The sequence below is a fragment of the Myxine glutinosa genome, chromosome 1, assembly GCF_964187855.1.
Source record: "Myxine glutinosa chromosome 1, kmMyxGlut1.1, whole genome shotgun sequence".
Lineage (NCBI taxonomy): Eukaryota > Metazoa > Chordata > Myxini > Myxiniformes > Myxinidae > Myxine > Myxine glutinosa.
In genome coordinates, this window is record NC_136261.1 from 365,000,143 (window position 1) to 365,062,642 (window position 62,500).

At 44.9% G+C, this 62,500-nt stretch overlaps 1 protein-coding gene across 2 annotated transcripts; it reads left to right on the top strand.

The window, feature by feature from the left end:
- The first annotated feature begins 11,930 nt into the window (after positions 1–11,930).
- LOC137414634 (uncharacterized) lies at positions 11,931–54,840 on the top strand. Of its 2 annotated transcripts, none has more exons than XM_068100141.2 (7): positions 11,931–12,404; positions 12,777–12,887; positions 25,408–25,467; positions 32,450–32,509; positions 36,627–36,785; positions 45,142–45,201; positions 51,647–54,840. In XM_068100141.2, exons 1-7 carry the CDS (start codon positions 12,395–12,397, stop codon positions 51,853–51,855), a joined length of 669 nt encoding a protein of 222 aa, XP_067956242.2. In that variant the 5' UTR covers positions 11,931–12,394; the 3' UTR covers positions 51,856–54,840. The 2 variants fall into 2 exon arrangements, with proteins under 2 accessions (XP_067956242.2, XP_067956247.2); XM_068100146.2 differs by having other exon boundaries at positions 51,651–51,796.
- The last annotated feature ends 7,660 nt before the right edge of the window (positions 54,841–62,500 follow it).

A 62,500-nucleotide genomic window follows, 5' to 3' on the forward strand; every position in this document is an offset into this window, starting at 1 on the left:
CAGGTCAGAAGTTTTGAACATGACCATCGACCTTGCTGCAACTGATTTTGCTCTGGCGATCACCCATGACCTCTGCGACCAGTCGATTTGCCCGCGATTCACAAAATTTTCAGTCGCAGCTAGGTCGTAACCTGGTCGCAGGCCCAGTGTGACTGGGGCTTTAGTTTAAATCCCTCATACTCTGTTGTTGTTTATGCTCTACTTATGTCCTTGTAATTAATGTAGAGGTACTCTGATGTTTACTAATATTCGTGTCCTCAATACTATTTATGTATCGGCTCCACTCCAAGCCTTAGATAAATGTAAAAATAAAAAAAGCAGGAAATGCATTTTTATATGGTTTTTGGTTATCCACATTATAAAAGACAAATCTCCACATTCTAATTTTGCATTTGTTACTCTTTTTTTATGCTCTTTTTATAGGTCACATGGTATGGCAGCCATCTTGGATTAGATGCAAATAATGAAAAAAATATTTCTCAGAAACGGCTGAATAGAAAAATTTGAAACTTGATGCATGGTCAAGTACTCCCAATGGGGGACAAAAGCTTGCTAATGATGACATCGGTGAAGTGGTATACTAGCCATAAATGTTTTAATTGAATGCCTTATCCTAAAAATCTGAAATTGCATGCACAAGATCTATGACCCATTTGTATTGAAATATTAAATTGATGACATCATAGGTCACATGGTTTGGCAGCCATATTGGATTTAACATAAAACCTTTAAAAAAACATCTTCTCCCAAACGACTGAAGCAATCGACTCAAAACTGTTGTATCGTATGCAGCCTGTGGCTGCTGGTTGCATCATTTTTCTGGAAGCGCATTTGTGCCGCTGATGCAGTGCCCCAATTAGCAGTGAGCTGGTACTCAATTTGTCGACCTCGGAAGGATGACAGGCTGGTCAACCCCCGTGGTGTTAATTCAATAATCTACCGGGATTCAAACTCAGGATCCTAGGATCCAAAGCCAGCACCCTAACCTTGACCGTTAAGCCAACACCAGGCTGACTGACTCAAAACTTTGCATGTCATCGACTAGGCATGGCGATCAAAAGTTGATCATGAAAATGTCATCGGTCACATAGTGTGGCAACCATATTGGATTGAAGGAAAATATTAAGTAATTATATCTCAGGAACCGCTTATCCTATTGATGCGAAACTTTACAAGTGTCATCCAACACCATTGCTGCATATAGTTTGAAAATGATGACGTCGTAGGTCATGTGGTTTGGCAGCCATATTGGATAGAAAAACGAACCTTCTCCGATCAACACAAAACTTTACAAACATGATGTCCTATCCATACATATGCATAGTGTACATTTTTTATGTCATATGTCACGTGCTTTGGCAGCCATATTGGCTTAAAAGCCAATATTAATTTTAAAAAACCTCCGAAACCGTTTGACCGATCGATGTGAAAGCTGTCATGTCTGGTAAAAATGTGATACTTGTGAACAGCTGAAGGAATTTAAATCAAACTTGTTTGTTATTTTTAGGACAGTCAACGAGGGCATCTACCTGCTATCATGGGCAGGGACTACGCGGAGGCATATTGGCGATGCAGTCGCATTGCTCTAGTTTTTTAATAGTAAAGGTTGAAATCAAGTGTGAAATGCCATCTTGTGTAACTATACAAAGTTGTACCGAACAAACGCAAAGCTGAACTGGTATTGTCCCTGCAGCATGAATGGTGCAGAGGGAGCACACTTTCTTTGAAGATGTTTAGTCTGGGTTTGATTCCCGGCCTTGCTCTCAACTCGGATGGGTTTTTCACGGGTAGGGCATTGTAACATGGTGTGCTATTCCTTGGATGGATATTAAGCTGTACTGTCTGCTAGCGCTAATTGGTGGACATGATGAATCCCAGTTAATTTTGATGAAGATGGTGGTATTTATGGGTGGCACCCTGAACAGGTTCCAAGGTCCTCGCTGGGAAGGCAATGGTAAACCAACCAGTACAATGTTTGCCTTTGGGTAGAGTACCACATGAAAAGATGCAACTGGCATAAAGCCATATCTGCAGATGGAGGTTCTGCGCAAAAGCAACTGAAAATACCAGCCACTTTTACCTCGGTGTGAAGTTTGAATTGCTGAGAAAATGTCCAAACGTGAACGTGCAAGTTTTTTCATTGCTTATCCTGTTCCATCAAGTTGTGGCCGACTTCTGGTGACGACCCTTCCTGGACTCGTTCTCGAAGCCCTGGTAGACGTCATTTGGATCTAGCCTCCATCTCATCCAACCACGTGCATACAAGGTCTGCCTTTTAGACTTATTCCTTAAACCATATCCAGCATTGTTGATTTCTCCAGACTTTTGGTTTCTGCCCACATGCGTCTTAGGTAAGACAGTTTTTTTTAGCATCAGTGTTTCTAATGTACATGGTGGCATAATTCCTTCAAATACTGATTTGTTTGTTCTTCTTGCAGTTCATAGAATTTTAGTCTCCAACATCACATTTCAAAACTGTCCATCTTATTCCTTTCACTCTTCACTCTTCATGACTTGTATCCATACATTGCAACTGGAAGTTGCTCATACATTCACCAGCTTGCTCTTGTTTTGTGTTCTCACATCTTTGTCTTTCCAGATCCTTGTCAACCCTGTCATTGCTGTTCTTTCAAATGCAAATCGTCTGCCAATTTCACCTCCACATTTTCACGTCGCAAAAACGTCTTTTGTTGAAGAGTTGTTAGCCATTACTTTGGTAATGAATGAAGAAGAACCACCTTCAGAGGCCATTTTTCCCCACAGAGCAGGGGTTGGCCTTTTTTGGGCACCATGGCCCCTTTTTGAAGCAATGTTTTATGGCCGGATGCCCTTCCTGCCGCCAACCCTGTTAGTCGCCCCTTGCGACACACAGGGAATTACCAGTGAACTGGTACTCAATTTGCCGACCTCGGAAGGATGACAGGCTGAGTCAACCCCCCTGGCGTTAATTCAGCGATCGACTGGGATTCGAACCCAGGATCCTAGGATCCCAAGCCGGCAGCCTAACCACTAAGCTAACACCAGGCTAACACTAACAACTTTGGTAATGAATGAATGCACGGAATTCCTCCTTCCAATGTGGTGCTTTCAAAATGATGTAATCAGCCCACAAAATGCTCGGTGCACATGTGCAGAAAACCTTGGAAGCTGAAGAGTTTGGGACGAAATATAATGTATTGTGTCTGACATAAGGATTGTGACTTGGATTGGCTCAACGAGCTTCTGAAAGAAGCTGAAATACTTGGAAAAGTACCTGAGAGAAAGGGCTGTGCCTCTGCACAACCAAGGGCCTGGTGAACTTTCTCAGCTGGCTGAACGGGCACCTGCTCGTGCGACAAACTCCCAACCATGCCTTGCACCATAGTAGGCAGTTTTTGCTGAATGTGCAGCTGCAAATCTTAGCCCTTTTGGCGAATTGATAAAGTTCTCCAACTATTTTATTGTGCAGAGGCACACGCCTTTCTTCTCTCACTTACTTTTCCAAGTATAGCAAGTCCTCGCTTAACGTCGTCCCAGCTAACGTTGCTGAGTTACTACGTCGCTGATCTATCAGAGAACATTCTTGTTTAAAGTCGCGGAACATTCAGTTGTAATATCGTTTACAGTAGATAACTACCGCACACTCGTCTGCTTCAAAATGCCTTAAAACATCCAATATAGTCAATATAGTAACCAAACTAATGGTTTTCCTGGTTTTAGTAAAGCTGCAGTATAAGCCATACCGTAAATGCCAGTGTATAAACCATACTGGTGTATAAGCCCACCCAGAGTACACACATTATAAACCACACACACACACACACACACACACACACACACACAAACACACACACACACACACACACACACATACACACACACACACACACACACATATATACAGTCACGTGAAAAAGCAAGTACACCCCATGTAAAGTTTTGACTTTTTCAACATATTTCAACATACAGCTATTTGATCTTCATTTCAACAATATTGATAGATAAAGGTGATATAATATAACAAATATCATGAAACATTTACATTTTGTAGTCCATTGTATAATTTAAATAAACATAAATGCAAATTTCGCATGTGGAAAAAGTAAGTACACCCCTACATTTATCACTACTTCAAATACCTAAAATTAGAATCAGGTGCACCAGCTCAGGTGCAAATGATTAGAACATCGTTAGAGAGGATCTTGGAGGAACCTGTCTTATTTAAACCTCAGACATTTAGTTTGGTTTGCTCTTTGTTGCTGAAGTCTGCGGCGTCACCAGGCCTACATCAAAAGAGCTCTCAGGCCTTCAGAAAGAAGGTTATAGATGCCTACGAGTCTGGGAAGGGATTAAAAAAGATCTCCAAACAATTTGAAATCAATCATTCGACTGTCCGGAAGATCATCTACAAATGGAGAAGATTCCAAACAACTGCCAACTTGTTCAGGCCAGGCCGCCCCAGCAAGTTCAGCCCGACAGCAGACCGCAAGATGCTGAAAGAAGTCTCTAAGAACCCCAGAATGTCACCACGGGACCTACAGGTAGCTCTTGCCACTGTTGATGTTAAAGTGCACGAGTCTACCATTAGAAAGAGACTGCACAAATTTGATCTACATGGGAGGTGTGCCAGGAGGAAACCTTTGCTGTCCAGAAAGAGCATCAGGGCAAGACTAAAGTTTGCCAATGAACACCGAGGCAAAGACCAGCACTTCTGGAACAATGTGCTCTGGACAGATGAGTCAAAGGTGGAGCTATTTGGCCACAGTACCAGTAGACATGTTTGGCGAAAACCAAAGACAGCATTTGACCACAAGAACCTGATACCAACTGTAAAGCATGGTGGTGGAAATATTATGGTTTGGGGCAGCTTTGCTGCATCAGGGCCTGGGCAGCTCACCATCATAGAATCCACTATTAATTCTTCATTGTACCAGAGGGTGCTTGAGGATAATGTGAGGCCATCTGTCGGAAAGTTGAAGCTCAACCGAAGGTGGACCTTGCAACATGACAATGACCCTAAACATACCAGTACATCCACCAAGGAACGGCTGAAAAGAAAGAAATGGAGGGTTCTGGAATGGCCAAGTCAAAGAATGAATATGAATGAATGATCGTTTTAAGGCCATTTTCCCCGCTATAGCAGGGGTTAGTCTTGCGGGCCCCATGACAATCGTGGTTCCCTGTTTGAGGCAATGTTTTTATGGCCGGATGCCCTTCCTGGCGCCAACCCTTAGTCGCCTCTTACGATGCGCAGGGATACGGTGTACCTATTCTAAACCGGGGTACACACCGGGATCATTCATCCCAGCAAGCTGGTACTCAATTTGCCGACCTCGGAAGGATGACAGGCTGAGTCAACCCCCCTGGTGTTAATTTAGCGATCGACCAGGATTCGAACCCAGGATCCTAGGATTTCAAGCCGGCACCCTAACCGCTAAGCCAACACCAGAGATGGCCAAGTCAAAGCCCGGATCGAAATCCCATCGAGATGTTGTGGGGGGATTTGAAATGAGCTGTGCATGTAAGAAACCCCTCAAACATCACACAGGTGAAAGAATTCTGCATGGAGGAGTGGGCAAAAATTTCTCCCAGTCGATGTCAGAGACTGGTAGACAGTTATAAGAAACGCCTACTTGAGGTTGTTTCTGCCAAAGGGGGCAATACCACCTATTAGAGCCAAGGGTGTACTTACTTTTTCCACAGAAGGAAATGGCATCTCTGTTAATTTTTTGTTGAATAAATTATTGCAAAGTCAAATTTTAATTGTTTTTTGTTCAATTAGATCACCTTTATCTATAGATACTGTTTAAATGAAGATCAAATATTGATATGTCCACATATGTTAAAAAGATTTAAAAAACATTTCATGGGGTGTACTTACTTTTTCCACATGCGAAATTTGCATTTATGTTTATTTAAGTTATACAATGGACTACAAAATGTAAATCTTTCATGATATTTGTTATATTATATCACTTTTATCTGTCAATATTGTTGAAATGAAGATCAAATAGCTGTATGTTGAAATATGTTGAAAAGGTCAAATCTTTACATGGGGTGTACTTACTTTTTCACGTGACTGTATATATATATAGTGTTGTGGATATGAGAATGGTGTTGTTTTTTATTGTTGTGTAAATTGTTGTAAAAATATCGCCCTCCTTCCTCCAGTTGTGTATAAAGGTCAAAGTGCGTCCCGTAATTAGGTCATAAACAATCACGGTTAGCCAATCATAGATTTCCTCCTTGTTGGTAGTTATTTCCTTATTCTGTGTATTAGGCTAAGGCTTTGTCTTCCATTAATTAATACTCCATTGCACCGAATCAATTAAGAATAGCTCCCCTTCAATAATTCCATTTCCCAGCCAAACTCTCCATCTCTGGGTAAAGCGGTTCACAAGCGTGGGGTGCTCGCCCTCTCATTTCGCTGCTATAGTGAATATGTGCTCCATGCTCTGTTTGAACAGGAGGGGCGGGGTCGCCAGGGCGAGGCAAGCCCAGGGCGCGCCACGAAGGGCGGGGCTGTTCAGCCCCATGCCCAAATAAGGAAACAAGCCCGTGGCTCGCCACGAGGGGCGTGCCGTTCGGCGCCATGCCCAAATAAGGAGACAAGCCCGTGGGATTGCCATACAAGGTCACGAAACAGAGCACGGGGGGGGAGGGCGGTACCAAAACCGACGAGGGCGTGTCACACCCGCGCTGAAGGTATGAGAGAAGGGTGCGACGATCGCTGAAAGAAGAGACACCAGAGATACGGCAGATGAGTCCAGGTGCCTCAGAGAGTTGGCAGTCCACCGGGAGAGAGGAGTGGAGTTGATCAGTTCAGTGGAGGAGGAGCAGTGCAGTGAGGTTGAGCGCAGGAGGCGGAGGACACGTGAGACCGCTGCCGGTGTGAAAGCCGAATACAAGGAGCTGCCGGCTCCTCGCTTCCCGCCTGGAGTGGACCTGCTCGCTGTGCCCTGTGATCCCACCTGCTCATCCCTCCAAACGATTCCTGTCCTTCCATCCTTTTGTGTACGTGAGTTTGTTTTGTGTGTTCTGTCCTGGGTAATAAGTTAAACCTGTTTAGTTAAGCTGGAGTTTCACTGTGTCCTTCTGGTCCGTCCCTCTTTCTACATTATTTTATTATCCTTCCTTCTCCTTGGTTTCTTTTGGTTGTAAATAGTAATAAATTATATTCGTATTTCAAACCCTTTTCGTCTTCCTCTTCTTCACATCCGTGTCGTCTTTGTCTTTTCCCTCATTGAATATCTGTGGCACGATTTGGCCAACGTTTCAGGATCGGGTCTAGTCTTGGTAAACGGCTCACGCCGCGGTTCGCTTCGCTCGGCGCAACATCCATTACGCTGCGGCCGTGAGCGGGGGGTGTTCCTTCGCGTACCGGGAAGCGCTGGTATTTAGGTCATAGGACTTGTGGGCCTAAAACCCTATCCAGCGCCGACCGGGCGTGGCGTCATACCCCCGGGACCACGTCGGTCCGTAACAGACGAGGGGCTTAATCCCCCCTCGAAGGGGAACCATAGGCCGACGTTGGGTTCCGTAACAATATATATATATATATATATATATATATATATATATATATATATATATATATATATATACACACATACACACACACACACACACACACACACACACACACACACACATATACATACCGGGATCTAACCCGACTATACACCGGCATAAGCCGCTTCACTGTGTCAGCAATTGTTGTTCACGTTATCTGTTGAAGGTGTGAGTGTGTGAGGCAGTTGAAGTTGAAGGAAACCATTATTTTGGCTACTTAAATTAGAGGTGTTAAGACTCTTCAGTGATGATGATGCGAATGGGGAATGCAGGCAGCTCCAAAGTGATTCAACAGTGAAATTGGTGAAAGTTTGGTAACAACAGTCAGAGGAGCAGCCCGTTGATCCACCCTTGGACTCCACCACTCACCCCTTCAATCGTGATTGGTGAGTAGAGTGTTGAATTGTTTGTTTAAAATTATTTAAAACTTGTACTACACATGTTCATAATGTCTTTTGTCTGGCGATAAAAAAAATTCGTGTCGATCCTAACCCCTCCTCTTTACATCAATTATTATGGGGAAATTGGATTTGCTTCCAGTCGCACTTTTCAAGAAAATAACTACAACGTTAAGTGAGGACTTACTGTATTTTTGGATTATTTTGGAAACTTTGTGAGCTATTTTCAGTCACAATCCTTATCTTGTACACACAATATTCGTAAACATGCCCCTATCAACATTGTTGCTAAGAGGTTCTTCGCATATGCGCTAAACATTCTGGGGATGGATTACGTCATTTCCAAGTTCCAGTATTGCTCGCCTTGCTCTTGAACATGTTGTTTTTGTTGTTGTTGTTTTTGTATACTAAGTCGAGGCTCGTGTAAGAGCTAACACAAAGAACATATTATAAAGCGAGCAGGAGAGAGAGGGAAGCACAACAACAGTAGAGAACATGGACATCAGGAGATCTGTGGAAGGGAGAGGGCTGGGGTGGGGTACATGAGACAAACAAGATGGACACGACAAAGACTTTCAGGAAAGAAAACGTAATTTGAAGGAGGTGGGTTTTGGGGTGGATTAATGGGGGGCAGAAAAGATCAAGGTTTTGGATGGGGGAAAGATAAGAGATGGTGGTGAACAGCTGTTTGGAACACCTGGAGGGAGGAGTGGGATTGAAGAGATTGTGGGAGTTTGAAGGGTACAACCGAGTTTGTTCCAGAGGCAGGAAAAAAAGAGGAATGAAAGAGTGAAGGTGAGCAAGAGAGTCTTGTTTTTGGCAGTTTCACCAGAAGAGGGTTGCTGGCAGATATTGTGCATCCTGCAGGAATATTTGGGGGACAGAGCTGGGGACGCAAGGCCGGAGAAGAGTCGGTAGAAGACAGAAAGACCACCGACCTGCCTGCGGTGAGCGAGTGAAAGGTCCTCAGAATCAGCTTCATCGTGGAAGATTCCAATGATCCTAAAAGCCTTGGTTTCTACAGCGTGAAGCCGAGCTAGGTGAGAGGCAGGAGCGCCAGCCCAGAGGGGAGAGCAGTATTCCATTGAACTGCGGATGAAAGCTTTGTATGTGCTGAGAAGCTCAGTAGTGTCGAGGAAGGACTTTGCACGATGGAGGATGCCAGTTGGTCTGTGCTGTGTTAGTTAATTAATTATTGCATTGAAATTGAGAGCCCACAGGATTTATTGTTGTACACCTTATGCTCTGTACCCTGTTTGCTAATCTTAAGTAAATAACTGGTATCTATCGAGCAGTGCTTGACTTGGAACCCGAGGTGAGCCCCCCGACGTGGTAAAGGGACCATTTGGAACAGCATACATGGGCAATTTGGGTGACAGGTGTGTTAAATCAGACAAGTCATGAAAACGAGGTAGATGAGTTGGTGAGGTGACAAGAACAAGCCGATTCGATTTTGGTTCAGGATCTGGATGCAGATCCGGCCTATCAGCGGGATACAAAACAAACTGTTCAGCCTGGCGGAGGTATGTGCTCCACAGAGTGCTGTTCTAGTTTCTGGTGCAGTGCGTGGCTACTGGTTTGCAATTTGCATCATTGGTGCCGTGCTGTGCCGCTGATGCACTTAGGGCAGGGATTTGTAATTTGTTCAGGGTGCCTGCGCTACTCTTCGCGAAGGACGCCGTGGGATCTTTAATGTCCACCAACTGAGGTTGGCAAACTGCGGACGCCCAGTTTACCATCAATCTGACGTTTGGCACACACGTTGATGCCTCTCCCTGCATACGAAACACCAGTGTGACCGTTTATTTCTTGGTCGGGATTTGAACCCATGTGAGACAGGGTAGAGTTGAGTATACCACCATATACTACCAGCTCTCTCAACCCATGGGATACACTAGAGGGTGTTTCAATTTTAAAAAAAGAAGCAATCCAAAGTTGTTTTTATACTTTTAGCTCACCTGGAACAAACTTCAGGGGAGCTTATGTGATGGCCCGATGTCTGTCCATCCGTCCGTCCGTCTGTCCGTAAACACGTGAAACTTCTTCTCCAAAACCACTGATGGGATTGCGACCAAATTTGGCACAAATTATATTTGTTGTGTTGTGACTAAAGCTTGTTCACGGCATTAAAAAAAAAATCTGGGTCTTAAGGGGGTTTACTGGGGGTCAAAGTGGGTCCAGGTTTGACCCCCAAAAATAGGAATATGATTTTTCCTCTGAAGCTACACACACAATTTCGATGAAACTTTATCACAACCTTCATCACCTGTGATGTACCGAAGATTGTTCACGGCACTAAGAAAATAAAAGTCTGAGGGGATTTATGGGGGTCAAAGTGGGTCTAGGTTTGCCCGCCGAAATAAATATTTGCTTTATTTTCTTAAACTACACACATTTTTGATGAAACCTGACCACAACCTTCTACACCCGTGACGTACCAACGTTTGTTCATGGCATTAAAAAAAATCTGCCCCTTTATGGCTTTACGAGGGGTTGCCCCCCAAAATAGGTATTTGCTTTTTTCTCAGAAACTACACGCACAATTTCGATGAAACTTGACCACAACCATCACCACCCGTGATGTACCAAAGTTTGTTCAAGGCATTAGAAAAATTGGGGTCTTTGGAGGTATATGGGGTTGGGGGAGGAGGGGTTTCCCCCCAAAATAGGTATTTTTTTGTTTGTTTAAAGTTTTATGATTATGTTAGTATGATCTACATGCTGCCCTGTCTTCTAGTAACCATTGAAATTGGTTTAATATACTGTGATACTGTTTAAAATACCTTTAATCCGTCTAGTATACTGCTTTATTAGTCCCCTACCGGTGTACACCGGAGGGGACTATAGGTTTGCACTCCGTCTCTCCGTCTGTCCGTCCGTCACACAAAGAACAGCTTTCCAGACTTTTTCTCTAAACTCTTAATGCTAATGATTTCAAACTTGGTACATGGTTTCCTCATGATAAGTTACAGATCAAGTTCGAACTTCACGACGTTTCGATCATTTTTGACAAAGTTATGGCACTTTTAACTTTGGGAATTTCCCCAACAGTTTTCCGGACTATAATTTGGAGTGCGGTAAGTCAAAGCTGTTAATATTCCTTGTTTTAACTCCAATTTACATTCCTTTTCCCCTTTTAGTGAGAAGTAGGGGTCTGTGCAACCATTCATGAACTTTATTTGGTGCAAATCGGATAATTTTTAGCCGTGTTACCTCAGATCGTGAGTTGGTAATTATATAATCCACACATAGTGCAATACGTGCAGGCTGCTCCATGGAGCGACCTTGCGGGCTTATTTTAACTCCGATTTACATTATTTTTACCCTTCTAGTGAGAAGTATGGGTCTGTGCAACCATTCATGCACTTTATTTGGTGCAAATCGGATAATCTTTAGCCGAGTTACCTCAGATCGTGAGTTGATAATTATATAATTCACACATAGTGCAATACGTGCAGGCTGCTCCACGGAGCGACCTTGCGGGCTTATTTTAACTCCAATTTACATTCTGTTTCCCCTTTTAGTGAGAAGTAGGGGTCTGTGCAACCATTCATGAACTTTATTTGGTGCAAATCGGATAATTTTTAGCCGAGTTACCTCAGATCGTGAGTTGGTAATTATATAATTCACACAGTGCAATACGTGCAGGCTGCCCCAACAGTTTTCTGGACGACAGACTGCCGGTAGGGGACATGTATTGCAGCGCAATACTCAGAATGCTTGTTCTACAAGGTGAGCACCCAGGGGTATTGTCTCTGTTTTGTTTTATAATGGAATTTGTATTGTATTTCTGTTGCTACATTAAGGGACAGGGTTTTGAAATTGTGTGCTTTTGCATTGATACATTTGAATGGTATCGTTTGTAATTATCCACTCATCAGCGGAGCCAAGCACAAAAGGTGAAGAGAAGAGAGGTCACGTGATGTCAAATTGCCGCCACAGGCAACGCAGTCGAATCTCAAATCACCGCCCTCGGCGGAAGTGACATCATGCATACGAAATCCTCAACGCTTTCAGGACCATTCTCTCAAGCGGGAATTCCATACTCTCGACGTTATGAAGAAATGAGCACCCTCCGGCGTCTTATTGGAGGAGGACGTTTAATTAGCCGAGCTTGGTGACTGAACGTGTGCAAATGACGCCGGAATCTTGAGCACGTGATCTTGTCCCTCCACCTCGCGATCCCGTCCGCACTCGGTTTCTCGGGACGCTCGGTGGATTGACCTTCCCGCTCCCCTCGGTGCAGCATCGCGTCACCACAGATCACCGCCGACGGTGTTCTCACGCCTGGTTTTTTTTTCCATCTCCTGATGCGGTTTCCCCGACGCTTCAAATCTCCATAACAACGCAGGAACCGACGCTCTCCTCACCAACAACACGCTCGCACCATCTGGGTTACCCTCCCGGTTCTTCTTCTTCTTCTTCTGCACATTGTTCATCCTCCAATGGATCCCGGTATTCTTGCTCGCACTCATCGAGTTTCCGCAGCACAATCCTTGTTATTTTCCCTTCTTGTGTGTTTAATGTTGATTTCAGGTCCAAACTATAATCTATACATGTTTTGTTACTTGGTTATCCCTCATCATTGTTTAAAGCATCACCTAAATACGTAACAGGCCGAAGGCCATTGTCCCTCTCCTTTGAGTAATACTTGATCCGTCACCCAAAAGTGCCCAGAGTCATATAATAAACTTTTTATTTGGTCATGGTATTTGTAATTTTGGTGAATTTTGGAATTGGTGGAAATCCCCAAAAAATATTCCAAGACTTAACAGGTTTTCTGGTAGTTTGACAGTGCTGATTGAGCTTCTGATGTTCCTTTTGCAGGTGATTGTGCCGAGGATGGTGAAAAGATGGAAAGATTTGAAATTTTGCAGATCAAAATAGAGGATGAGAACTCCGATGGTCTTGAAGGGGAGGCAATAGACCAAGAGGATGGTAAGGCATGATGGTAAATTGGTCCTCAGTTTTGGCAAAGGTGGTGAAGGCTGAATTATTATAGCATAAGAACAAACACATGCAGTTGGTTCCACAAATGAGACAAATGTGGGTGATGGGGGTTTCTTTGTGCCCATGACCTGACCCCACGAACTCCCAGCACGTCTGCAAAGTTTGGTGGAGATTGGCCAAGCCGTTTGACTCCATAATCAAACACGAAGACACGCTGTATTTTACACTACGAGCAGAGTACCCACCCTATGTGTGGGTCGAGTTTGTGCATTACTTGCTGAAAAACGTATAGTCTGTGTTTCGTAAGACGACTATAGATCCGATGGTCTTCCGACGCCATTTACGTGGTGTGCGCTTTAAAAAAGTTTGACATGGTTGAAAAGTCTGAACGGTACTGTACAATAGTAGTTTGGGTCGAAGGGGTTGAAAGGGTCGAATCTCTCAAGCATATCAAAAGGATCTAAAAAGGTCCAAGTGGTCTAAAGCTCAAAATGGTCAAGGGTCCAAGCTGTCTAATCTGTCTGAAGGGTGTAAGGGGTCTAAATGGACTTAAGGGGTGTAAAGGTTCAAAGGGTATAAAATGTCTAAACTAAAGGGTGAAGCGATCTAAAAGTGCCCTGAAGTGTTGAAAGGGTCTTAAAGGTAAAAAGGGTCTTTGAGGTCTTAAAAGCTCTTCGGGGTCTTAAAGGGTGTTAGACGGTCTTATGGGTCTTCGGTGCCTTATGGGTCTTCAGGGTCTTACGGGTCTTTGGGGTCTTAAAAGGTCTTTGGAGTCTTTAAGAGTCTTGGGGTCATAAGGATCCTTAAGGTCTCTGGGGGTCTTAAGGGTCTTGGGGGCTTTAAAAGGATCTTCGAAGGTCTAAGGGGTTTCAGCAGTCTGAAGGATCGAAAGGTTTAAAAGGTACATTCCAATAGTATGAAATGAATAGACGTATTGTCAAATGGCTTCACCGAACGCTTCACCGAGTTTTTCATTTTAGTATGATATTACGATGTCCATGTTTGCTCATCGACAAAGGAAGTACATGGATGTGAAAATATATACATTGATATAAACACACCAGGGTTTTTAGTCTCGCCCCGAAGGGGGATGCGAGACTATTGCGGGTGTCTGTCTGTCTGTATATTTTCACTTTAAAAAAGGTTTTCTCTGTATCTGCTTGTCCGATCAATGCAAAACTTTAAACATAGGAGGGACTCCCCATAGAGAATATTTTATTGCCAACTCTGACGGCATAGGTCACAATATTGTATTAGAGGGAAAACTTTTGACATCTTTCTCTATGAAACCGCTCAACGAAAAAAAAAATCAAACTTACCATATGTCATGAACCCCTTGAACATTTGAACATTCAACGGCTCCCAAACGGCGAACCGCAAATTCCCACTCAAAATCCACGTTACACACGCAAACCAGGCGAACGGCTGGATGCGGTGAAATGGTTGGAGGGCGGTGAAAAGCCTGGAGCGATGCGAAATCGGGCGCGAGGCAAAATGGCCGACGGGCCTGTACTGAAGGCGTACCTGCACTTCAACAACGATTCTCTTCGGAATCAACCGCAAAACCTGTCACGCACGTTTATCTGTCACAGCGATAACCACTCTGTCACAGGAATCCCTTTCCCAGGAAACCCAAAGTTTGCTCGTGACCCCCCGTTCGCCAGCGTTTGCTCAAGACCTCAAAGCAGCTCGGCTTCTTCTCGACCTCACTTGCTCCGCCTCTTCTTCCTCTTAGTCCGGTTTTCTCCCGATCCGGTTTCCGGTTTCTTTTAAAACACTAATTTTTTTTACCTTTTGAAAACAGTTATCTCCATTTCACTTAAACGATTACAATAATAGTACATGGAACCAAAAATGCTTACAGTGGATGAAAACCACAACAACGGAAGTGACGAATCCGTAACACTTCCCCCCGTCAAGAAAGAAATTTGGAACATAGTGAAAACTTTCTTTTCCTGCACAAACCCTTTTAACAAACAAAAGTAAAACTTACACCCAAATGATCAATTCACGTGAGAAACAATAATTAATATTCCCCAGAATAAAGCAACAAAACTTCCAAACAACCTACAGGAATTTTCAAAAGTTAGTTTACTCTGGATAAAGCATCAGCAACGACATTGTCCCTGCCCTTTACATGCTCAATTTCCAAGTTGAACTCCTGCAAAGCCAAACTCCATCTCATCAACCTCTGATTTTTATTTTTCATTTTTTGAATGAAGGTTAAGGGGTTGTGATCAGTGAAGAGTTTTAACTCTGGATTCTCTTGCACCCAACTACAGGCACGACAGGTGAGACAGGAACCATTTTTTTCACAGGCTTCCTCTCATAATATTTCTTCAGTCGGTTGACATGACACAGCTGCCGCTTTTTCCGTCGGTCGGGAGTTGTCACCACGAAATCTGTTTCATTAACCCTCCTTTCGATTGCATAGGGACCAAAATACCTAGCCTGTAGTGGCTGACCTGGAACAGGAAGCAACACTAACACTCGGTCCTCAGGACTGAAATTTCTTATCTGAGATTTCTTGTCATATCTCACTTTCATTTTATCCTGTGTCACTTTCAAGTTTCTTCTCGCAACTTCACAAGCCTTTGCCAATCTGTGCCTAACCGTTGACACATACTCCACCACTGTTGACTGTGACTCCTCCTGTAGCCACTGTTCTTTCACCAATTTCAATGGTCCTCGAATGGTGTGTCCAAACACAAGTTCAAAAGGACTGAATCCCAATGACTCCTGAACGGATTCCCTCGTAGCAAACAACAATAAGGGTATTCCTTCATCCCAATCCTTGTCACATTCAAAACAATACGTTCTGATCATATTCTTCAATGTCTGGTGAAACCTTTCCAAGGCCCCTTGGCTCTCGGGATGGTAAGTACTCGATTTTACCTGCTCCACTCCCAACAGGTGTACCACTTGCTGAAAAAGCATTGACATGAAATTGGTACCCTGATCAGACTGGATGACCTTAGGTAGGCCAACCAAAGTGAAAAATTTAATCAAGGCCTTCGCAATAACTGCCGCAGTAATTTTTCCAAGAGGCACTGCCTCTGGGAACCTTGTAGAAGCGCACATGATGGTCAGCAAATACTGATGTCCAGCCTTAGTTTTAGGTAAAGGGCCTACACAGTCAATAATGACACGGCTGAATGGCTCTTCAAAAGCTGGAATTGGTTTTAAAGGTGCGGATGGGACTTTCTGATTAGGTTTTCCCACCAGCTGGCAAGAATGGCAAGATTTACGGAACTCCGCCACATCACGTCGCAATCCTGGCCAGAAAAAATGTACCAATATTCTGTCACATGTCTTGTTCACTCCAAGGTGCCCAGCCAAAGGTGTCTCATGCGCCAAACTCAATATCTCCTTCAGGTACGGCGGTTGTACCACAATTTGGTAATGAACTTTCCACTCATCATTTGCTGGCACCTCCGGTGGTCTCCATTTTCTCATGAGTATTTCCCCTTTCATGAAGTAACCAACAGGTATCTTCATAGCCTCTTCCTCCGTAACGGCTTTATCAATCAAACTCCGGAGCTCTGAATCTCTGTGTTGTTCTTCAACAAGTCTCTTTCGGACAAGCACCGTTTGTTCAACCTCGTTCCCAGATGTCTCCGACGGACACTCCATTTCCTCTTTTGGTCCAGATGCCACCTTTTCCTTAGGTTCCTTGATGTTGCTCTCTTTCCTATTATCTCTTCCAGACTTTTCCTCCAATACCTCTAAGGAACCCAAATCCACATCACCTTCCTTCTCCTTCTCTTCAGAGCGCTTCCTACCCATAGCACGAGTCACTGCACAGGATGGAAAGATACCCGGAATCTCCTGCTCTAACTGTGCTGTGTTATTTTCCATACTGGGCTTTTCAACCAACATCGGATTACCAGAAACTCGACCACCGGCCAAATCATTCCCGATAATGAAAGACATTCCCTCTCCAGGAAGAGTGGCTTGTAACCCCACAGTGACCGGTCCTGACACCAACTCAGACTCTAAATGGATGACATGAAGAGGAGCTTTAACATAGCCACCAACCCCCTGTAAAAGAGCACTAACACCAGTTGCCGTCTTCTCTGACAATGGCAAAATGCCCTCAAGCATCAAAGATTGATGTGCTCCTGTGGCCCTCAATACCCTAACAGGTCTCTGGTTAGTCAAGTCCCCATCCAGTGACACAAACCCCTCGGAAATAAAAGGTTTGTAACCCTCTTGGACAAGGTCGTTCTGTGATGCCGTAACTTTGGCACGGGAACCTTCACAAGGCACTGTCCTCCAAGGACGATTTCTCGCATTGGCCAACGCATTCGGAGTTGCACTAGTTTGACTCCGCTCCTGATTTTTCCTTTTCAGGGCGTAACATTGGGACATCAAATGCCCAGGTTTCTTGCAAAAAGAGCAAGTCGGCCCGAAGGAAAAACTCATGGTCTGCCTCGGGCCCCCCGGAAGATAGGTATGTCTTGGAACTGCAGTCTTCTGATCCCTAAAAGTCGCGGTATCAGATTTGTCCCCATAGTCCTCTCTAGGCCGCCTCCATGAAAATCTGTTCTCCGAACCTGATTTACCATAACTCCCCTGGCTATCTCTAGGCGGGAAGTTAGGTTTGTGGAACCCCATCCTGTGTGTCAAGGCATAGTCATCTGCCACAGTTGCTGCCTCATACAACTCCGGTACTTTTTTTTCATCCAGATGTACTTTAATGTCCACGTGGACACACTGTTTGAATTCCTCCACCAAGATCAATTGTCGTAACAGGTTGAAGTCTTTCCCAATCTCCTTCGAGTCACACCACCTATCAAACATGGTTTCCTTCATTCTGGCAAACTCCACATGGGTCTCACTCTGGCTCTTCCTGGCATTCCTGAATTTTTGCCGGTAAGCTTCACGGACCAAGTCATAGGCTTTGAGAATGGCTTTCTTCACTATCTCATAATCTGCGCATTGGTCAATCGGTAAAGCCGAATAGATATCTTGAGCTTTACCCACCAGAACACTTTGCACTAACATAGTCCAGGACCCCACAGGCCATTTTAGCATTTGAGCCACCTTCTCAAAATGTAAAAATAACTTGGCTACCTCCTTTTCATTGAAGGGTGGAACCAGCCTCACATGCCTACCAACATCCCAAGAGTTCTGACTAGTTGTCGAACTAACCGGCATGGATACTACTTCTCTCCGTTCCCCCAATAATTCCAGCTCCTTAAGTTTAAGTTCCCTCTGATACTCCATGTCCCGTTCCTTTAACTCCCTGTCGGGCTCTCCTTTCCTCTGCTCTTTCCTCTGCTCTTCTTTCTTCTTCAGCTCTCCTTTCCTCTGCTCTTCTCTCCTCGAGTTCCTTTGCAGCTCTCCTTTCCTCTGCTCTTTCCTCTGCTCTTCTTTCCTCGAGTTCTCGTCCCTGTTCTGCTCTTTTCTTTTCCGCTTTCCATTCCAACTGTTTTAACCTTTCCTGGCTCTGCAGTTGCATCTCCATTTTCCGGAGCTCCACATTTCCTTTTTCCTCTGGTAACCAATCCAAGGCTACCTCTTCCCATGTTCCTTGTCCCACTAGAGATTCTACCACCAAGGTCTGAATCTCTGCTTTCTTCATACTAACTCGGACCTCCAAGTTACAATATTTGGCCAATATCATGAGTTCCGAACTTTTTAACGCTTGGAACTGTGCCTCATTAGGGTACGCCGCAAACCTTTCTGCGTCAAACACCATGGTGACTATCAGTTAGCACCTGTTAACCTTCACACAAAAAAAGTTCCAATTTTTTGAAAAATTTGGGAATGTTAGAAAATTCCAAATTTGGGAATTTTGGGAATGTTAGGGAATTCTATCCCGGACGAGCCCCCAATTTCTGTTACGTGCTCCTCCACAAACCCCGGTCACGGTGTACCTCTGAGCCCCGAAAGGAGTCATGGCAGAAAGATGTGTTATTCTGTGTGTCAAAGACCAATGGTGAAACCACACCAATTGTTACCAACAAACAATTATTGTATTAAGGTCACGCAAGAATAACAGCACAAAAACAATATTAATCAATTGTACAACAAATATATCATTCCTATGATGGTACCATCAGTTTCATACAATATAACTCACTCTGCTTCAAGTGAGCGAAAATAACATTCCCAATGTCTCTGTCCCTGCACCAAGTCAAAGTCGATCCACGCTCCGGTGATCTTAAGAACGATGTCGTATCGAGACCAGAATCCAACTCGGCTGAGTCACGCTGCCAAAGATTGGCAAAGGTGCCCTCAAGAGGTGACTGGGAAATCACACCTTTGGGTATGAACGTTCAACGGCTCCCAAACGGCGAACCGCAAATTCCCACTCAAAAGCCACGTTACACACGCAAACCAGGCGAACGGCTGGATGCGGTGAAATGGTTGGAGCGCGGTGAAAAGCCAGAAGCGATGCGAAATCGGGCGTGAGGCAAAATGGCCGACGGGCCTGTACTGAAGGCGTACCTGCACTTCAACAACGATTCTCTTCGGAATCAACCGCAAAACCTGTCACGCAGGTTTATCTGTCACAGCGATAACCACTCTGTCACAGGAATCCCTTTCCCAGGAAACCCAAAGTTCGCTCGTGACCCCCCGTTCGCCAGCGTTTGCTCAAGACCTCAAAGCAGCTCGGCTTCTTCTCGACCTCACTTGCTCCGCCTCTTCTTCCTCTTCGTCCGGTTTTCTCCCGATCCGGTTTCCGGCTTCTTTTAAAACACTAATTTTTTTTACCTTTTGAAAACAGTTATCTCCATTTCACTTAAACGATAACAATAATAGTACATGGAACCAAAAATGCTTACAGTGGATGAAAACCACTACAACAAAAGTGACGAATCATTAACACAGCAATTAAGCCTGGTGTTGGCTTATCGGTTTGGGTGCCAGCTTGGGATCCTAGGATCCTGGGTTCGAATCCGGGTCGATCGCTGAATTAACGCCAGGGGGGTTGACTCAGCCTGTCATCCTTCTGAGGTCAGCAAATTGAGTACCAGTTCGCTGGTAATTCCCTGTGTGTTGCAAGAGGCGACTAACAGGGTTGGCGGCAGGAAGGACATCCGGCTGTAAAACATTGCTACAAAAAGGGGACCACGGTGCCCGAAAAAGGCAAACCCCTGCTCTGCGGGGAAAAAATGGCCTCGAAAGGTGGTTCAGTTAGTGCCAGCAATTGAGATTGAGATTCACAGCCGCACTCGTCTGAAGCAACTGTGACTGATGTGAGGATAAGTATTCATTGACTGTGCTCGCATTCTGGGTATACAAAGACGTCAAATTGCATTTTAAACAACTTTTCGTAAGAATGCTGTGGGCATTAAGTCTGTGGAGAATCTTACGAATCAGTTTCATGAATATGTGGTCATGCAAGACCAGAAAGGAGGCAGTATAAGACAGACGGACCATTGACCTGTTTGTGATGTGAAAATAACAGGCCCTGAGATTCACCTTCATCATGGGGGATGGCAATCATTTTCATCATCATTTTAAAGGCCTTGGTTTCCACAGCGTCGAGCTGAGCAAGGTGTGCGACAGCGGTGCCAGCCCAAAGGAGAGAGCAATACTTCATCAAGCTGTGGATAACGGCCTTGTAGGTAGATAATAACGGTCATGTGTGCCATGGAAGAACCTTGCACGACGGAGGATGCCCAGTTGGCGACTGGCTTTGGAGGCCAACTCAGATGTGTTTTTTAGGTATTCGGGTGTGGTGGTGCCAGCGTGGCGGGTCCTGCAGGTATCGGGTGTGGCGGGTCCTGCAGGTATCGGGTGTGGTGGTGCCAGCGTGGCGGGTCCTGCAGGTATCGGGTGTGGTGGTGCATATAGTTTTAACTGATGGGCCATTATGCTCGGCTGATACGATTCCAAAATGTTTAAAATAATATATCCTCCCTGACTGTTGTCATATATCCTCCCTGGTTTCATAGGTCTGAACCCCATCCAAGTGGAAACGTTTCACTTTACTTGGAGAACTCCATTTTTCATTGTCCATGTACTGTTCTTGCACCTCCCAACCCCATTGGTACATTTGGCTGCGACTCCATGCAACTGACTCGATCTGCGAACCTTCCCATCCGGATTTCTGCAAATAGAAAATCCTCCCTTCTGGATTTGGTGATGACCAATTTCCTCACTAATGTCTCCGGCTCTTCCTGTCTCCATTGATTCATCTGATCATGTGCTTGTGAGAGTCAACATCACAAGCTATTCTCAGAGAGATGCTTCTGCACCGGTGAATCTGAAAGTTCACTGCGGCAGCCTGGAAGGGACTGCAAACTGCCATTCTCTCTTCAGGATCAGTCTCCTGTACCTGCCGCCCCTGCTAATAACTCAGCCTGGGAATTCTCCCACAGAAACCTGTTCTCTTATGCATAGATTCAACGCATCTTGTTTTCAGTTATCCTACCCTGCTCGCCCATGGTACTCCAAATCCTGTGGTGAGGCAGTTTCCTTGAAAAAAATTTGCTTTCTCTTCCTGGAAGCAAAATCCACCCAAAGTTGGTATGAGCCACCTGGAAGACAAATCCAACCGAATTACTGGACTGGATGACATCAGCTCACGTGTCCTAAAAACCTGCTCTGCTGCTCATGCACATTACCCCCCACCCCCTGCCCTTTTCACCCCATCATTTGTGCCGCCATCTGCTTGGAAATCCGCTAACATCACTGCACTGCATAAAAAAATTGTACCGATGTCCGGAGGAAGCGGTTCAGTTTCGCATTTTTGATATTAAATAGGCAAAGCCCAGAAAGGAACGAAACGCTTTATAATTACCCTTTAGAACTACCCTTTGGAATTAACCTTTGGAATTAACCTTTAGAATTAACCTTTAGAATTAACCTTTAGAATTAACCTTTAGAATTAACCTTTAGAATTAACCTTTAGAATTAACCTTTAGAATTACCCTTTAGAACTACCCTTTAGAATTAACCTTTAGAATTAACCTTGAGAATTAACCTTTAGAATTAACCTTTAGAATTAACCTTCAGCACTAACCTTTAGAATTAACCTTTAGAATTAACCTTCAGAATTAACTTTTGGAATTAACCTTTAGAATTACCCTTTAGAACTACCCTTTAGAATTAACCTTGAGAATTAACCTTTAGAATTAACCTTCAGCACTAACCTTTAGAATTAACCTTTAGAATTAACCTTTAGAATTAACCTTCAGAATTAACTTTTGGAATTAACCTTTAGAATTAACCTTTATAATTAACCTTTAGAATTAACCTTTAGAATTAACCTTTAGAATTAACCTTTATAATTACCCTTTAGAATTGCCCTTTAGAATTACCCTTTAGAATTACCCTTTAGAATTAACCTTTAGAATTAACCTTTAGAATTAACCTTTAGAATTACCCTTTAGAATTAACCTTTAGAATTAACCTTTAGAATTAACCTTTAGAATTAACCTTTAGAAATAAACTTTAGAATTAACCTTTAGAATTAACCTTTAGAATTAACGGTTAGAATTAAACTTTAGAATTAACTTTTGGAATTAACCTTTAGAATTAACCTTTAGAATTAACCTTTAGAATTAACCTTTAGAATTAACCTTTTGGAATTAACCTTTAGAATTAACCTTTAGAATTGCCCTTTAGAATTGCCCTTTAGAATTGCCCTTTAGAATTGCCCTTTAGAATTAACCTTCAGAATTAACCTTCAGAATTAACCTTTAGAATTAACCTTTAGAATTAACCTTTAGAATTAACCTTTAGAATTAACGTTTAGAATTAACCTTTAGAATTGCCCTTTAGAATTACCCTTTAGAATTAACCTTCAGAATTAACCTTTGGAATTAACCTTTAGAATTGCCCTTTAGAATTGCCCTTTATAATCACCCTTTAGAATCACCCTTTAGAATCACCCTTTAGAATCACCGTTTAGAATCACCCTTTAGAATTACCCTTTAGAATCACCGTTTAGAATCACCCTTTAGAATCACCCTTTAGACTCACCCGTTAGAATCACCCTTTAGAATCACCCTTTCGACTCACCCTTTCGAATCACCCTTTAGAATTACCCTTTATAATCAACCTTTAGAATCACCCTTTAGAATCACCCGTTAGAATCACCCGTTAGAATCACCCGTTAGAATCACCCTTTAGAATCACCCTTTAGAATCACCTGTTAGAATCACCCTTTAGAATCACCCTTTAGAATCACCCTTTAGAATCACCCTTTCGACTCACCCTTTAGAATTGCCCTTTAGAATCGCCCGTTAGAATCACCCTTTAGAATTACCCTTCATAATCAACCTTTAGAATCACCATTTAGAATCACCCTTTAGAATCACCCTTTAGAATCACCCTTTAGAATCACGCTTTAGAATCACCCTTTAGAATCACCCGTTAGAATCACCCGTTAGAATCACCCTTTAGAATCACCCTTTAGAATCACCCGTTAGAATCACCCGTTAGAATCACCCTTTAGAATCACCCTTTAGAATCACCCGTTAGAATCACCCATTAGAATCACCCATTAGAATCACCCTTTAGAATCACCCTTTAGAATCACCCGTTAGAATCACCCATTAGAATCACCCGTTAGAATCACCCTTTAGACTCACCCTTTAGAATCACCTGTTAGAATCACCCGTTAGAATCACCCTTTAGAATCACCCTTTAGAATCACCTGTTAGAATCACCCTTTAGAATCACCCTTTAGAATCACCCGTTAGAATCACCCTTTAGAATCACCCTTTCGACTCACCCGTTAGAATCACCCTTTAGAATCACCCTTTCGGATCACCCTTTCGAATCACCCTTTCGACTCACCCTTTAGAATTGCCCTTTAGAATCACCCGTTAGAATCACCCTTTAGACTCGCCCTTTAGAATTACCCTTCATAATCAACCTTTAGAATCACCCTTTAGAATCACCCGTTAGAATCACCCTTCAGAATCACCCTTTAGAATCACCCGTTAGAATCACCCTTTAGAATCACCCGTTAGAATCACCCTTTAGAATCACCCTTTCGAATCACCCTTTCGAATCACCCGTTAGAATTACCCTTTAGACTTACCCTTTAGAATCACCTGTTAGAATCACCCTTTAGAATCACCCGTTAGAATCACCCGTTAGAATCACCCGTTAGAATCACCCGTTAGAATCACCCGTTAGAATCACTCTTTAGAATCACCCTTTAGAATCACCCTTTAGAATCACCCTTTAGAATTACCCTTTGGACTCACCATTTAGAATTACCCTTTAGAATTACTTATTTAGAATTACCCTTTAGAACTCGCACTCCCAAAGCTCTTACAAACAAAATACTCAACACAAACATGTACAACAACACCAAACGCTCGCTGGCCAACTACCTATCATGCAGACGGTCATTCTTGATTTTTAACGGCAGGTCATCCCGCACACGATACTTTCCGAACGCTGTCCCTTAAGGCTCAGTCCTCTCCCCCTCACTCTTTAATCTGTTCATGCACGACATTCCACAACCACCCGAGAACATACAATTAGCCTCATATGCGGATGATATGACCATCACCTCTACTCATAGAAACATCAACACCGCCACAGCACAACTTCAACCCTTCCTCAGCACCCTACAAACCTGGCTCACCAACAAATTACACCAAGGACATAGCGCTGCACCACTTATCACATGAACCACATCCCTATTCCACACACACACTGCCCAAAAATACTCAGCGTCACTTTTAGCACAACCATGTCTATCTCAGATCACATCACAAACATTTTTTTAAAAACATGCACACCCAGGCTGAACACATTTAGGGCACTCGCAGGCACCGACTTCGCACACCACAAAGAAACAGCATCACTAACACCACAAACAGCATCACTTTAGTAAAGTACATTATATCAGTCATCAACTATGCCAGCTCATCTTGGGCCTCCAGCCTATCAAACACACATCTCAACACCCTGCAGACCACACAAAACAAAGCCCTTCACATCGTCACAAGTTGCACATTAACAACACCCATCGAGCACCTACACACAGAAGTAAAAATGCTAAAAATCAAAGACCACTAGGACATGAGAGTCCCACCTCGTTTCTGGTCTTGCTCCTCCAACTGTGTTCACTCTGCCCGACTCCTGCCCTCCCAAGTGGCATGTGTTGTCATAGAAATCCTCACTGTGCTCCCCTTTGTAAATGCAAACTTACCCATCAGTAGTTCCATCCCTGCATCCCACTTTCCTTACACCTGTGGGACAGTCTTCCAGATTCTGTCATCTTCTGTTTTTCCTTCCAGGCCCTCGTGTGTCTGCTGTCTGTCCAATGTCGACTTGTTATCTATCCCATTCAAATCTTAGCTATACTGTACCTGCTAAGACCCTGCTCCCCTTTTCTGTTGCAACGTCTCACCTCGTAATATGGTACAGGCATGTGTTCTCATTGACCCGTTTCTCCTTCAGCTCACCTTTTTAGCAATTGACTCTTTGCCACCTGTTCCGCTCTCCTTGGGTTTTTGACAACTGTATTTCAAAAACTTGCTTGCTGTTAACATTGTCTGTAAACACAAATGCAATTTTTCTTCAGGAATGGTGAGAACAGTGAAAATTGAGCCTGGATTTTTGGACCCTGTGGATGTAGAACGAGGTATGAAGTATTTTCTGTTTTCCCTTTGCAAACAAAAATATTTGTGAAATGGATTTGTTTTGAAGTGGGCATGTATGAATACCTTTGTTGATGCCCGTGCATCATCATGGCTGGACAAACCTTTTTCTACCTTTTTGGGTTGGAGACACACAGTCTAGTAGACAGTGGCTACATGCAGACAATATGGGACAGAGGACAATGGGTTGAGTACATGCGATTTGAAGGCAAAGTTCTGTCTTCAGATATGCTGTTTGAGGTGAGGGTCAGGATTGAAGGGGAGAGTGCAATGAGACACACAAGTGAAGGACATGAAATGATGCCACCATGTTTAAAAGGCGAGCCAATTGGCATCGACCATGATTGCGATTGTGGGGTCGGCTCCAGGTCACAGGGGGGGGGGGGGGGGCTGTCAAAACAAGCCCATAAATCCTAATCAGTCTGGCTGAATCGGCCAATGGGTGCACTGTGAGATTCAAAAAGGCGTGCAATGAAAGTGGCATATGTTTGTGGCCTAAGTGAAGAGGTTTATGGTTGGCATGTGGCACACAATAAGGTGGCATATAGGTGGCTGCTTGTGGTTAATGGTCGAGTTCCCCCATGGCTGATTGAAACCTGCATGACGCAGGGAGGACAAGCCTACATAGAACCACTGCTCGCCCGATGAGATCCCAATGGCCAATCAGAACTAGAGGGACAAGCCCTGAGCACTTTTGGGGTTAGTTGGATCATGCACAGTGCTTGTGCAGCATCGGTTGTTGTTTTTATCTCATTTCCCAGATTTTTTTAAATCTCAGCCTTATTCATAGAGCACATACCTCCGCCAGTCTTAACAATTCACACGTTTTGTATTCCACTGATGGACCGGATCTGCATCTGGATCATAACCAAAATTGAATCTGCTTGTTCTTGTCACCTACCCAACTCATCCAACAAGTTTTGTCATAATCCATCTCCACCCTTATGAAATAACATGCCGTATAAAGTTTTTGGTCCCATCTCTCGATGGTGAAGACTTACGTGAAGATAAAAAAAAATTCTCGGATCCAGATCCGGATCTTCACCGAAATCAAATCAATTCGTCCTTGTCACACATCCAACCTGTCCACCAAATTTCGTCTAAATCCATCCATAACTTTTTTTAGATATGCAGCTCACAGACACAGTCAAACAAACAAACAGATAGGGGAGAAAACATAACCTCCATCCACAATAGTGTTACGGTCACACGGTCCGACCCGGTTGCCCAAATTTGAAGCTGGTGAGTCGCACAGCGACCACGTCTGTCCCCCGCCGGAGAGACCTCCCACCGGAACCTGCGTCCAAGTTGCCTTGTGGTTTGATGTCTTGTGACGGACGAGTGCCGTGACAACGCAGTCTTGTGATAGATCTTGTGATGTCATAAGCTTGGCAAGGACAAGATGTGATCTTCCCTAATTAATCAATTTACCTGCCTTTGACATAACTAGATGAGAACCACCAGATGAAACCGGTGCGAGCTAGCAGTATGAGTCAGAGACCAAGTCAGGTATATAAAGTGTATTTGTGTAAAAATAAATGGCACATAATGTACAAAAAGCAAACAATCACCAATAATTGCCAATTATTACTCACTTCCGCATACGCATCCACAATACCAACAACGAAAGGGAACATCAATTATAATAATAATAATAATAATAATAATAATTCATTTATTTTGTATAGCGCTTTTCAAGTAGCCCAAAGGCGCTTTGACAGAGTGGAAAACATAATGCATAACAATACATGAAAACCACAATTGCAAAAAGACAAGAATCAATAGGGAAATATTTAAAGCAAAAGGAGGGAGAAGGAGAAGAGATAGTCAGGGGTTAAATGCTGTGGGTTGAATGTTGAATGCAGTGTTGAACAGGTGGGTCTTTAGTGATGTTTTGAATGTGGTGAGTGAGGAAGAGTCTCTGATGGTGTGAGGTAGTGAGTTCCAGAGGGTGGGAGCAGCGATGGAGAAGGCCCTGTCCCCCCAGGATCTGAATTTGGTCCGGATGGAGGGGGTCAGGAGGTTGGTACCAGCAGAGCGGAGGTTGCGGGTGGGAGTGTGTCTGGAGAGGAGGTCAGCCAGGTAGGATGGGGCCAGGTTATGGAGGGCTTTGTATGTCAAGAGGAGGATTTTGTACTGGATTCTCTGGAGGATGGGGAGCCAGTGAAGCTTGTAAAGGACGGGGGTGATGTGGTCACGGGTCCGGGAATGGGTGAGTAGACGGGCAGCGGAGTTCTGAATGTATTGGAGTTTATTGGTGATTGTTGAGGGTGAACCATAGAGGAGGCTATTGCAGTAGTCCAGACGGGAGGTGATGAAGGCGTGGATGAGGATTTCTGCAGCCGTGGAGGAGAGGGATGAGCGGAGACGGGCAATGTTTTTCAGGTGAAAGAAGGCTGACTTTGTGATCTGTTTAGTGTATTTGTCGAAGGAGAGGGTTTGGTCAAAGATGACGCCAAGATTCCGGATGTGAGGGGAGGTGGATACTGGGAAACCTTCGATGTTGAGGGCAAAGTTATGGGTGGATTTGGTGAGCGTTTTTGGGCCAATGATGATTTTGGGCCAATGATGTTTTTGGGCCAATTTTTGGGCCAATTATCTCGTGCCTTTGGCCTTCAGACACAATAGAAGACAAAGGGAGCCACAGACAGTAGAGTTTTTGGCCAAACTCACTGAATTGTTTACAAGGAGGCTGCCCATTCCCGAAATTGTTGCAGAATGGGGGGCGAGGGGGGAGGGACACAGCCCGATGTAGTGGGCAGGACAGGGTGTGGCCTACCTCTCAGGCACTTTCCATGGTGCAGCCTCCCGCTCAATGCTTCCATGGTTTTGGTTGGTGTTTCCTCTCAGCCCACGCCTTTATAGACTGCACCACCGACTTCAGACATGACAATGTATGCCCCTCCCCTCACATTTGCCATTGGTCCAAGACCCGACTGTTGGTTTCCACCTTGCGTCGCGGGTCCTCTGCATCCGGGCCACCAGGGTGACCTCTTTTGCCACCTCACTTTGGGGAGATGGCCAAGTGCAGCGCAAAAAGGGCACATTTAGACAGAAAACGAAGCAATGAAACATCAAACAATGGCTTGCAGGAATGAGGAATTTTAGACACACAATAAATAGGGTGGGTCTAACGTTTCTAACTATACGAATTAGTTATCTGCTGCTGTTGCAAGCTTAAGCTGGCGCAGCCAGTCTGGTACCTGATGACCTGCAACAGCTCCTCAGGAGCAGGAGCTAGGTCTGTCTGGAGAGTGACAAGCCCCTTGTCACTCTCCCACCATCCCCACTGTTTTGGAAGTTGTCCATCCCCACTGTTTTGGAAGGAGTCCATCCCCACTGTTTTGGAAGGAGTCCATCCCCACTGTTTTGGAAGGAGTCCATCCCCACTGTTTTGGAAGGAGTCCATCCCCTGTTTTGGAAGGAGTCCATCCCCTGTTTTGGAAGGAGTCCATCCCCTGTTTTGGAAGGAGTCCATCCCCTGTTTTGGAAGGAGTCCATCCCCACTGTTTTGGAAGGAGTCCATCCCCACTGTTTTGGAAGGGGTCCATCCCCACTGTTTTGGAAGGGGTCCATCCCCACTGTTTTGGAAGGAGTCCATCCCCACTGTTTTGGAAGGGGTCCATCCCCACTGTTTTGGAAGGAGTCCATCCCCACTGTTTTGGAAGGAGTCCATCCCCACTGTTTTGGAAGGAGTCCATCCCCACTGTTTTGGAAGGAGTCCATCCCCACTGTTTTGGAAGGAGTCCATCCCCACTGTTTTGGAAGGAGTCCATCCCCACTGTTTTGGAAGGAGTCCATCCCCACTGTTTTGGAAGGAGTCCATCCCCACTGTTTTGGAAGGAGTCCATCCCCACTGTTTTGGAAGGAGTCCATCCCCACTGTTTTGGAAGGAGTCCATCCCCACTGTTTTGGAAGGAGTCCATCCCCACTGTTTTGGAAGGAGTCCATCCCCACTGTTTTGGAAGGAGTCCATCCCCACTGTTTTGGAAGGAGTCAATCCCCACTGTTTTGGAAGGAGTCAATCCCCACTGTTTTGGAAGGAGTCAATCCCCACTGTTTTGGAAGGAGTCAATCCCCACTGTTTTGGAAGGAGTCAATCCCCACTGTTTTGGAAGGAGTCAATCCCCACTGTTTTGGAAGGAGTCCATCCCCACTGTTTTGGAAGGAGTCCATCCCCACTGTTTTGGAAGGAGTCCATCCCCACTGTTTTGGAAGGAGTCCATCCCTACTGTTTTGGAAGGAGTCCATCCCTACTGTTTTGGAAGGAGTCCATCCCCACTGTTTTGGAAGGAGTCCATCCCCACTGTTTTGGAAGGAGTCAATCCCCACTGTTTTGGAAGGAGTCCATCCCCACTGTTTTGGAAGGAATCCATCCCCACTGTTTTGGAAGGAGTCAATCCCCACTGTTTTGGAAGGAGTCCATCCCCACTGTTTTGGAAGGAGTCCATCCCCACTGTTTTGGAAGGAGTCAATCCCCACTGTTTTGGAAGGAGTCAATCCCCACTGTTTTGGAAGGAGTCCATCCCCACTGTTTTGGAAGGAGTCCATCCCCACTGTTTTGGAAGGAGTCCATCCGCACTGTTTTGGAAGGAGTCCATCCGCACTGTTTTGGAAGGAGTCCATCCCCACTGTTTTGGAAGGAGTCCATCCCCACTGTTTTGGAAGGAGTCCATCCCCACTGTTTTGGAAGGTGTCAAACCCCACTGTTTGGGAAGGAGTCCATCCCCACTGTTTTGGAAGGAGTCAATCCCCACTGTTTTGGAAGGAGTCAAACCCCACTGTTTTGGAAGGAGTCAATCCCCACTGTTTTGGAAGGAGTCCATCCCCACTGTTTTGGAAGGAGTCCATCCCCACTGTTTTGGAAGGAGTCCATCCCCTGTTTTGGAAGGAGTCCACCCCCACTGTTTTGGAAGGAGTCCACCCCCACTGTTTTGGAAGGAGTCCATCCCCACTGTTTTGGAAGGAGTCCATCCCCACTGTTTTGGAAGGAGTCCATCCCCACTGTTTTGGAAGGAGTCCATCCCCACTGTTTTGGAAGGAGTCCATCCCCACTGTTTTGGAAGGAGTCCATCCCCACTGTTTTGGAAGGAGTCCACCCCCACTGTTTTGGAAGGAGTCCATCCCCACTGTTTTGGAAGGAGTCCATCCCCACTGTTTTGGAAGGAGTCCATCCCCACTGTTTTGGAAGGAGTCCATCCCCACTGTTTTGGAAGAAGTCCATCCCCACTGTTTTGGAAGGAGTCCATCCCCACTGTTTTGGAAGGAGTCCATCCCCACTGTTTTGGAAGGAGTCCATCCCCACTGTTTTGGAAGGAGTCCATCCCCACTGTTTTGGAAGGAGTCCATCCCCACTCTTTTGGAAGGAGTCCATCCCCACTCTTTTGGAAGGAGTCCATCCCCACTCTTTTGGGAGGAGTCCATCCCCACTCTTTTGGGAGGAGTCCATCCCCACTCTTTTGGAAGGAGTCCATCCCCACTCTTTTGGAAGGAGTCCATCCCCACTCTTTTGGAAGGAGTCCATCCCCACTCTTTTGGAAGGAGTCCATCCCCACTCTTTTGGAAGGAGTCCATCCCCACTCTTTTGGAAGGAGTCCATCCCCACTCTTTTGGAAGGAGTCCATCCCCACTCTTTTGGAAGGAGTCCATCCCCACTCTTTTGGAAGGAGTCCATCCCCACTCTTTTGGAAGGAGTCCATCCCCACTCTTTTGGAAGGAGTCCATTCCCACTCTTTTGGAAGGAGTCCATCCCCACTCTTTTGGAAGGAGTCCATCCCCACTCTTTTGGAAGGAGTCCATCCCCACTCTTTTGGAAGGAGTCCATCCCCACTCTTTTGGAAGGAGTCCATCCCCACTCTTTTGGAAGGAGTCCATCCCCACTCTTTTGGAAGGAGTCCATCCCCACTCTTTTGGAAGGAGTCCATCCCCACTCTTTTGGAAGGAGTCCATCCCCACTCTTTTGGAAGGAGTCCATCCCCAGTTCCCTTCCACTCTTGAACCTGAAAGTACACACAGAGGCTGTTGTACTTTTCTGCTGCTTATGTAGGTGGTAAGCTCGATGGTGGAACATGAGACATGCTGGAAGGCACAGACATTGAACCATCCATCAGCTTCTCATAGAGGACAGCAACTTTGTCCATGTCTGTTCTGCCGCTTGTATCTGCAGCAGTCATAATCTCATGGGGTTGCGGCTGCTTCATCTAAATCCATATCTTCAGACTCTGTGCCTTCTGAGTTGTCAGGTTGACTTGGTCGATGGACATCAAATGTGTTGGACAGCAGAAGGGCATTGAGTGCTACGTTAATAATGAAGTGTGCTCAAACTGCCAGCCATTTTGTTACTTAAACGTGTCCCCAACCATTTGATGACCATTCATGGTCCGGTTTTGGTGAAGCTTACCACAAGCACAGCACATAATGCCATATACGTGCACCTCACTTTATTTTGAGATTGATCAAAGATGGCCGACTAGTAGACTTGCAGCCATTTTAGTTGTAAAAAAACAACCTGATATTGACCACGTCCTCAACCATTTCTCGGACATGCATTTTCTGATCTTGTTCAAATTTGGCACACAGATAATGAATGATGGGTTACATATGCACATTACTTTTTTTTCGAGATCAGATGCAAGATGGCCGACTGGCGGCCATTTTGTTACTTAAACGTGTCCCCAACTATTTTTCAACATACATGGACCAATTTTGTTTGAACTTGGCACAAAGACGACACATGAGAGTATACATATGCAGAAGATTTTGTTTTGTAATCCGACCAAAGATGGCTGACTGACAGCCTTCAACTCCGCACCGCAAAATTACTACAACTACGGGGGCTGACATTTTATGTATTTTTCTTGCTTTTGGGTGCCATCCATGTTTTTGTTTGCTAGATTTTGTGACGTCACTTTATCATATGACTGCTATCAAAAGTTGCCATCTCTATTTGTTGTTTTCTTTCTCCAGGAACGGTGCAAACAGTGAAAATTGAGCCTGAATCTTTGGACTATGTAGATGTGAAAGAAGGTACAGGTTACTTGATGCTTCTTTGCAAATAATAATATTTGTGGAATGGCTCGTCGGAGGTTCAAATGATTCTCTTGTGGATGTTCCGGCTTGGAGTGCATGTGTTTGTAAATTATCCATTCGTCCGTTTGATCCAACCTTATGAATTTCACACTCGTAAATCCAAGGAATATGAAAGGTGAATCTTGCTATCACTTCTGCATTGCGTCCTCGTATATTTTTAATCAACATTTCATTAATTAACCCTTAAGGTGATTAGCAAGTGTAAACAGAAGATAGGTGTCACCCTTTACTTGCAGGCTACTATGTTTTCTGCTTCCTTTCTCTTCCTTTGCAAGTTTCTTCATTCCCCCCTTTGCCACACTGTTATCTCTTTGATCTTCCATGAGCAAATTATTTTTTTATATAAAAGGTTTTGAACGTCTCAACACATCCTGTCCAAAAACTCTGCTGACGGCTCGGCTTTCCGAAATCCTTTTTTCCTTCAAATACCATTCGGTTGCAGTGGTGCTTAATTTAAATTCTCTCTTCTTAATTAGGTTTTTACCTATTTCTGATAACTTGTTCTTGCAAATCCCCTTTCATTTTCTTGCAATTGCCAATGCTGCATTAAAAATAAAATAACTTTCATTATTTTATAGTTTTATTTGTTGACGTCTTTTGGCTCATCAATATTTGAATCGATTGCTTAGTTCTGTGTGTAATTGCTTTTCATTATTGCATTCTCTATGGGGAGGGGAGTGTCGTTGAAGCTGAAGGGAAAGGTGTATGCTGCATGTGTGAGAAGTGTTATGATTTATGGGAGCGAGACATGGGTAATGAACGTAGAGCAGCAACGAAGGCTGGAAAGGGTGGAAATGCGAATGGTTTGGTGGATGTGTGGAGTATCGTTGAGAGAGGAAGACAAATGATGAATTGCGAAAGATGATGGGAATAGAGCCTGTGATTGATGCTGTGAAGAGGAACAGGTTGAGATGGTTTGGTCATGTGTTGAGGAAGGATGAACAGTCACCCCAAAGTGACCGGTTGAAAAGAGTGATGGAAATGAATGTAGAAGGAAGTAGAGAACGGGGAAGACCGAGAAAGACTTGGCTAAAGATGGTCGAAGAAGAAATGCGGGCAAGGGGGTTAACAAGGGGAGATGCAGAAAATAGGGCAAAATGGAGAAGATTGTCATGGGGACCGCAAGGCTAACCCCCGCTCTTGCAGGGAAAATGGCCTTAAAATGCCTGTTGTTGTTGTTGTTGTTGTTGTTGTTGTTGTTGTTGTTGTATTCTCTATGTATGCAACTTTAACATTTCTCTGTATGCAACTTTAACATGGGGACTGAAAAATAGTTTCTCGGCTTCTACTGGACGAAATCGGCTGCAAATTTCAGGAGTAAATGTGTTGTACGTCAAGGTAATATGTTCCAAATTTCAGCAACGTCAGTTTCTGCTTTCTTGAGTTTTATCTAGAAAACCCTCAAATTCATGTTGGTGTCTGCCAGTCCGTCTGTCTGTCTGCTCAAAATGTGTTGGCGCTCATATCTCAAAGGCTATATATTGAAGCTAGCTGAAACTTTGAATATACGGTACATCGACCAATACATCTAATTAATGGCTTTCAAAACAAATTCCACCAAAGTACCATAGTTTTTGCTTTAAAATTTAATATGTATAAATATATATATACATGTGTATATTATATATATAATTATAGATATATACACACTTTATACCTCTTATTACAAAAAATCTACTGTAATGGCCCAATGGCCTAATGGATAAAGCATCAGACTCCCAAGCTTGGGATTGTGGGTTCGAGTTCCATCTGGGTTGATTATATTTTTTTCAAGTCTTTTATATTGTCTTCAATAAAGTCTTGTATGATGAACAAATGCATTTTGTTCGTATTTATAATGTATATTGGGGGAAATGCCAGGGGCATAGAAAAGGCCCCTTTATATGGTATGCGCCATATGGTAAACTATAGATAAGAAGGGACATTCTTGGGAAAAATGTCCGGGGCACAGAAAAGGCCCCTTTATATGGTATGCGCCATGTGGCAAAGTATAGAAAAGGAGGGACATTCCATAGTTTGTAGAAAATGCCAAACAATAGAAAATAAGAGACATTTAAAAAAAAATCTCATGTGCATGCTGGACTACCCTTATGTTCTGAGGAGGAACCAAGTAATGCTCTAGAAAAGTTCATATAAAGGGGTGCCAATTTTATTCATCCAGCTGCATGAAGAAGTAAATGTATTTTATTTGCCAGATGTAGGGTGCCCCTTTTTATGAACTTTTCTAGAGCATTACTTGGTTCCTCCTAAGAATACAAGGGTTGTCCAGCATGCACATGAGATTTTTTGAACGTCTCTTATTTTCTATTGTTTGGCATTTTCTACCAGCTATGGAATGTCCATTCTTTTCTTTTCTTTGCCACATGGCACATAGCATATAAAGGGTTCATAGCACATAGCATGCAAATGTCGCGTTCCTGGCGATTAAAATATTTCCAAGGAACGTTCCAAAAGAATAAAATCTTTGTTATATATTACTCCATGGCGTTCATCAAATGTGGTGGAGTTAAAACACGCGGGGAGGGGAACGGGAGAGGAAGAGGATAAGGATGAGGATGCTGATGCACTTACCTGCACAGATCCCCACCGCAGTCCTCAACCGTGGATCCCCACCGTAGTTCTAGCTCTTAAACGAGCGTCGATCTTGTATTTAAAAAAAAGAAGAAGCCTTTTCTATGCCCCTGACATTTCCCCCAAGAATGTCCCTTCTTTTCTATACTTTGCCACATGGCACATAACATATTGTCAAGTCCGTGGCCGATGAAAACCAGCCTTGGACGGATAGCCGGTCGGTTTTAACCGAAACCCACAAAACACAGAAACATGACAAATGAAAAAATGCCACAATAATAAATTTAATGAAAATGAATGGTGAGGTAAATCTATAATCCTAATCGAGGTACCACCACATGCAGACTCAAAAACATACAGGGGAATGATAAAAGAAAATGAATTGTTTTAAAGCCGGCCGGCACTCAGCTTTACTCCAACGAGACCACCAAATGAAGTTGCAGCACAAGGAGGCCCGAAGCCACTCACGTGGCAAACGCACAAGATGGTGCAAAGTTCCTCTCTGCGTTGTCATGAACGTGAGTGGGTTTGTGTGGCCGGTCCACTTTCGCTGTTGTCTCCCCCTGAAACGTGACATGGTTAGAGAGAGAGAGAGAGAGAGAGAGAGAGAGAGAGAGAGAGAGACAGACAGACAGACAGACAGACACAGACAGACAGTCAGAGAGTCAGAGTCTCAGACAGAGTCAGACAGCGCGACGCTCCTCTTCCAGCCAAAAACACCGAGAGAGTGATTCTTTGTCCAACGGTCGTTTTTACCAGCACCTTCTCGCTCTGACATCACCCCGACCAATCGCCGAGTTCCACTGAATCGCCCCATGGTCAGGCTCAACCAATGACAAACTTCGAGGCGTGGCCTTTTTCCTTGCTCGATTGGTGGGCGGGGTTAATTGTTTATCGAGAACGTTCGGCTCTCCTCGGGAATGTTTGGGTTTATGTCGGCAGTTATGGCAGTTGTTTTTGTTGTTTCATGGACGTGCGTTTTTTATGGCCGGCTTGTTATGATTGTAAAAACATCGGGGAAATCACAGGAGGCAATCACATACTGGGAGAACTACCCTTAGACCCTACCTAATTAACATACCACCACCCCCCGTGTGGTGACACGTACACAATCTTAAGCTCACCGTTTTTCTACTTAAATAAATCGAGATTGGCTTCCTACTCACACGCGGTCCATGGTACCCTACACCGTTCTATCTCCACTATGGTATGTCATCACCTACCCCCACAAATGTAACAATATAAAGGGGCCTTTTCTATGCCCCTGGCATTTTCCCCAATAATTCTTATTTTATTGATCCCAAATTCTTTATGTTGGACTTCTTTTTGTTCAGCCTTGGCAAAGTTTGCTTTTCATGGTTAAAAAAGTAATTTTGGTTTGTGCAAATGATGTGCTTATTTATCTTTATATTTTTATTCATTCATTGAATAAGGAAGTCCCCCTTTGTAGTTTGACTTTTGTTTCTGTTTTATTTTTTTGCAGAGCGACCAGAGGAGTCCAGAAAAATTCTCTCTACCAAGAGTTCTTTCATACACTTCACAGAAACCTCATCGGAGCTGCACCGGGAAAAGCATCACCAAGGGTCGAGTGATCAAGAGCACAATTCCATGCAGACCTCCGATATTTCAAACAACAAAAGCAGTTTGAGTATTCTTTCAGACATCTGTGTTGGTGTGCGTTCATACAAGTGCACAGTTTGTGAAAAGGTATTCGGTCGGTCGTCATCTTGTCTCCAGCACATGAGTGTCCACAGAAGTGAGTACCCATACAGGTGTTCTGTCTGTGGAAAAGGGTTCAGTAAGTCATCAAAGTACCGCACTCACTTGAAGATTCATACCGGTGAGCGTCCGTACAGGTGCTCAATCTGTGGAAAAGGTTTTGTTCAACCGGCATACTACCGCTCCCATTTGAGGGTTCATAATGGTGAGCTTCCATACAGTTGTTCAACATGTGGCAAAGCCTTTGCATGGTCTTCAAGCTATCGCACTCATTTGAGGGTTCATACTGGTGAGCGCCCATACTGGTGTTCGTTGTGTGGAAAGGCTTTTGCTTGGTCCTCACAATATAACAATCATGTGAGGGATCACAATGGTGAGCGCCCTTATAAGTGTACCGTTTGTGAGAAGGTATTCAGTCACTTGTCATCCTTCCGTGATCACATGAGAATCCATAGTGGAGTTCGTCCTTATGAATGCGTAACTTGTGGAAAGAGTTTCATTCAGTCTTCCAATTATCGCAGGCACCTGAAAATTCATCAGGAAGTGCGTGCTTTCCGGTGCTCTGTTTGCGGCAAAGGTTTTCATCAGTCTTCAGGTCTTCAGCGGCACTTAAGAACACACAGCAATGAACGTCCATACAAGTGCACCATGTGTGTTAAAGCGTTTAATACGTCATCATCCTGTAAGCGACATATAAAAATTCATTCCAAACAACAACACACAGGTTGTTTTTACGAAAGTACGTTTAACTGATAAGAAAATGTTTCCTCATTCAAAACAGAACAGTCAATAAATTACTTTTAATGGCCAGCAATGCCATGTTCACGGACGTCATTGCAATGGCGAGCTGGAAGTAGTTGGTGGTGAAATAATTTTATATATGCAGATGCTGCAGCTCGTGGAGTAGCTAAACGTTGTCATCGAATAATTTAACCTACAGAGTAAATTAAACAACTAGAACGGCACTCGGTAGAGAGCACACCTCCACCAGGCTGAACAATTTACGGTTTGTATGCACTGATAGGCCGGATCTGGATTTGGACCTGAACCAAAATATAATCGGCGTGTTCTTGTTACCTAGCCAACTCATCCACCAAGTTTTGTATGTAATCCATCCACAACTTTTTGAAATATCATGCTATATATAGTTTTTGGCCCCATATCTCAATTCTGAGAAGGAAAAATCACTTAATTAGTCAAAATCTTCATGAATAATCACTTAAAAAGGAGAAAAATTCTCTGATTCTTAGAAAAAATTAGATATCCTGTTCACTGACTAATGGGCAGGGGTGAAAGTGAACCTCCGTCCACCTTCAGTGATGGAAGTAACAAATACATGCAATGGTATTTGATACTTTTGATCGTAATTGTGCACCAGGAATTTGCTATCGCTATTGTGGATTTTCCATGGAAAAATTGTGCAACGAGAAACAATGTTTGAAATCAACATCTGCATCGAAACCTGATGGAAATCCATTTTTGCCAATTAATTTGGATCGAAACATGGTGATGTTCCACCTGAAGCGAATTTTAGGAACATGAAAAGGAGAAAGGAGAAAGGGGGTGGGGAGGGGAATTGTTTCTGGTTCTTTTGAATAGTTTTTGTGAGGAGATGTGATTGCAGCTGGACCCTTGTTTATACTGAGATACAGAAACCTTTATTTGTGCTTTGTTAATGTTACAATTTCTCTTTTTGTTAATTTTGTTAACTAGCAACGGTACCCACCCTATGGGCGGGGCTTCAATTGGGAGGCCAAAATGAAAAGGCTAAATATCAGAAATTGAAGGCTTTTTTTCTTTCAAACGTTTTATATAAACATCCGTTAAATCTCGATCGGTGCAGCCGTTTGTGCGGCACCCGGGAAAATAACGTCATACGGGAGCAAGTATCAGCAGGATGTGGCAGTGTGGGAGTCCACGTTTCTGATCCTCCTTCATGCCGAAGTAGCCCACCACTTCTCCAAGCATTCCGCTCTTCAGATCCGCCATGACAGATTTAAGCTTGATACTGAATATGCGTGCAGTTAGTCCTCCCAATGTCGTATGTACTCCCGATACGTGTTTCCTTCATTGTAAAAACTTCCAAATCAACAGTTAAAAGGATTTTGAGCCGATAGCTGTTACGGCCTTGGCAAGATCGATGGAGACCGATCTGTTAGCGTATTCACCGCCCAAATAGCTATGTGGAATTCTCTAATGTGGAGATTAAACTAATCGTGTTCACAATCGCTACGTCGTATGTACTCCCGATACGTGTTTCCTTCAGTTGAAATGGGTTAGAATTCTCTCAAGCAGGGATTCAACCCGTGTCCTTATAAAAGGTCTTTGTCCGCGGTCACCGAGTTCGATCGGTGCAGCTGTGCAGCGATCGGTGCAGCCATTTGTGCGGCACCCGGGAAAACAACATCGTCACAATGAGAACAATGAACGTTATGCGAGCGCGAATGTTATGCGTGTCCAAACCTGAGAATGCTGGAGACTAAAGCTGAAATTGGGAAAACTAAATAGCCTATTTTACTCATGGCGATCCCAGGATTATCCACCCAAAATATCGTTGAGATCGGTTCAGCAATTTTTACGGTACCTTCGAACAGACAGACAGACAGACAGACGGACATTTGATGAATTATAGTAAGATGCATGTTCGATTCCGCATCTCCCAACTGAATAACCTGCAGAGAACAATAATAAGGAAAATTGCCACGTCCTCCCTCAGTCCCACATCAGCCTGGTGTTGGCTTAGCGGTTAGGGTGCAGGCTTGGGATCCTAGGATCCTGGGTTCGAATCCTGGTCGATCGCTAAATGAACACCAGGGGGGTTGACTCAGCCTGTCATCCTTCCGAGGTCGGCTAATTGAGTACCAGTTTGCTGGGATGAATGATCCCGGTGTGTACCCCGGTTTAGAATAGGTACACCGTATCCCTGCGCGACTGCGTAAGAGGCGACTAAGGGTTGGCGCCAGGAAGGGCATCCGGCCATAAAAACATTGCCTCAAACAGGGAACCATGATTGTCATGGGGCCCGCAAGGCTAACCCCTGCTCTAGCGGGGAAAATGGCCTTAAAACGATCATTCATTCATTCTCCCTAATATGAAACAAGACCTCCAATTGCGTATCTTCCATGCAGTGGGACATCCCAACATGACATGAATCCTGGCTTATTCGTCTTCTTTCACATGTGGCACATAGCATCAAATGCGGGGGAGGTGGTGGGGTGGCTTTGTCGCTGATGCACTTCCCCCTGTCGGCGAGACCAGGAATTTAGAATTTGCCCCTAATGCCAGTTATATCTCGCCTACATCTTGGTTACGAGTGCATTGAAACGGGCAGTGGCCAGAAACAGGAAGAAGTTGTGATGTAGCAGAACAGAATAGAGTAATATTTAAGGGAAATAGGAATAGAAGTGCAGAAAGATATGATAGGAATGGATCAACCATTGATGGGGACCTAGATGCATACCATTCAGCATAAGACACTTCTGGCTGATGTCAGTCTGTCAGGTTTTCAAGTGTAACAACCTCTGACAACCTGTAACTACAGATCGGTTTTATGAAGTCAATTATTTCATGAATTCGATTTACCCATTCGTTAACAGCTTTGCCTGTCATGTGAAGGAATAAATGATCATCAATTTTTTTATCTAGTAGAACCTCAAGTATTACCACAACACAAATGTACCAACTTTCAAATCACAATAAGGCCTATTCAAAAATCTCAAATCCCTGTTGATCCTCTGAAAAAAGCCAAGTGACAATCCAATGCATTTATGATTTGTTTTGGAAGTGTGTTACAAAATAGTCTTCGTTCTGAGTCTGTTTATTCTTCCCACATAGTAAGGCCTGCACACTTCTCTCCATATTCCACTCATTCACACTTTGCAACTCCCCTATCAACAGTTTTGTAGCACTTTCCACATGTGTAGTTTTCATTTCCCTTTGATTACTACTTTAATGGCCCGATGATGTGTAGCTTGCTTTGGTAGTCAACGTTCCGGCGAAAGTTCGCGTTCTCTTTTGTGAAAGACTAAGTTCTTCAATGCCAACCAGCTAATACAAGCAGACAGCACACCCGCTTCACATTTGGCCAAGGGATGGTGCACTTTGTGCTGCAATTCTCTGCTTGTGCAGCACCAAGCTGACAGTTAACAGTTGTGCCAATAATCAAATCCAGGTTAGACAGCTCGAGAGAAAGTGCACCATCTCTGCACCTTCCTATCAGGCCGTTGTAATTCCCCATAAGTTACTGAATAGCTGCATTTGTCATTCAATCTCCCTATGATACCTCCTCTTCCACAACCTCAAATTGGGACCTGTATGATGGAGAAATGGCAACAGGTGCTGTCGGGCTTGGAGAGGCTTTATAGGTCTGTGCCGCAAACATGGTTTTATTTGAACCCGGTCGGGACTCGGTCTGGTGTTTTAGGCATGCTCATCACGATACTGTATGTATGTATATATAATATATTGTTACGGACGCGGTTAAAGATGTTATTTTGACCGAGCGGTGGTATTACCGCGACCGAACAGTTATTCCCCGACTAGAACCCGATTCCACCCAAACGTTGGCCGTATCGCACCGCGGCTGCTCAATATGGAAAACTCTAAAGCGACCGAATACAAAGAGGAAAAGGAATAAGACGAGAAGACGTACAGAAGAGTAATTGGATTTATTATTTACACATATAATCAAGAAGAAAGCAGTCACGTTTATTTACAGAAGATATTAGATACACAGTGCAACGCTAGCTTACCTACAGTCTTAATTAACCCAGGGACAAGACAAAAGACAGACTACGAGCACACTTACACGGGGAATGATGATAGGGATGGCAGGTGGGTGGCTGGTGGATGGCTGGCGGGATAGGGAGGTCCAACTGGTCCTGCAGCACGATCGACTCGCTGGGCAGCCGCCGCTCCTTCGCGGCCCTGCTCCAAACTGCCGTCCAGGCCTCACGCTGCTGTGGCTGCAGTTTCGGTGGCTCCAGCTGCAGTAAAATGCAGTTGCGGTGGCTCGATCTGCAGCTCAACTCTGGACTTCTCTCGCAGTTTCGGTGGCTCGATCTGCAGCTCAACTCTGGACTTCTCTCGCAGTTTCGGTGGCTCGATCTGCAGCTCAACTCTGGACTTCTCTCGCAGTTTCGGTGGCTCGATCTGCAGCTCAACTCTGGACTTCTCTCGTCTCTCTGTAAAAGCTCATCTCTTTTTGAAACGCCCTGCCGTGGGTTATATAGGCCCCGCCCTTCAACCTTCGCGAACCTCCTCGATGTTTCTCTCCACACCCTCTCCAAGTCCAACCCCTTGTTCGTGGTTGGTTGAGTGGGGCTGACTCACTCCTCCCCTCTATGACGAGGTGGGGACCCGCCTTTATTCCCCAACCCTGCCTCGTGGTCAATGGCGGATGAAGAGAAAACCGCCCAAAATGCAGTTGGCAATGCGAATGGCAATTGACAAAAAGGAGGAATGGAAGTTTTGGGAGTGGGAATGAAGGGAATCTATCTCTTTCACTGGTGCAATGGAGTATTTCAATTAATGGGAGACACAGCCTTACCCTAAAACACATAATAAGATATAACTATCGAACAGGGGTATTCTATGATTAGCTGTGGTGTGGATGCTTTATGGACTAATTATGGGACGCCCTTTGACCTTTACACAGCTCCGGAGGCAGGAGGCGCAGAATAAACAATCATAATAATACACACAATAAAAAAAAATACAGTCCTCATATCCGCAACAATATATATATATATATATATATATATATATATATATATATATATATATATATACACATGTATGTATGTATGTATGTATGTATGTATGTGTGTGTGTGTGTACCCTCGGTCTCCGCTATCCACGGAGGATACATTCCTGGAAAATCCGCGAATTGCGAAACCGCGAATAGCGGGGCATTGTTTCAATGAAAAAGGGGGATAGGTTCCCAAGTCGTGAAAATCCGTGAATAGAGAGGAACAAACCACGAATGGCGAGGCAAAATCCGCAAATGGTGAGGCAAAACCCGTGAATGTCGACGAAAATCCACGAATTCGCTCACCACGGCCGCGAATAGGAAAAAAAACCCGCCAATTCGCATAACACAGCCGTGAATAGGAAAAAACTACCGTGAATTGACGGAATACGGCCGCGAATAGGATAAAAAACGCAAATTTGCGGAGCACGGCCGCGAATAGGAAAAACAAAACCAAAAAAACTGCGAATTCATGGAACACGGTCGCGAATAGGAAAAAAACCCGCGATTTTGCAGAACACGGCCGTGAATAGGAAAAAAAACTCCGCGAATTTATGGGACACTTTTGCGCAAATAGAGAAACAGGTCGCGTTTTATCACCCGCGAATAACGGAACCGTGAATAGTGGAACCACAAATAGCGGAACCGCGAATAGCGGGGTCTGACAGTATATATGCTTGGGGAACTCTCTGTGTTAAGATGGTAAAAATACAGGGAGAATCCAGGGATACAGCACAAGTGAGGGTCAGTGCAGAGGTTTGAACTGCCCAGGCAAGAAAGCTCAACTTAACTCTACAGAATAACTTTTACTGGAGATGTTTGGGACAGCCTTGGAATATAGGATTTGGATTCTCACCACTTCACTGACGTTCTGAGACGTGTACTCGGCCATCAGGGGCACCAGAGTCTCACAAGACAATTACTCCCACCAATCCTTTCTCTTTGACTTTCAGCCCCTGCTTTAAATACCTCGTACATAATGTTACGTATCTCGCTTGTTATACTATCCTCTTTTCAGCGCCTTGTATCCATAGGCAAAAGGTGCTATATAAATAACATGTTTATTTTGAAATTGTTATTATTGTGATGTTATTTTGTTTTATTTAATCTTATTGGTTGTATTTTTTTATTTATTATATTCATGTCTTGTGGAGGACCATAACTAAACATGTAATCCTTGTTATATAACTACTACTACTACTACTACTACTACTACTACTACTACTACTACTACTACTACTACTACTACTGCTACTACCACCACCACCACAACCACCACCTTGAACAATCCCATTAAAGCCAGAGCTTATTTTCATGCAGGCCTTGCACTCGTTCGTCTTTGTTGCTTCTTCTTTCCTTCATGTAGCTTGAGCCATCCTTGGTATCAGCTATGTACCTGCATTCCAACCCTTACTTTGTCTGTCCTAAAGCCATTCCTCACACGCTTTCACCAATAATCCGATGTTATAGAAGCGTCTCGATGAATCCACCAAGTCATCAGAGCCATAATTGGTCCCTTTTGTACTTTATCTCTGTTACTCGCATGAAAATGAAAGTAATCACACTGTCCCCTCCACCTGATCTAGAATCATTCTCTGATCACACTTGTCCCACAGGCACACTGACGGTGTATGCACCATTTAAAGTTGGAATCATACACGAGTTCAGGTCTACCAGGAAATAAAAGAAATGGTGGTGATGATGGAAGAGATAAAAGGACATTTTGTGCAATTCGCCTTTTAAAAGAAAGACATAAATGACACTTTGTGCAAGATGGATGTTTTCGGCTCATCGAGCATCTGCATCATCTGCATCTGCAACATCTGGTGCTCCGTGTCTTCCCACTTTTTGAGGCCTTGGAGTCCAACACCCTTAATTTCCTTAGTGTCTGACACGAGTCTGTCTTACTATTTGCTTCTTCCCCACTGCAGACAGGTTTGTGGACTTGTAGTCTTTGCTCTTCTCTAGTCTTGCTCCTCCCACCCTGTTTGCCTCTTGCTTCAACCTCGGCCCGCCCAAGTAGCACGTACTCAAACAGAAACCCTCGGGGTACAACCCTTCAAGTGTATAAGCCGAACCCCTTCTTCCATTCTCTGCTGCCGCTCTTCTCTCACCTGCTGAATAATCTTCCAGATACTGCTATCTCATGCTTTTTCCTTCCAGGCATTCAAGTGCCTGTTGTCCACCACCACCTCATAGTCTCTCCCGGAACCCGCAAATTGTACTTCATGTTTTGTTACATCCTGTACTTCATGTTGAATTTTACTTCATGTTTTGTTACTTTTATTTTGTTACTCCCCATTGTACTTCATGTTTTGTTACATCCGTTGAGACACTGTGTACGTACCCCTTACGTCTGCAACTTCTCTCCATGCTGCAGTGCATGCACATGCTCTTCTTCCCACTCAGTCCACTTCATTTGATCCTTTTCTACCTGTCATCTCGCTCTTCTGTTTCTCGACACCTCTGCTAAAAAAGTGCCCAATCTTAAAGTTGTTCTCTATAATCACAATTAAATTTTCTTCTTCAGGAATGCTGAGAACAGTGAAAATTGAGGCTGGATCATTGGTGCTCATGGATGTTAAAGAAGGTACGAGATACTTCCTGTTTGCTCTCTTGAACCAAAAATATTTTTGATATGGCCTTTTTATGAAGAGTACATGAGGGAATACGTTTGTCAGTGCCCGATTAATAAAAGAGCGGACGCATACAGTCAGCCTGAATTTTGGAAGTTTAAGCAGGGGGGGGGGGGGGGGTAGTTACTAGAAGAATGTGTTCTTCCTGGAGTTGCTGGGGTGTGTCGGAGGATAGAGAGCAGAGGGAGCAATGTTAGAGAATAGACGGTAGAAAACAGAGAGACCACTGTCCTGCCTGTGATGCGAGAGTAACAAACCCTGTGATTGGGCCTCATCAAGGGGGAAATATTAGAAACAAGAAAAAGAGCAATCAGAGATTGCAAACCCTCGCCAGGATGTATTTTCAGTGGTTTTTAAGGCTTTTGTGTTAACACAAATATGGCGGCCGAACCACGTGACCGATGACGTCATCATATTTTTTTTCTAAACTAATTTATTCCTAGATTATGCTCAAGAAATTTCATCTTCATCGGATGAAGTTTTGTAATTGTCGAGTTATTACGTCATAATGGAGACACCTATGACATCATCATTAACATATTTTATTCCCCATGGAGAGTTCTTTACAATGAGCCATGTCTCAATTTTTTCTACTAGCAACGGTACCCGCCCTATGGGCATGGCTTCAATTGGGAGGCCCAAATGAAAAGGCAAAATATCAGAAATTGAAGGCTTTTTTATTTTATTTTAAACGATTCATATAAACATCCGTTGAATCGTATTACACGCAAATCATCAAAATCTAAACAGTACATGGTGCCCATTTTGAAAAAGGATTGAATTCTGCAAAACGGAAGCGGCCGCTACACGTCTTTCTCAGTCACACGTTTATGTGTGAAGAGTGCGCGCCGAATCTGTAACACGGAAGCGGCCGCTACACCTGTTTCTCAGTCGCTTTGCACATGCTGCCATGTTACTTTGGAGCTGCACGTTTATGTTGGAAGAGTTCGTCAGGAGTCGATCTACTCTCTCCTGGTACGTAGAATAAACAGTATTTGTAGAATTTCAACAAAAGCCACATCACTGTTCATATCGGTAAATATTATTCCATCGTGTTTGGAAAAACTGGAAAATTGGAAAACTTGGAAAAATTGGAAAAACAATATAGCCTATTTTACTCCCAGGGGTCCCAGGATTACCCACCCAAAATATCGTTGCGATCGGTTGAGCCGTTATTGCAGTACCTTCGAACGGACGGACGGACATTTGGTGAATTATATACACAAAGAATTAAGTTAAGCACCCCCCCCGTTTTTTTACAACCTCGCACATTACAAGTTTGTTGTCGTCAAAACAGTGTAATATACCCATGATATTGCTATATTTTCTGGAGAAGTGATATTATGGTCACATAAAAACATAACAATCATGCCGTTTTCAATATTTTATTCTGAATAATTTAAGGTGAAATTTTTTGGGAATTTTAGGCATATTTTCACCTCAATTTAAGTATGGAGCTATAGGTCCATCACGGACAGTGTGGATGACGTTTATGTTTTCTAACGCACAGTCATTGTTCTGAGAAGACCTCTAGCGATCTTTGCGTCAATAACGTGTGTAGGACCCACGTGATCGGATCACTGACTCAACCCTACGTCTCATAGACCCTGTAAGCCGTCGTATGCGTTGCTGTGGCAGGTTGTTCCATTCCCGATGTAATGCACGTTCCAATTCATCCAGATTGGCTATTGGAGGGACCATCTTCGCAATTTGTCGTCCCAACATGTCCCAAACGTGCTCGAGGGGGTTCAGGTCAGGACTGTACGCAGGCCAGGGGATGGTTGTCACAGCACCTTGCTCCAGCAAGGCTCGGACGCGTCTCGCACGGTGAGGCCGAGGAAATCCTGAATACCACCGTAATCCCGCACTTCGATGACCACACCCTCGCCAGCAGACCCATCTTCATGGATGACAACGCCAGGCCTCACCGTGCGAGACGCGTCCGAGCCTTGCTGGAGCAAGGTGCTGTGACAACCATCCCCTGGCCTGCGTACAGTCCTGACCTGAACCCCCTCGAGCACGTTTGGGACATGTTGGGACGACAAATTGCGAAGATGGTCCCTCCAATAGCCAATCTGGATGAATTGGAACGTGCATTACATCGGGAATGGAACAACCTGCCACAGCAACGCATACGACGGCTTACAGGGTCTATGAGACGTAGGGTTGAGTCAGTGATCCGATCACGTGGGTCCTACACACGTTATTGACGCAAAGATCGCTAGAGGTCTTCTCAGAACAATGACTGTGCGTTAGAAAACATAAACGTCATCCACACTGTCCGTGATGGACCTATAGCTCCATACTTAAATTGAGGTGAAAATATGCCTAAAATTCCCAAAAAATTTCACCTTAAATTATTCAGAATAAAATATTGAAAACGGCATGATTGTTATGTTTTTATGTGACCATAATATCACTTCTCCAGAAAATATAGCAATATCATGGGTATATTACACTGTTTTGACGACAACAAACTTGTAATGTGCGAGGTTGTAAAAAAACGGGGGGGGTGCTTAACTTAATTCTTTGTGTATAGTAAGATTCAGCACTTTCGGAGATATAGAGATGCAAAGTTTTTCGGTTTTTCCAAGATGGCGGCCGAACCACGTGACCTATGACGTCATAAGTATCATTAAAACATTCTACAGGTGGAGACAAACAGACAAACGGACTCAATTGCAATACCCTCTCCTCTGGCAAGGGTAACAACAATGGTCAGAAACCCTTATTCTCAAACTGCAGGTCAGGGTGATCTTTCTGGACATATCTGTCACCCTGGGCACGCAAGCTCACTTTCTAAGCTGGCATCCAATGCTGTTGCTGTGAGGTCATTTGTTCGAAAGTATCATTTGATGGTGTCAAAATGCGATTAAATTGCTGCGTGCTTACTGACTAAATGCATATCGGCAAACACGGGATCCTGCATTACCGGATTGGATGGCTGATCATTGTTTACTTATGAATATTTTCTTCAACTTGTATTCTTGTTTCAGTATTGACCCCAAAGTTGGTGCCTAAATAAATTTTACTTTTCGGATTGTCCATAAGTCCCAGTGTGTACCCTGGTCAGAATAGGTACACCGTATCCCTGCGTGTCGTAAGAGACGACTAAGAGGGTTGGCGTCAGGAAGGGCATCCGGCCATAAAAACATTGCCTCAAAAAGAGAACCATGACAATTACAAGTACATATGGGCAGGGTGCAGCCCGAAGTGGAGATTGGTTTCTGAGGTTTGGGACATGGAATGTAGGGACAATGACAGGGAGATCAGGAGAAGTGGTGGAAGTATTGGTCAGAAGAAGAGTGGACATATGTTGTGTGCAAGAGACGAGATGGAAGGGAAGTGGTGTGAGAATGGTGAAGGGTAGGCAGGGACAGAAATACAAGTTTGTGTGGCAAGGGTGCCCGGAGGGCGTGAATGGTGTTGGTGTCCTGTTTTCTGAGGAGTTTGTAGACAGTGTGGTGAGTGTGACTAGAGTGAGTGATAGGTTGATGATGGTGAAAATGATGATTGGAAAGCTCTTGGTGAACGTCATCTCGGGATATGCTCCACAGGTTGGTCGAAGCGATGAAGAGAAGGACAAGTTCTGGTGTGCGATAGAGAAGCTGATGTAAAACGTGAAAGATGAGGAAGTTGTTGTGGTGGGAGGAGACCTGAATGGACATGTGGGAAGGAGTATGGATGGTTTTGAGGGAGTTCATGGGGGTTACGGATATGGTGTGAGAAATGGAGAAGGTGAAAGGATTTTGGAGTTTGCTGATGGAGCTGATTTGTTGATTTGTAATACTCAGTTCCAGAAAGAGGATAATAAGCTTGTTACATACAGGTCAGGGGGGTCGACGACAACCGTTGACTACCTGATGGTGCGTAGGCGAGATAGGGGGCACCTCCGGGACACAAAGGTGATCCCGGGGGAGGAGGCACCACTTGTCACAGCACCACTTGGTTGTCTGCGACATAAGGGTGAAAGGTGCGAGGAGAGCTCGGCGGGTGAAGTACCAACCGAGAATGAAGGTGTGGAGGTTGAAAGAGGTGACAGTAAGGGAGGCATTAAAAGAGAGGCTGAGTAGGGTAGAGGATGATGTGGTTGAGCTTGAAAGTGGTTGGATGTCAATGAAAGCTAGTCTGTTGGGAGCCGTTGGTGAGGTATGTGGATGGACAAAAGGACCACCGAGGCACTCGGAAACATGGTGGTGGGATGTTGAAGTTGGAAAGAGGATTGACGAGAAGAGGAAGAAGTTCAAGGAGTGGCAGAAGGCGAAGGGTACGGGAGCAGAAACAGCAGAGCATGAAAGTTATAAGGCAGCCAGGAAGGCTGCAAAGAAAGAGGTAGCAAAGGCGCAGGCGGCATGTAGGAAAATGTTCGGAGAACGCTTGGATTCGGAAGAGGGTCAGAAAGCAGTATTCAGGATTGCAAAGCACATAGCGAAAGAGAGGTGTGATGTGATGGGGGTGAGTTGCTTGAAGTATGAAGTGGGACAAATCGTTGTCGACCTAGATGGAATTAAAGGAAGATGGAAAAGATATATGGAAATGCTGTTGAATACAGAGAATGAATGGGATGGCAACATAGAGAGTAACCCAGTTTTAGGACCGGCAGAGAAGATAACTGAGAAGGAAGTTGAGGAAGCGATAAAAGCAATGAAGAGTGGAAAAGCGGGAGGGCCGACGGGAGTTGTGGGAGATATGTTGAAGGCAGCAGGAAGTTGGGGTGTGAAGAGAATGACAGAGATCTGTAATCTGGTGGTGAAAGAAGGCCGCATTCCAGTGGATTGGGAACTGAGTACCCTCGTCCCTCTATACAAGGGGAAAGGTGACCCTCTGGAGTGTGGCTCGTACCGAGCGATAAAGTTATTGGAGCATGGAATGAAGGTATTGGAAAGGGTGTTGGAGAGGAGGATAAGGAAGAAAGTGAAGATCGACGAAATGCAGTTTGGATTTATGCCAGGAAGAGGAACGACAGATGCGCTTTTCATTGTGAGGCAGTTGCAGGAGAAGTAAATGGATAAGAGGAAGAAGTTGTTTTTTGGGTTTGTTGATCTGGAGAAAGCATTCGATCGGGTTCCACGCAAAGTATTGACATGGGCATTGAGGAAGCTAGGAGTGGAGGAATGGTTGATCAGAGTAGTGATGGCAATGTACAAAAGAGCGCGCACAGCTGTAAGGACGAAGGACGGGAACAGTGGTGAGTTTGAGGTGAAGGTGGGAGTGCATCAGGGGTCGGTACTAAGTCCACTACTATTTGTAGCTGTGATGGAGATGCTGGCTCAGAACGTAAAGGAGGGTTTACCGTGGGAGTTGTTGTATGCAGATGATCTGGTGTTGATTGCGGAAAGTATGGATGGACTGAAGGAAAAGATGAACAAGTGGAAGGAATGTATGGAGACAAAAGGTCTGAAGGTGAATATTGGAAAGACGAAGGTGATGGCAAGTGGTAAAGCATGTGGTGAGGTGGAAAGAACTGGGAAGTGGCCTTGTGCTGTGTGCAGGAAGGGTGTCGGAGTGAACTCCATTCAATGTACAATGTGCGCTGAGTGGGTTCATCAAAAATGTAGTGGTCTGAGAGGGTCATTTACCAGTGTGGCAGCTACATTCAAATGTAAGGTGTGCACAGAGGGAGCTGCAGATGGAGGAAATGTTGAGTTGGATCTTGGAGACGGCGTGAAGCTGGAAGGTGTGAAAACATTTTGCTACCTCGGAGACATGCTGAATGGAGAAGGTGGATCAGACTCGGCAACGGTTGCTCGAGTGAGATCTGCATGGAAGAAGTTTCGGGAACTGAGTGGCGTGCTGATGAGGAGGAGAGTGTCGCTGAAGCTGAAGGGAAAGGTGTATGCTGCATGTGTGAGAAGTGTTATGATTTATGGGAGCGAGACATGGGTAATGAACGTAGAGCAGCAACGAAGGCTGGAAAGGGTGGAAATGCGAATGGTTCGATGGATGTGCGGAGTATCGTTGAGAGAGAGGAAGACAAATGATGAATTGCGAAAGATGATGGGAATATTGCCTGTGATTGATGCTGTGAAGAGGAACAGGTTGAGATGGTTTGGTCATGTGTTGAGGAAGGATGAAAGTGACTGGTTGAGAAGAGTGATGGAAGTTAATGTAGAAGGAAGTAGAGGACGGGGAAGACCGAGAAAGACTTGGCTAAAGATGGTGGAAGAAGAAATGTGGGCAAGGGGGTTAACAAGGAGAGATGCAGAAAATAGGGCAAAATGGAGAAGATTGTCATGGGGACCGCAAGGCTAACCCCCACTCTAGCAGGGAAAATGGCCTTAAAATGCATGTTGTTGGATTGTCCATAAGCTGTGATTATCAATCGATTAATTTTGTTGCTGTTTTGAAAAAGGAATTGCTGTTGTGGTTTGATTTTATTATTTTTATTTTTTTTCACAGAAAGATCAGAAGAGCACATAAAGATTCCCTCCACCAAGAGTTCTTGCACACTTTTCAGAGAAACAACACAGATGGAGAACCATCATCCGAGGACGAGTGATGAGTCCGTTCCCATTCAATATCTCGGACAAAGGGAGTTTGAATGTTGTTTTAGAGATGCGCGTTGGTGTGCGCTCATGCAAGTGCACAATTTGTGGGCTGGTATTTAGTCGGTCATCGTTTCTCCAGCATACAAGACTACACGACAGCAAGCGGCCCTACAGTTGTTCATTCTGTGGAAAAGGTTTTTTTAATACGTCACACTATCGCAATCATTTGAGGATTCACAAGGGTGAGCGTCCTTACACGTGCTCAACATGTGGCAAAAGTTTTATTCAATCGTCAAACTCCCATTCCCATTTGAGGGTTCATGATGGTGAGCGCCCTTACTCGTGTTCCTTGTGTGGAAAATCTTTTACTTGGTCCTCGCAATATCACTATGATGTGATGCTTCACAACGGTGAGCGCCCTTTAAAGTGTACGGTTTGTGGCAAGGCATTCAGTCATTCGTCGTCCTTTCAGAATCGCTTCAAATTCCATGGTGGAGCTCGTCCTTGTGAATGCACAACTTGTGGAAATGGAAAGGCTTTTATTAATTCCTCCAATTACAATATGGACTTAAAAATTTATCTGGAAGAGCGTGCTTATAAATGCACTGTTTGTGGCAAAGGTTTTGATCAGGCTTCAGGCCTTCAGCAACACATGAAAACACATAGCAACGAACACCCTTATAAGTGCACTATGTGTGTTAAAGTGTTTTGTACGTTGTCATCCTGCAAGAGACGTATAAAAAAGTCTTTCCAGAATCGCCAATACACAGGTGATTTTGAATTAATGATATAAAAATGACAAGAAAGTGAGTTTTTCCACATTCAAAATAGACAGCTAAATGGAAATCCTGGATAGCATTGCCATGTTCTGTGGGTGGATCTCATTGAATTATCTTTTTAAAAACAGAGGTCGATGCTCAAAAAGGAGCGAAAAGTTGCCACTTAATTTGTCTGATAAAGAAATTAAATTAAATAACATATACTTGTTACTTTATTCGATACTTCACAGCTGCAGGAATTGAATCAAGATGGTGGATTTTCTAAGATATTATTGTCATGAGAAACGTTGCTTATAATCCAAGTCAGCATTAAAACCCATTTTTGCCAATGATTTTGGATGGAAACATAATGGCCAACCGGAAGCAAATATTAGAAAAGCAAATATAAAAGGAAAACTAGAACTGCCCCTTATAACTGAACTGAGAGCTGTTGTGCCAGGTTGCGAACGACAGCCATACCAATGGCGATGCTATCCACGCCATCCATTCAAATGACTATGCCATCCCACGCCACCTGTTTGAATGACTATGCCATCCCACGCTGCCCATTCCAATGGCAACGTCATCCCACACCTCCCTTTCCAATGACGATGTTGTCCCACGCCACTCGATGCAATGATGATGCCATGCTATTTCGCCATTTTTATCAAACTACATTTCACATGGCTAGTTGATCCCAACAACAGCCACTTGTAACTGTGCGCAGGGGATTTCTACATAGGCGCTTACAAAACTGCAAGCCAAGAGGAATAACGTTTGACAGGTTATTTTAAAAGATTGTAGCTTAAATCAGATATAACTGCCAGACCACGTGACCTATGACATTTAAGTTATCACCATGGGTGGTCGATCATACATCTGAAGTTTCCCTTCGATCTGTTAAGCTGTTTCGGAGAAGATTTTTAAAAGATTTGTTTTTTCAATCTAATATGACACAATCTAATATTAAACGATTTGCCTGACCACATGACCGATGACATAAATTTAAAAACCGACCCAAACTGGGTGGTCAATCACACACACACACATATATATATATATATATATATACATACATACATACATACATACATACATACATACATACATACATACATACAGGGTGACCCAAAAAAAACCTCCCACATTTCGAAAGGCTGTAGCACTGGCAGTAGTGAGGCGGGAGGGGCGGGGCTAGGGTCTGTTGGTAGCCCAACCCCAACCGTCCTCAGTCGCCAACATGGCGTGGTCGGGAGCACACCGTGTGTTCGCTGTCGAAGCGTTCTTCACAAACAACCGTTCCGTAATCGCCGTGCAGAGGGCCTTTCGAGGACGTTTCAGTATTCCACGGAACCAAAACGTTCCAGATCGGAAAACCATCTTGCAGTGGGTTGAGAATTTCAGGGCAACAGGCTCAGCTTTAAAAAGAAAATCACCTGGTCGACCTAGGAGCGCTCGGACGCCTGAGAATATTGAAGCATTGAGGCGATCTGTTGTGCAGTCTCCGAGACGTTCTGCGCGGAAACATGCTTTAGATGTAGGGATATCCCGGGAAACTGCAAGGAGAATCTTACACAAAGGCCTCCACTTCCATCCATACAAAATGACGGTTGTGCAAGAACTGAATGCGAGAGACTGGATAAGCCGCAGGGAGTTATGCGAGAACATTCTGCAACGTGTTCCAGAAGATGCTGTTCTCTTGTGCAGTGACGAAGCTCATTTTCATTTGAGTGGCTCTGTAAACAAACAACATTTTCGCTATTGGTCTGAAGACAACCCTCGCATGCTACACGAAAGACCGTTGCACTCCGATCGAGTGACTGTGTGGTGCGCTGCTGCCGATGTTGGCATCGTGGGTCCTTATTTATTTGAAGAGGGTGGTGTAACTGTTACCGTAACTTCTGACCGTTACATTGATATGCTCGAAAACTTTCTAAGGCCACAACTCAAACACCTTGAGCTTGAAGAACTCGATGTGTGGTTTCAGCAAGATGGAGCTACGGCACACACAGCTCGAAGATCATTGCAAGTGCTGAGGGAAATGTTTCCGGATCGGGTGATCTCGTTGCGTGGCGATGTTGGGTGGCCGGCCCGTTCCCCTGACCTCGCCCCTTGTGATTTTTTTCTGTGGGGCTACCTTAAATCACGAGTGTATACTCATCAACCCCAAACTCTTGAAGCCCTTAAGGTTGCTATTCAGCAGGACATAGCCGCTGTTCCATCCGACATGACCCGTCGAGCAATGGCAGCCTTAAGAAATCGCCTCCAAGCGTGTATAGACAATGACGGCCACCATTTGGAGGATGTCATCTTTAAAACATGATGAATAAAAACTGTATTGAATGAAGTTTCATGTGTGCAAATAATATCTTGATTATCTTTAACCATTTTTTTTTCATTTACCTTTGAAATTTGGGAGGTTTTTTTGGGTCACCCTGTATATATATATATATATATATATATATATATATATATATATATATATATATATATATATATACTGTATATATATATATATATATATGTACAGTATATATATATATATATATATGTACAGTATATATATTTTTTTTTTTTTTTTTTTTTTTTTTTTTTGGGGGTCACCCTGTATGTATATATATATATATATATATATATATATATATATAGATATATGTATATATATATATATTATCTATCTTCTATCTTCTTCTTCTATATTATTATCTCTCTATATTATAAAAGAAAGTTTTTGTTTGTTTGTCTGTGCAAGCGAATCTCCTGAACGGTGAAAGATAGGAGGAAACCAATATAAAAAAATGTCAGGACGGGCCCCGGGAAAGTTTTAGGCGAGGTGGCGAGTCCGGTCGAGGCCCATTTCACAATTAAAAGCTGAGCTGAATTGTCGTACTCAATCTTCTACGGCCACGAGTAAAAGCTGAATTATAGTAGTAAATTCATTCAAAAAGAACGTGGGCAACGCTGGGTGCTTTCGGCTAGCATATATATATAAAAGAAAGTTTTTGTTTGTTTGTCTGCGCAAGCTAATCTCCTGAACGGTGAAAGATAGGAGGACACCTCGAATACAAAAAATGTCGGGATGGGCCCCGGGAAGGTTTTAGTCTCGGTGGCGAGACCCGTCGAGGCCCACCTCGGCCGGGCCGGGCCCATTTCACAATTAAAAGCTGAGCTGAATTATAGTAGTCAATCTTCTACGGTCACGAGTAAAAGCTGAATTATAGTAGTAAATTCATTCAAAAAGAACCAAAAATGTCGGGACGGGCCCCGGGAAGGTTATAGGCTAGATGGCGAGGCCGCTTCGGCCGGGTTGGGCCCATTTCGCAATTAAAAGCTGAGCTGAATTATAGTAGTCAATCTTCTACGGCCGCAAGTAAAAGCTGAATTATAGTAGTAAATGCATTCAAAAAGAACCAAAAATGTCGGGACGGGCCCCGGGAAGGTTATAGGCTAGGTGGCGAGGCCAGTCGAGGCCCACCTCGGCCGGGCCGGGCCCATTTCACAATTAAAAGCTGAGCTGAATTATCGTAGTCAATCTTCTACGGCCGCAAGTAAAAGCTGAATTATAGTAGTAAATGCATTCAAAAAGAACCAAAAATGTCGGGACGGGCCCCGGGAAGGTTATAGGCTAGGTGGCGAGGCCAGTCGAGGCCCACCTCGGCCGGGCTGGGCCCATTTCGCAATTAAAAGCTGAGCTGAATTATAGTAGTCAATCTTCTATGGCCACGAGTAAAAGCAGAATTATAGTAGTAAATTCATTTAAAAAGAACCCGGGCAATGCCGGGTGCTTTCGGCTAGTCTATCTTTTCTGTATAAAAGAAAGTTTTTGTTTGTTTGTTTGTCTGTACGCGCTAATCTCTTGAACGGTGAAAGATAGGAGGAAACCTCTGAAACAAAAATGTCCGGACGGGCCCTGGGAAGGTTATAGGCTAGGTGGCGAGGCCGGTCAAGGCCACCTTGGCCGGGCTGGGCCCATTTCGCAATTAAAAGCTGAGCTGAATTATAGTAGTCAATCTTGTATGGCCGCGAGTAAAAGCTGAATTATAGCAGTAAATTCATTTAAAAAGAACCAAAAATGTCCGGACGGGCCCCGGGAAGGTTTTAGGCTAGGTGGTGAGGCCGGTCGAGGCCGCCTCGGCCGGGCTGGGCCCATTTCGCAATTAAAAGCTGAGCTGAATGATAGTAGTCAATCTTCTATGGCCACGAGTAAAAGCAGAATTATAGCAGTAAATTCATTCAAAAAGAACCCGGGCAACGCCGGGTGCATTCGGCTAGTATATATACAGTATATATATATATATTGTTACAGACACGACTTTGATGTTAAGGTGGGCCGAGCGGAATGGCCGTCGTGTCCGCACAAATTACCCGATTATACTCGACGTTGACGAAGCCGCGCCACGCTGGCTCAATAAGAAAAAGAAGACACCCGGCTGGATTACAATCACACAATACGACACCAACGTTTCGATTCTCAAGTATATTCGTACGGAAAAAGGTTAGATTACAGGGGCTAGAGGTATATTACAGGAAGACAGGCACTTAGACACACTCTTATATTAACCCCGGACAGACGACAGACACACGGGACAAAATGCTGACTCACACGGGGGTTGATGAAAAGGAAAGGCAGGTCGCGATGGCTCAAGGTGCACTCTTGGCTCAAGGCAGAATCGACTCGGTCCGGTCCAGAGATGCGGGGAGGTATCGTCGCACTGGGGGTGGCGGTGGCTTCTCTCTCCAGTCTCCAAGCTGAGGCGCATCTGACGTCACGTCCGGCAAGCGGCTGCGTATATCCGGCGGGGAGTGACACGCCCTCGGCTCGTTAGCTCCGCCTCGTGGAATCGGCACGTTGCTTCTCATTGGGTGCGTGCGGGGGGGGTTACTGGCTCCGCCCCTGACGAGGAGCTGACAGCCAGCCCCTTCGGGGTAACCCCGTGGAGCGCATGGTCTGGAGCTAATCGAGCCGGTGTGAGGACGCATCCTCCCCCGCTCCGCCGCCATCTCCTCTGTTGTTGTTGTAATTGTTGTTGTAGTTGTTGTTATTGTTGTTGTTTGGGGAAGAAGATGGGAGGAGGTATGGGAAAGGTCCTAAACTCACTACTGATGCCATATAATCACATTCTGGTGCAACGAAGAGTCATAATTAATGGAGACGAGGCCTTAACTGACATAGAATAAGAATAACTAGGAAGATGTCCGAAAGTTGTCTACGTGTGGTGCGGTGGACCTGGGCACGACATTTAATGGGGGAATAAGGGGAAGGTCGGCTCTACTGATTGTTATTTACATGCAATGGGACTAGGGAATGGGGGACTGGGGAAAGTTGGGGAGTATTGGAGAAAATAGGGGAATATTTACAAGCGGATATGGAGGCCAAATTCCATATTCGCAACATTGCACCCTTCTCTACCCTCGGGGCGTCCCGACCCGATAAATTTTTACCTACTTTAGTGTGGCACGCAATGTAGTTCCCTCTACTATTAACTCTACCCTGAGTGCGACAGTTTTACAGATATTCACAAATGAGTAAATATGTCCCCCTGCGACGTTGCACCCTTCTCCTCACAGAAACACACCCACAGGATAACCGAATCCGGAAAGAATTCGCAAACTACACATACAGCCGGTAGGGAGCATTATTTACACGACTACGCTGCTATTTACACTACGATCCAGGACCTGTTTTTGGAGGGACACATGCAGATGTTATGCATAGAGAGAGAGCGCGCTTGCCAACATCGATACACCAACCCACGAGTGCTCTGTGGCCGACGGCCTTTAATAACGTGCAGAGCACCCTTTCCCAGCATCAAAAGCACCACCCCACCACACAGTCAGCACCATCCGGTGCAGTCACCATTGTTCATTGGTATAAAAATAAATTCGACAACCCCTAACCCTGCAGGTGTCTCTTGCTCTTCTTGTGGTGCACTTGGTGGTAACTAAAAGTGGTTCACCTGTATGGCATAGGTGCCACGTTGACCCATAGGTCCATCCCCGGGTGGTGCTTGGCCGCAAACGAACTGCGGTCCATTGTGGGTGGCCACAAACATTGCGGTCCATATGGTGTATCGATCCAGGCAGCCAACAGCGAAAGTGCAGGCCCACAACTGCGTAGCCAGCACCTCTCTCTCCTCTCTCTCTACCCCAAAGCCAGATCCTCGGAGGTGGGAGACAAAAGAAGAAACAAGTGAGTAAGGTGGTAAGGGCGCAAAAGTGCACGCAATACAAGATGATGCACACTGGGGGCACATGGGAACCAGGTGAGACAGGTACGTTCCTATCGTACGCCCCCCCCCACCAGGTAACCTACATGGCCCCTCCCTTACCCCTTACTGTATCCACAAAACACAACACTACCCATAAACATCTACTTTACAAATCAACAAACATCCCTACTGTCTTCCCCGTTCCTCCCATATACCAAATTCGTCTTCTCTCCCTCCTAACCAATCAAATTTGCCATTTTCAACTCTCATCAAAATTTGCCATTTTCAACTCAACATCAAAATTTGCCATTACCAATTCATCATCAGTCCCTCCTAGGGAGGGAGAGATGGAATCACCCCAATGTCTCATCCACGTCGTGATGCGTCTCACAAATCCACAGCAATCTCATTTCCTGCACACAGAACAAAGAAAACACAGGTGTGGAGTCATCATCATCACCACAGGTAAGTGGCTGCGTATGGTGCGACAGGTTCTTCAATCCTAACTATTTCCTAAATGACTTTAACAACTTTACACCACCCGGGGTCTTCCTCCGGCCAAACCATTGGCCCTCTTACACTATGGGTTCTAAAAACCAATTCCCATTGGCCAAACTGTGGTGCTCTTCAATTTGGGGTCTCACTCCCCCGATTCATCTCCCGGTGCCCTCGTACAATTTCTGGGCTGTGGCGTGTACCTCTCCCAGTGGGTCTACCCACCTGCACCCCTCCACCACTGCAGTTGCCTCCGAGCTTACCTGCTCCTTACCCTAACCTAACTAACTGGGGCAGGCCCTCTGGCGCTCTCCCCACTCGGTGCCCTCTCTGGCACTGGGCTACCCGATCCACACCCGGGATCCTCAGGCACCCACTCACAACTACCGGCTCCCAGAGCCCACCTGCGGCCTCACCTGGCCGACATCCTCACAGTGGTGGAGTGCCCAACCAACTACACACACTAACAGGCTACACGCCCAGCCATTTCCACAACACTAATGCACCCATTCACAACACCATTCTGCAACCGCACCACAAATGCCAATATCCAACCACAATTTACCTGCACCCTCTACCTAACACTTACACTACCCGCCCCGGGTATCCGTGATGGGGGTCCACTCTTCCCCCATTCACACCTTCGCACCATGCACACCACTCCGTACCACTTACTCCAACTCTCTCCACACACCTGTACTTGCACACCTGTGCTCACACCTGGTGCCACCTGCACCCTTCTCTCCCCAAGCGCATTCGCGCTGATCCACACACTCACTACTCATACACTGCTCCACACACCTGTCCAGTTGCACACCTGTGCAATCACACCTGTTCAATCCTCACACACACGGCATCATCTCAGCTAACTACTCCCTTCTGAAACTTGCGCTTCCCAGTCGTCCCTTTAAACTATTGCGCTCCCACGTCATTATCATCCATACTAATCTACCTGCGTCCCCACTACAGGTATCAGTCACTAACTAAACTTATCGTCACCTAATGTCATCTTCGCTAGATCCCTATCAATATAACCTAACCCACCCGGGCTAGTTTTCACTGCCATACACCCCATAAGCTATTGCTCCTTTGCCCCACACACATGGGAAGGATGGTGGATTTGCCATCCCACCACATCGGGGGTCTCTCACTATCAATTTTGTTCGTCCAGATTTCCAACCAATTCAAAAATTTTCCATTTACTGCCAATTCTATTCACTTTTCTAAATTTTGTATCAAATCACTACTATCACTATCACCATCACCCGTCTACTCACTACTGCCTCTCGGTGCGCCAATTCCTGTCCAAAGCCTGGCTTCGTAAAGCCAAGCAATGGATGCTGGTTGTTTTGTGCCAGCGGCTGGATGCGTCCGGCACTCGGTGCAGGGACGGGGGCTTACCCGTGCCGAGATCCCACGCACCACCTCGGCGTGGAGCCATCCAATGCCCCGATCTCGACCTGCCGGCACGTCTCACCAAAAAGTGGTCGCCATGACGACCCTTTCTATCGGGCTGCCAGCTCCGCCTAGTGGAGCCTGGACGCGGCCGTTCAAAGCGAGGCCCAGCACGCACCGAGGGCCCGACTCGGCTATAAGTCGCTCTAACCTCTAACCCGTGTAACGTCGATGCTTCACCTGGACGCTTACACCCCGCAGCCCGTTCCTTGCTCACACATCCAGCTGTGCCCATGCTCCTCGTACCCTTCCTTACACACCCAGGTACACCCATTCCACTCACAGCCTTGGTCACACACCTGACCACCGAACACTTTGGCACACATTCGTTGCTCGCACACCTCACCAAAACACCTCTTCGCGCCCCCTCCTCAGTCACCTCCTCTGTGACAATCACAGGTGTGCTCTCATTCGCACACCCAACCACGTGCCTCACCACCAACTCCAGCGTGCATTCCCACTCACGCTCTACCATTCCAGGTGTGCATCCTTCCATCCCAGGTGTACATCCTCGCTCACCTGTCACAACTAACTCACGCTCCATGTCACTCTCACTACTTTCACCTCCATTCCTGACAGCGCACTCACCCTTACTCTTGACAGCACACTCTTTCCCCATGCACCTGTCCGTCACACACCTTTCTCGCGCACACTCTCCCGTTACACCCTCTGTAACACTCACCACAGGTGGACACTCTTCCTTACTTCTGACAGCGCACTCTTTCCTCATGCACCTGTCGGTCACACACCTTTCTCGCGCACACTCTCCCGTTACACCCTCTGTAACACTCACCACAGGTGGACACTCTTCCTTACTTCTGACAGCGCACTCTTTCCTCATGCACCTGTCCGTCACACACCTTTCTCGCGCACACTCCTGCGCACACTCTCCCGTCACACCCTCTGTAACACTCCCCACAGGTGGACACTCTTCCTTACTTCTGACAGCGCACTCTTTCCTCATGCACCTGTCCGTCACACACCTTTCTCGCGCACACTCCTGCGCACACTCTCCCGTCACACCCTCTGTAACACTCACCACACCACGCTTCCATGTGCTCCCTCGCACACGCGCTACGACCGACTCACTCTCGCCAGCACACTCACTCCTTGGCACGCACTTTTTCCTCACACACCCCAGAGTCGGATTTTCTCGCACACCTCCTTTTTCGCACACCAGACCTGTCGCACACTTCACCAACGGCCTCTCACGAACACCCGGGTCTATCTCGACCCCCAAGCCTCTTAAATCACCTGGCGCATCATACGCACGACCATATTGGTCACCACTTACACCGGGTCCTCTTCCTCTTCGCTTCTCCTCCATCACCTGCGAATCCCTCATCCGGTTAATGAGCACATCACGATCCAAACACAGACTTTGGACCAATTCTTTTATCTCCTCTTTTATCTCTTTGTTATCCCCTCTCCGTCGCTTCTTAATTTCGCTCACCCCTTCTTCCACTTCTTCTAATTTGTGCCTCACCTCTTTTATTCCCCGGTACGTCTCCTCAAGCTCATCCTCTAAGGCTACCTTGACCGTTTCCATGTGCGTCCTCACCTGCCGGTCCTTCGTCTCCATAACCTCTATCACTTCGTCCAACCTCGTTGTCAGTCCCTCACGTACCATCTGACATTCCCTCTTCGTCGCTACCAAGTCATCTTTTAGTTCTTTCTGTGTCGCCTTTAAACCTCCTAATACCGCAGTGTTCCTTTGAACCTGCTCCACTAACTCCGTCTGTCCCACCGTCAGCTGCTCCACCTCCTGCGTCAGGACCTCTATGCCCCCTTGTAACTTTACAGTCCCCTTTCTCACCTCCTTCTCCATGTGCTCCTTACAGTGCCTCA

Excerpts from the sequence above, each read along its gene's own strand:
- LOC137414634 (XM_068100141.2), top strand. Across the intron at positions 12,888-25,407 it reads GGCAATAGACCAAGAGGATG|GAATGGTGAGAACAGTGAAA; the intron begins GTAAGGCATGAT and ends ATTTTTCTTCAG. Across the intron at positions 25,468-32,449 it reads CCCTGTGGATGTAGAACGAG|GAACGGTGCAAACAGTGAAA; the intron begins GTATGAAGTATT and ends TTCTTTCTCCAG.